The 72,089-nt window shown below is 42.8% G+C and overlaps 2 protein-coding genes and 1 long non-coding RNA gene across 3 annotated transcripts; all 3 read right to left on the reverse strand.

Annotated features, from left to right (window-relative positions):
* Nucleotides 1-15,502: 15,502 nt before the first annotated feature.
* LOC117131646 lies at nucleotides 15,503-32,793 on the reverse strand. Its single transcript, XM_033283681.1, has 3 exons — nucleotides 32,642-32,793; nucleotides 20,259-21,993; nucleotides 15,503-15,620 (listed from the first exon to the last, which is right to left on the reverse strand). The coding sequence occupies exons 2-3, from the start codon at nucleotides 21,440-21,442 to the stop codon at nucleotides 15,503-15,505; spliced, it is 1,302 nt and encodes a 433-aa protein (XP_033139572.1). The 5' UTR covers nucleotides 21,443-21,993; nucleotides 32,642-32,793.
* Nucleotides 32,794-39,907: 7,114 nt separating this feature from the next.
* On the reverse strand, nucleotides 39,908-41,448 carry LOC117131647 (submandibular gland secretory Glx-rich protein CA-like). Its single transcript, XM_033283682.1, has 3 exons — nucleotides 41,443-41,448; nucleotides 40,693-40,980; nucleotides 39,908-39,916 (listed from the first exon to the last, which is right to left on the reverse strand). Exons 1-3 carry the CDS (start codon nucleotides 41,446-41,448, stop codon nucleotides 39,908-39,910), a joined length of 303 nt encoding a protein of 100 aa, XP_033139573.1.
* An 8,736-nt stretch (nucleotides 41,449-50,184) lies between these two features.
* LOC117131648 lies at nucleotides 50,185-60,976 on the reverse strand. The gene is made up of 3 exons (XR_004454733.1): nucleotides 60,963-60,976; nucleotides 54,503-54,505; nucleotides 50,185-50,419 (listed from the first exon to the last, which is right to left on the reverse strand). It is a non-coding gene; the product is annotated as an uncharacterized LOC117131648 (long non-coding RNA).
* Nucleotides 60,977-72,089: the final 11,113 nt, after the last annotated feature.

Raw genomic sequence — 72,089 nt, forward strand, 5'->3', positions numbered from 1 at the left:
CTGCTACCGAGAAGAAGTGGATTCAAGAAGACTTGATGGTGCTTTCAGTGCTACAAGGGTCCCTTGAAGAGCATCTCTTGGAGGCCTACAGCTACTGCGAGACTCCAAAACACCTGTGGGAGGTACTCCAGAAGACTTTTGGGAACGTTACCAATCTGAACCGTGTGTATGAGATTAAGAAAGCCATCAACACACTGGTACAAGATGGGGAAGAGTTCACCAAGCATTTGGGCAAGTATAGATCCTTGTGGTCTGAGCTTGAATCATTGAGGCCAAGCACCGCAGATCAAGAGCTACTCATGGAGAGGAGGGAGCAGGATCAGGTGTTTGGATTGCTGTTGACACTGGATCCTCCATTCAATGATGTGATCATGCACATGTTGAGGATGCCGAGTCTTCCATCTATGGAGGAAGTGTGTGCGCAGATTCAGAAGGAAGAGGGGTCACTTGGTTTGTTTGGAGGGAAAGGAGACATGGCTCTGTCCAACAAGGCTGAAGCAATCCAAGCAAACAAAGCTGCTTACCGTGGAGAGGAAAGGAAGTTCAGTGGAAACTGTGACCATTGCAAGAAGCCGGGACACAAGAGGAGTCAGTGCTGGATCCTACACCCCCATTTGAAGCCGGCCAAGTTCAACAAGGAGAGAGAGGGAAGAGCTCACCTTTCTGCAGAGACAAGTGAAGCCGGCGCATCAGGAGCTGGCTCATCTGGTCTTGCGGGTGAAAGTGAAGGAAGAGCCTTAACCTCTCACCACCAAGGAGCTGTGAAGAACATGGATCATGAGGTGATCAAGAAGTCAGACATTGATGCCTTGATCAAAGCCCTTAAAGAGTCTGGTAACACCCTTGGAAACACCCTTGGTTATTCCTATACTGCTCATGTGTTGCCTAGAACTTGTGATAGCTTGATAGGAAACTTTGATAGAATGGGAAATGAACCAGATAGATATACAACCTTTGCTGCTGATAGGATGTCTAGAAATGAATCCACATTGCTTGATCTCATTGATAAATTGAAACTGGTAAAAGAATCACCTAGGAATCATATTGCTCAAGGAATAAAACCATGGACATGTAATGATTGGAAATGGTGATAGAATTCCTATTAGAGGTGTAGGAGACTTGAAACTGTTTAATAAGGATTCTAAAGCTTTGTACATGCCTGAGTTTACTTCTAATCTATTATCTGTTAAGAGGTGTACCAATGATCTTCAATGCAATGTTATTTTCAGTCCTAATGATGTGAAATTTCAGGATATTGAAAGCAGTAAGTTGATTGGGCAAGGAGTAACCAAAGGAGACCTTTATTTACTTGAAGACCTTTCTTTCATTTCTAGTTCTAGTTGCTTGTTGAGTTCCGTTTTAAGTAGAGGTGCATTGTATGAGATTTACAGAGTCTCAGGCTGTATGAGTGTTGAACAAACCCACAAGGGCTAGAGAGAACTTGAAATGGTGAAGAGAGACTAATGAAAGTGAGATTTAGTGAATGGAAGAATAAAAGTGATTATGGGAGATTGAGTGAGAGTAGAAGACTGAGAGTATGAGATTAAGTAACCAGAATAGAGTAATCAAGAGAATGAAGATTAGGAGATTCAAAGTAACCAAAGACTATGAAGGAGAAGGGGAAATCCCCCTTACTCTCTTAGAGAGTTTACAATTCGCCCATAAAGGGTCTTTAAATAGAAAACAGGTTGCAAACTCATAAAACCCTAAGTTAAGGATAAGAAATGGACAGTGGAGGTAGCCTGGTTTGAAATGGACGTTCTGGATCAGGTCTTGGGGTGTTTGTAGCTGGTTGTATGCTCCTGATTGGATGTGGGAATGCTTGGCTAGAAATACTCCACACTGCCTTATGTATCTGTCCATATCTTTGTCCAGATACATAGCCAGCCTTTGTCTCTTTCTTTCCAGCAACATCCAGCCTGTCTTGGACTATCATAAGCCAATCAGAACCGTGTGCCAGCTCCCTTAGATTCCCATTGCACACAGCATCTTCTTGATGCTCTTTTGATACCATTACTCAACCCGGACCTTGCACATACTTCTCAGACCGTACCCTTGTACCCTATTTTTGCACAAGCACCAAATGTCTTCAGATGGTTGAGAAAAGATGTTTCGGGTCGATCTCATCCGTACCGGTCCGTACAGTCCGTACGGCCGTCCGTACAGCCGACCCTAACTTTGCACCATCGACCATTTCCTCCCAATCTCCTCTAATGTCTTCTAAAGACCAGTCTAAGCCCTTCTTGGACTTAACTTCACAAGATATACACTTCAGGGTACTTCTGAAGCTTGGTTGAACTCTTCTGAACATCTCCTGAAGCTTGCCCTATCTTTGCACAAGCTTCTATCTTCTCTTCAGCTCAACACATTGTGGCATTCTAGGCTAGGACATCCACATGTTAGAGCCTTAAGCTTAATGTTACCAGGTGTCATGTTTAAAAATAATGAGTGTGAAGCTTGTATTTTGGGAAAACATTGTAAGACTGTGTTCAAGAGATCTACTACTATCTATGATAAATGCTTTGATCTTGTTCATTCTGATGTATGGACTGCTCCATGCTTATCTAGAGATAATTACAAATACTTTGTCACATTCATAGATGAGAAATCCAAATACACCTGGATAACACTAATTAAAACAAAAGATAGGGTTCTAGATGCATTTAGAAACTTTCAATCATATGTTTCTAACCAGTATAATGCCAAGATTAAGATTTTCAGGTCTGATAATGGTGGAGAGTATACTGGCCATGCATTCAAGAACCATCTAGCTCAACATGGGATACTTCACCAAACGAGTTGCCCTTATACACCTCAACAAAATGGAGTGGCTGAGAGGAAGAACAGACATCTTATGGAAGTGGCTAGATCAATGATGTTCCAGATGAGAGTGCCAAAGAGATTCTGGAGTGATGCTGTGATCACGGCTTGCTACCTAATCAATAGGATACCAACTAAGATCCTGGAAGATAAAGCCCCTTATGAAGTTCTCAACAACAGCAAGCCAGTCCTAGATCACCTAAGAGTGTTTGGGTGTGTAAGCTATGTTCTTATCCCGGTAGAGATGAGAAACAAGCTGGAAGCAAAGAGTATCAAAGCTATGATGATAGGATACTCAACCACACAGAAGGGATACAAGTGCTTTGTTCATGAGACAAGGAGAGTTCTTGTATCAAGAGATGTCAAGTTCTTTGAAGAGAAGAGCTACTATGAAGATAAAGATTGGAAAGAGCTGGAGGATCTTTCACAACCTTCAGATAGAGCTACAAGCTTGAGACAGATACTAGAAGGTCTTGGAATTGGAATGTCCCAGGAGTCGACAGAGAATCAGTCATCTGAAGGACCAGAAGCTGAAGAACCAACTCACCTTGATCATGAGGGAGGGAATGGAATTGAGCCGGATGAGAATCAAGATTTTTCGGAGAATCAAGATTTTGCGGATCATCCTGATCAAGGTGGAGCTGAACCAAGTAATGAAGAGCCTAATGAGCTACCAGAACAAGGAGGAGTGGAAGCTACTGAAGTAGAAGCACCAGAGCAAGCACCAGCTGAGGTACCATTAAGGAGAAGCACACGGCTGAAGAGAGATGCTTCCAACTGGGTAAACACGAGAGTGTACTACAATGCCCAGGCTGTGGAGCATCCTTCTCAAGCTGTGTGTTCATTTGCTTGTTATCCAAAGGAGCATTGCGCATTCATGATGAGCCTAGATGAAAGTAGTATACCAAGATCATATGAAGAAGCAATGCTACATCAAGATTGGAAGGAATCTGTTGGAGATGAAGCAAATGCCATGATAAAGAATGACACTTGGTTTGAAAGTGAGTTGCCAAAAGGAAAGAAGGCAGTAACCAGCAAGTGGATATTCACCATTAAGTATCTACCTGATGGAACCATTGAGAGAAACAAGACAAGACTGGTGGCTAGAGGATACACTCAAACATATGGGGAAGACTACATTGATACCTTTGCTCCCGTTGCCAAGCTACATACAATAAGAATTGTATTGTCTCTTGCTGTGAACCTTGAGTGGGAGCTTTGGCAGATGGATGTGAAGAATGCCTTTCTTCAAGGAGAGCTAGAGGATGAAGTGTATATGCATCCACCACCAGGCCTAGAGCATCTTGTGAAACCTGGAAACGTATTGAGACTCAAGAAGGCTATCTATGGATTAAAGCAATCTCCTAGAGCATGGTACAACAAGTTGAGTACTACCTTAAATGGACGTGGGTTCAAGAAGTCTGAACTGGATCACACTCTCTTCACTCTCACTACACCCTCAGGTATCATCTGTCTACTTGTATATGTTGATGACATTATCATAACAGGTAGTGATAAGGCTGGTATAAAAACCACAAAGGAGTTTTTGAAATCTGTGTTTGAAATCAAAGACTTAGGAGAAATGAAATACTTCCTTGGAATTGAGTTGTGTAGATCTAAGGAAGGATTGTTCATTTCCCAAAGGAAGTATACACTTGATCTTTTGAAAGATGCAGGTATACTAGGAGATAAGACAGCAAAGATGCCTCTTGAAGATGGATACAAGATTCCACGTGAGGGGGAGGTTGAAGATAGCAAGGCCTTTCATGATCCAAAGCTATACAGGAAGCTAGTAGGGAAGCTCATCTACCTCACAATCACACGACCAGACATATGCTTTGCTGTGAACCAAGTAAGCCAGCATATGCAAGTCCCAAAGGAGCATCACTGGCGCATGGTGGAGAGACTTCTCTTGTATCTGAATGGGACGTCACTGGCGCATGGTGGAGAGGATCTTGATGTATCTCAACGGCTCACCTGATCAAGGAGTATGGATGGGTTGCAATGGGAGCACTGAAGTGGTGGGATACTGTGATGCGGATTGGGCTGGAGATAGAGCAGACAGGAGATCAACCACCGGCTATTGTACATTCATTGGAGGCAACTTGGTGACTTGGAAGAGTAAGAAGCAGAAGGTGGTGTCTTGTTCAAGCGCTGAAGCTGAGTATAGAGCAATGCTGAAGCTTACCAATGAGTTGGTATGGATCAAAGGAATCTTGAAGCACTTGGAGATAGAGCAGGGAACTCCAATGACTATGCATTGTGATAATCAAGCGGCTATACACATTGCAACCAACTCAGTCTTCCATGAGAGAACCAAGCACATTGAAGTTGATTGTCACAAGGTGAGGCAGATGATTGTCTTGGGAGTGATCTTGCCATGCTACACAAGGAGTGAGGATCAACTTGCGGATGTGTTCACCAAGGCCGCAAGACAAAAGACTATGGAGTCCATTCATACCAGATTGGGACTCATAGATCTTTCCCCAAGGAGCTGATCCCCTTTGCCATGAGGTCTTTACTCTTTTTCCCTCATCAAGGTTTTGTCCCAATGGGTTTTCCTTGGTGAGGTTTTTAATGAGGAAGATCTCATGGTTGTTCCAAGCTTAACTAAGTTACTAAGTTAAGCTTGAGGGGGAGTGTTAAAATGAGTTGTTCAGTATATGGGGAGATGGCTTAAGGAGTTGAGGATGTGAGAATGTGGAGGCAAAGGGAAGGAAGGTTAGGGATCGACCAGGCCGTACAAGAGGCCGTACCGGCCGTACCGTCCGTACTGTCCGGGTCGATCCATAACTCGACCAAGAGAGAAGTTACCCGAGTGAAAGGGTTAAACAGCCAAAGGGGTTTACCTTAAGGGAAATGACCGTTTGGATGGATAGAGTGACTGAGCCTTATCCACACAGGCTGGAACAGGCTGTAAAGGCAAAAGGAATCGAGTCCAAGATGCCAAAAGCGTGTGACAGCTCCCATTGGATCAGTTTTGAATTAAAGCAACCTTATCCTTGACCTCACATGCTTAGTCTCTCTAAAACCCTTGTATCTGATCCTATATATTGTAAACTCTGTCTTGATTAATGAATAACACGAGTTCATCATAATCTCTCTCTAGTTCATCACGTTTCTCTTCTACATCTCATAAATCACCTCATCTCACTTTAATCTTTCTCTAAATCTCTCAATACCTGTTCAACTCTCTAAGATCATAGTAAGCTTCAGCATAGCTCTATACTCAGCCTCTGCACTTGAGCAAGACACCACCTTCTGCTTCTTACTCTTCCAAGTAACCAAGTTGCCTCCAATGAATGTGCAATAGCCTGTGGTTGATCTCCTGTCTGCTCTATCACCAGCCCAATCCGCATCACAGTATCCAACCACTTCAGTGCTCCCATTGCAACCCATCCATACTCCTTGATCAGGTGAGCCGTTGAGATACATCAAGATCCTCTCCACCATGCGCCAGTGATGCTCCTTAGGCACTTGCATGTGTTGGCTCACCTGATTCACAGCAAACAAATGTCAGGTCTAGTTATGGTAAGGTAAATCAATTTACCAACTAGTTTTCTATAGAGTTTAGGATCCTGATAAGGTTTGCTGTCTTCAATCTCCCCCTCTCGTGGGACTTTGTAGCCATCCTCCATAGGCATCCTTGCTGTCTTTCCTCCATAAGCACCTGCACCTTTCAAAAGATCAAGTGTATACTTCCTTTGGGACATGAACAACCCTTCCTTGGATCTACATATCTCAATCCCAAGAAAGTATTTCATTTCTCCCAAGTCTTTAATCTCAAACATGGATTTAAGGAACTCCTTGGTTGCTATGTTACCTTCCTTATCACTTCCTGTGATAATGATATCATCAACATACACAAGGAGTGCAATCATACCTGAGGGAGTGGTGAGAGTGAAGAGGGTGTGGTCTAGTTCAGACTTCTTGAAGCCTCGGCCATTCAGAGTGGTACCCAGCTTGTTGTACCAAGCTCTTGGTGATTGCTTCAGTCCATAGATAGCTTTCTTCAGTCTCAACACATTCCCTCTCTTCACTAAGTGTTCCAAGCCTGGAGGTGGATGCATATACACTTCATCCTCCAGCTCTCCTTGTAGAAATGCATTCTTCACATCCATTTGCCATAAGCCCCATCCAAGGTTCACAGCTAAGCTTAAGACAATCCGGATTGTGTGTAGTTTCGCTACTGGTGCAAAGGTCTCAATGTAATCTTTTCCATAAGTTTGAGTAAAGTCTCTTGCAACCAATCTTGACTTCTTCCTCTCCACCTTTCCATCAGCCTTATACTTGATTGTGAAGATCCATCTACTAGTCACAGCCTTCTTCCCTTTTGGTAACTCACTCTCATACCATGTATCATTCTTGATCATAGCTCCTGCCTCAGCTCCAACTGATTCCTTCCATTCTTTATCCATCATTGCCTCTTCATAGCTTCTTGGTATGTAGTTCTCATCCAAGTTTACCATAAAAGCACAATGTTCTTCAGGGTATTGAGCAAAGGAACACACAGCTTGAGAAGGATGCTCCACAGCCTGGGCATTGTAGTACACTCTCGTGCTTACCCAGTTGGAAGCATCTCTCCTAATCCGTGTGCTTCTTCTCAATGCTGGTTCAGGTTGTTCCACTTACACTTGTGATTCTTCTCCACTTTCTTGTGGTACAGACGTAGACACTTCAACTGCCTCTTCTTCTCCTAGCTGACTTGCTTCAGCTCCATCTTGCTGTTCACTTACTTCCACATCTTGATCATGTGTACCAGATGCTCCACTACTCTCTTGAGTTGTCTCTGGTTCACTCCTTTCCCCCCCATGATCAGAAGTGGGAGTTGCTGAATGTCCACCATTTGGTGGTTGAGATCCTGGGTTACTGCCAGGTCCTTGCTGATCTTGTCTCACCTTGACCCCAATACTTTCTAAGATGATCCGCAAGGTAGTGGCTCTCTCCGAGGTAAGATCCTTCAAGTCTTCTTTGTTTTGCTCCTCATAATTGTTAAGTTATGGAGATGATTAAGTGAAAGGATCAAGGGTTTACATGAGAAGAGAGATCAAAGGAAGAAATGGAGTAGTTGTGTGAAGTTAAGGAGAAGTGTACGGATAGGGCAAAGGCCGTACAACTTAGGTACCTTGGGAAGAAAGGCAAAGCTCACATCTATCCTAAAGTGGCCGATGACTCTACAAGAGGAAGAGGCTTTAGGATATGACCGTTGAAGGATAAGGTTCGGACGCGGCTTAAGCTGTTGCTAGCTGTAAAGGCAAAAGGAGCATCTAGGCAGAGATGCCTTTGGCATCAAGCGTGTAAAGCCTCACCTCCGTTCATTCAAATGAAGCGCGCCTCTCCTTGGTTTGACTCCACATGCTTAGTCTTTAGGATTTGCTTTCACTATTACAAAACCCTTGTATGCTGATCCATATAAATATGTAATCTCTCCATAATAATAAATCAAGCAAGTTATGAGTCGCTCTTAGTCTCTCTCAAAGTTTCTCTCTCTAGACTCTTAATCTCATTTCATACTTTAATCTTCTCTAAACTTATTCTAATCTTCTCTAAACACTCAGATTACTCTTAACATCACTAAAAGTGATATGGTATCAGAGCCAGGTTAGTGAGAGCCTGAGTCGTGTGAGATTCTTTGAAGTTTCAAGGTTGAAGCTTTGAAGAAACTCTTGTGTGTTCTTGTGTGTTTGAGAGTTTCTGGGTACTTTTCAAGTTCAAGACTGGTTGTGGTGTGTCATCTGAAGCTGTGTGGGTTGGAGATCGAGGCTGTGATGGTTCTACAAGTCATTCAACTCAAGATAAAGTTTCTGAAGCTTAGAGAGTTCATCATTCAACATGGAGAGTGGGATGAACATGAACATGAAGGTAGCTGTGTGTTTCAAGGGAACCAACTACTTGGTGTGGTCTCGGATGGTGAGAACCACGGTGGGAAGCAAAGGGTTGTGGAAGCATATCACACCCGGAGAAGCTCCAAAACTCATCACCCAAGGAGAGGATGATGGTGAGGCTGCAAGCAACGCGGCTGAGAAGTGGCATCAAGAGGACATGCTGGTGATGTCAGTGCTTCACGCATCTCTTGAGCCAGCAATCTTAGATGCCTACAGCTACTGTGAGTCTGCTAAGGAGCTGTGGGACACACTGAAGAAGGTGTATGGGAATACATCAAACTTGAGCAGGGTGTTTGAGGTGAAGCAAGCAATCAACAACTTGGTACAAGAGGATATGGAGTTCACTAAGCATCTTGGGAGGTTCAGATCACTGTGGTCCGAGATGGAGATGTTAAGGCCAAGCACTACTGATGCAGATGAGCTCAACAAGAGAAGAGAGCAAGACAAGGTCTTTGGCTTACTTCTCACTCTTAACCCGGCGTATAATGGTCTCATCCAGCACCTGCTTAGAGAAGACACTCTACCTGATCTTGAGGATGTGTGTGCGCGGATTCAGAAGGAGCAAGGCTCCATTGGGTTGTTTGCAAAGAAAGGAGACCTTTCCCTTGCAAGCCAAGCAACTCAAGAGGAAGGTAGTGAAGCTCCACAAGCAAACAAGGCTGCGGCTGCGCATGGGAAGTTTGAGGAGAGGAGGTTCAATGGGAACTGTGATCACTGCAAGAAGCATGGCCACAAGAAGAGTCAATGCTGGATCCTTCACCCACACCTCAAGCCGGCAAAATTCATGAAGGATCGCGAGGCAAGGGCTAATGCATCAGATGGAACGAGTGGAGCTGGTACAAGCAAAGGAAAGGAGATAGAGGGGCGTGAAGGAGGTGATGGGAAGTCCCTTGTAGCCTACACTGGAGCACCAGGCAACCGTGGGAACAATGATCAGGAGTATCTAAGGAGAGCTGATCTTGACGCCCTCATCAAGCTATTCAAGGAGAATGGTAACACCTTTGGGTATTCTTTTGGTGCTAGGGCTATAGAGAACCATAAGGATCTAACTAGAACTGATAGGATGCATGAGAGCTTGATAGACATGGTAAATCAATCTAGGATTGCAAACCTTGCTAGAAATGATCTTACATTCAAACCATCTAGTATCCTTGCGCATATGGCTAGTAATCACAACATTAAGCCATTAGTAGTTGACTCTGGTGCCTCTCATCACATGATAAGTGATACTAGCTTGATTAAGAACATTGTACCAATGAATGGAAATGTGATGATAGCTAATGGAGATAAAATACCAATTAGAGGCATAGGAAGTCTCAAACTGTTTAACAAGGAAACTAAAGCCTTCTACATGCCTGAATTCACTTCAAATTTGCTATCTGTTAAGAAGTGTGCTACTGATCTACAATGCAATGTTATATTCAGTCCTAATGATGTGAAGTTTCAGGATATTAAAAGCAGCAAGATGATTGGAAAGGGAGTAACTAAAGGAGAACTATATTTGCTTGAAGACCTTGCTCCTGTTTCTAGTTATAGCTGCTCGTTTACTTCTGTTTCTGGTTCTAGTTTAAGTAAAAATGCATTGTGGCATGCTAGATTAGGACACCCTCATAATAAGGCTTTAAAACTGATGTTGCCAGGTGTTTCCTTTGAGAATAATGAGTGTGAAGCTTGCATTTTAGGCAAGCATTGTAGAAGTGTCTTTACCAAGTCTACTACTGTTTATGAAAAGTGTTTTGATCTTATTCATTCTGATGTTTGGACTGCACCTTGCTTATCTAGAGAAAACCATAAGTATTATGTAACTTTCATTGATGAAAAATCCAAATACACCTGGTTAACCTTAATTCCAACCAAAGATAGGGTACTTGATGCATTTAAAAACTTTCAAGCCTATGTAACTAACCATTACAATGCCAAGATAAAGATTTTCAGGTCAGATAATGGAGGAGATTACACGGGACAAGCATTCAAGCTACACCTATCTCAGCATGGAATCCTTCATCAAACAAGCTGTCCCTATACACCACAACAGAATGGTGTGGCTGAAAGGAAGAACAGGCACTTGATGGAAGTAGCCAGGTCCATGATGTTTCAATCCAATGTGCCTAAGAAGTTTTGGAGTGATGCAGTTGCTACGGCTTGTTATCTCATCAACAGGACACCAACTCTGATCCTTCAAGGACAATCACCATTTGAGGTACTGAATCAGTACAAGCCTTCACTAGAGCATATCAAGATCTTTGGGTGTTTGTGTTTTGTGATGGTGCCTGGAGAGATAAGAAACAAGCTAGAAGCTAAGAGTTCAAAGGCAATGTTCATTGGATACTCATCAAGTCAGAAAGGATACAAGTGTTATGATCCTAACACAAGGAGAGTGTTAGTATCTAGAGAAGTGAAGTTTGTTGAAGAAAAAGGATATTATGAGGAACAGATTCAAGAAGATTTGAAGGATCTTACATCTGATAGAGCTGAAACCTTGAGGATTATCCTAGAAGGGCTTGGAATCAACATGAATCAAGGACATCAGGGGGGGAGAAGTACTACTCCAGCACCGGATCATCAGACTTCCAACCTTGAGCATGAGGGGGGAATGAAACAAGAACTCCAAACCGTGGAGAGACAAGTAGAGAAGAGAGTTCTGGCTCTCATGATCAAGCTGTGGAATCAAATGATCAACAAGAAGAAGCTGAAGACAGTCAGCTAAGGGAAGAAGGAGCTGAAGCAAGTCAGCTAGGAGAAGAAAGATCTGAAACAAGTGTGTTGCCACAAGAAGAAGAACAAGAGATGGCGCAAGAAGGGCCAATGTTGAGAAGAAGTACAAGGCCGAGAAGGGATCCTTCCAGTTGGGTAAACACAAGAGTGTACTACAATGCCCAAGCTGTGGAGCATCCTACTCAGGCCGTGTGTTCTTTTGCTCAATATCCAGAAGCACATTGCGCATTCATGGTAAACTTGGATGAAAATCACATTCCAAGAAGCTATGAAGAGGCAATGGAGGATAAGGAGTGGAAGGAATCAGTAGGAGCTGAGGCAGGAGCTATGATAAAGAATGATACATGGTATGAGAGTGAACTACCAAAAGGAAGAAGGCTGTGTCTAGTAGATGGATCTTTACAATCAAGTACAAGGCTGATGGGTCGATTGAGAGGAAAAGACTAGACTAGTAGCAAGAGGGTTCACTCAGACATATGGAGAGGATTACATTGAGACATTTGCACCAGTAGCCAAGCTACACACCATTAGGATTGTTTTAAGCTTGGCTGTGAACCTTGGATGGGGATTGTGGCAAATGGATGTAAAGAATGCATTTCTACAAGGAGAGCTTGAGGATGAAGTCTATATGTATCCTCCACCAGGTCTGGAACATCTAGTGAAGAGAGGGAATGTACTGAGGCTAAATAAAGCCATTTATGGGTTGAAGCAATCACCAAGAGCTTGGTATAACAAGTTGAGCACAACTCTGAATGGCCGAGGCTTCAAGAAGTCAGAATTGGATCACACTCTCTTTACACTCACGACACCCTCAGGTATGGTTGCTCTCCTTGTGTATGTGGATGATATCATTATCACTGGGAGTGATAAGGAAGGTATCAAAGCAACCAAGGAGTTTCTAAAATCTATGTTTGAAATCAAAGACTTGGGAGAATGAAATACTTCCTTGGAATTGAGATTTGTAGATCCAAGGAAGGTTTGTTCATGTCCCAAAGGAAGTATACACTTGATCTTTTGAAAGGTGCAGGTGCTTATGGAGGCAAGACAGCAAGGATGCCAATGGAGGATGGCTACAAAGTACCAAGAGAGGGGGAGATTGAAGACAGCAAGCCATTTCATGATCCTAAACTCTATAGAACACTTGTTGGCAAATTGATTTACCTTACCATCACAAGGCCTGATATATGTTTTGCTGTGAATCAGGTGAGCCAACACATGCAACTTCCCAAGGAACATCACTGGCGCATGGTGGAGAGGCTGTTGATGTATCTGAATGGCTCGCCGGATCAAGGAGTATGGATGGGGTGCAATGAAAGCACAGAAGTGGTGGGCTATTGTGATGCTGATTGGGCTGGTGATAGAGCAGACAGGAGATCAACCACAGGCTATTGCACATTCATTGGAGGCAACTTGGTGACTTGGAAGAGCAAGAAGCAGAAGGTGGTGTCTTGCTCAAGTGCAGAAGCTGAGTATAGAGCTATGCTGAAGCTCACCAACGAGCTAGTATGGATCAAAGGCATCTTGAAGCATTTGGAGATTGATCAAGCCACGCCAATGACCATGCATTGTGACAACCAGGCCGCCATCCACATTGCCTCTAACTCGGTGTTCCATGAGAGAACCAAGCACATTGAAGTTGATTGTCACAAGGTGAGGCAGATGATCATCTTAGGAGTCATCTTGCCATGCTACACAAAGAGTGAAGATCAGTTAGCGGATGTGTTCACCAAGGCTGCAAGACAGAAGACAATGGAGTCCATTCACATCAGGTTGGGCCTCATTGATCTTGGGAAGAGAAGGAGCTAATCCCCTTAGCTGCAAGGTCTTTAGTCTTTTTCCCTCATCAAAGTTTTATCCCATTGGGTTTTCTTTGGTGAGGTTTTTAATGAGGAAGATCTTGTGGCTTTCCAAGCTTAGGCTTTCACAAAGCTAAGCTTGAGGGGGAATGTTAAGTTATGGAGATGATTAAGTGAAAGGATCAAGGGTTTACATGAGAAGAGAGATCAAAGGAAGAAATGGAGTAGTTGTGTGAAGTTAAGGAGAAGTGTACGGATAGGGCAAAGGCCGTACAACTTAGGTACCTTGGGAAGAAAGGCAAAGCTCACATCTATCCTAAAGTGGCCGATGACTCTACAAGAGGAAGAGGCTTTAGGATATGACCGTTGAAGGATAAGGTTGGGACGCGGCTTAAGCTGTTGCTAGCTGTAAAGGCAAAAGGAGCATCTAGGCAAAGATGCCTTTGGCATCAAGCGTGTAAAGCCTCACCTCCGTTCATTCAAATGAAGCGCGCCTCTCCTTGGTTTGACTCCACATGCTTAGTCTTTAGGATTTGCTTTCACTATTACAAAACCCTTGTATGCTGATCCATATAAATATGTAATCTCTCCATAATAATAAATCAAGCAAGTTATGAGTCTCTCTTAGTCTCTCTCAAAGTTTCTCTCTCTAGACTCTTAATCTCATTTCATATATTAATCTTCTCTAAACTTATTCTAATCTTCTCTAAACACTCAGATTACTCTTAACATCACTAAAAGTGATAATAATATCCTCTCTCTTCAACAAACTTCACATCCCTTGATACCAGCACCCTTCTTGTGTCTGGATTATAACACTTGTATCCCTTTTGAGTTGTAGAGTAGCCAATAAACATTGCCTTAGTACTCCTAGCTTCAAGCTTGTTTCTCAACTCCCCGGGTATCAAAACATAACATAAACACCCAAAGACCCTTATATGTTCTAATGAGGGTTTATGTTTGTTGAGAACCTCAAATGGTAACTGCCCTTTCAGGATCAGTGTGGGAGTCCTGTTGATTAGATAGCAGGCCGTGGCTACTGCATCACTCCAAAACTTCTTAGGTACATTAGCTTGGAACATCATTGATCTTGCAACTTCCAAAAGGTGCCTATTCTTCCTCTCAGCCATACCATTCTGTTGTGGAGTGTAGGGACAGCTTGTTTGATGAAGAATTCCATACTGAGATAAGTGTTGCTTGAAAGCTTGTCCAATGTATTCTCCTCCATTATCTGACCAGAAAATCTTAATCTTGGCTTGATAATGGTTAGTTACATAGGATTGAAAATTTTTAAATGCATCAAGCACCCTATCTTTAGTTGGAATTAAGGTTAACCAGGTGTATTTAGATTTTTCATCAATGAATGAGACATAATACTTATGATTCTCTCTAGATAAACAAGGAGCAGTCCATACATCAGAGTGAACAAGATCAAAGCAATTCTCATAAACAGTAGAAGAGTTTGGAAAAACAGTTCTACAATGCTTGCCTAAAATGCAAGCTTCACAATCATTGTTTTCAAAAGAAACACCTGGCAACATCAGTTTTAAAGCCTTATTATGAGGGTGTCCTAGTCTAGCATGCCACAATGCATTCTTATTTAAACTAGGAACAGAAGCAGTAGTAAAAGAGCAGCTAATGTCAGAAACAGGAGCAAGATCTTCAAGCAAATATAAGTCTCCTTTTGTTACTCCTTTTCCAATCACTTTGCTGCTTTCAATATCCTGAAACTTCACATCATTGGGACTAAATATGACATTGCATTGCAAGTCAGTTGCACATTTCTTGACAGATAATAAGTTTGAAGTAAAGTCAGGCATATAGAAAGCTTTTGAGTCTTTACTAAACAGTTTAAGTGTTCCTATTCCTTTAATTGGAACCTTATCACCATTTGCAATCATCACATGACCCTTAGTGGGCACAATGTTCTTAATTAACTTAGTATCACTAATCATGTGATGTGATGCACCTGAATCTACAATAAGAGGTCTAGTTGATTGATTACTAGCAAGGTGAGCGAGTATACTAGATGGCTTATATGCATTGTAGTTATTTGCATTTCTTATAGACCTAGCTATACTATCAGTTCTAGTGATGCAATCTAAGTCTCCTACAGTCCTAGCAATCATGGAAGCACCATAAGAATTGTTGAACTGAAGAGAAGATAGAAGGTGTTGGATGAGTTTGGGAGAAGGTGGCCGATGGTACAAAGATAGGGCAAGACCTTCAGGAGTGTCCCTTGGTATCCAGAAGTGATCTGATGGTTGTGCAAAGATAGGGCCAAGTCTAGGAGGGACTTAGAAGCATAGTTGAGGAGAATGGTCGAGTGTGCAAACTTAGGGCGAGGCCGTACGGAACGTACGGACCTGACTGATCCGGAAGTTCATGACTCGACCATCTGAGCCTATTTGGAGTTGGTGCAAAAATAGGGCAAAGGATAGCTCTTAAGAGAAGAAGACAAAAGAGGCTCTTAAGAGAAGAAGACAAAGGAAGAAGCTAGCGCCAAGACAGGCTGTCTATGAGCTGTGTGAGCTGTAAAGAAGAAGCTATAGTGACCTTGTATCTGAACAGATACAAGGGCAGGTTCATGGGAGCCTTTAGCCAGCCAATAAGGAGCCAGCCTTCCCTTTGACCAGATTTGAATTAACCAACCAGGCACCAAAGAGAGTTTAACCAATCAGATGAGGCTATAATGACCAGATCAACTCTCCATCTCGTCCCTCCATCCTTCTAGTCTTTTATGAGCCTTTAGATGTAGGTTTTAAGTTTATGGAATGTAAAGAGCATATATAAGCTCATATGTTAGGAAATGTATCTCTTAAGTGAGTAAAGGGGGAAACCCTTTTCCTTCATGTTCTATGAAAGTCTGTTCTTGATACTAAGTCTCTAATCTATTCTCTAAGTCTCTCAGTCTCTTTAATCTCGTTACCTAGTCTCTTTCATACTCTAAATCTCTCCCCATACTCATAAGTCTCAAATCTGTTCACATAAACTCTCCTAAACACTTTCTCACACACACCTTGAGTAAATCCTTATAAAATCTCATGGTATCAGAGCCAGGTTCATCAGAACCTGGTATCTAACTTCCTCAAAGCTCAAGCCCACTTCCATGGCTGTTTGAAGAAAAGAAGAAGCTCTTTGGTCCAGCCAACGTTTGTTCATCTTCAGGAGGAAGATAAACACATCCGAGGTGCCTAAGAAGCTGTATGTGCTCTATTCTGACTTATCAAGCTCGACCTGAAGAAAGGAGACCCTGAAGAACAAAGCCTTGAAGCGGTTTGACAACACTCTTCAAGAGCTAGATCCGTGAGTCTTAGTGGTGGTTCAAGAAGAAAGGTGGCAGCTTTCTACTTGGTACTGGTTTTGGCGACTTGAAAGGGAGGAAAGGAGGTGTCTCAGCCATGGTGGGTTCAAGAGGATGGTTCATGGAAGAAGAAGAGGTGTGATACTATACACTTTTGTGTATTAGAGTGTGTTTAAGAACAATCAGATTGTTTTGTGTAAGATTAAAGAGATTAAGAGACTAAGCAGAGAGAGAATAGAGAGAATACTCAAAACTCCATTAATTGATTTAATGTCTCAGATACAAGTTATATATGAAGAGATAAGGCTGGTACAAAGGGGATTTCGAAATGGGACTCAAAGCATGTGAGGTCAAAGCTAGATGGATGGTTGAGAGGCTTCACATGCTTGGACAGGCTGTAAAGTAGCTTTTCCTTTCCAGCTATGACCAGACCTTATCCAAACTGATCCTTTCTTATCCAGACTGCTCCTTGGCGTGATATACTCTCCAAAGTGTTGCAAGGTAACTTTCCAAGCCTTTAACTTAGTTACCACAGTAAAAACTAAAGTTACTGTGGTAAATCCCCAAAGTTACTGACTGCTTCAATACTCTTCCTTTATCAATGTATCCACTCTTTATCTCCTCTTCTCAACACTCCCCCTCAAGCTTGACCATGTAGAACAAGTGAAGCTTGGAAACCATGAAGAGCTCCCTCATTAAAAACCTCACCAAGGAAAACCCATTGGGATAAAACCTTGATGAGGGAAAAAGAGTGGAGACTCCATGGTTAAGGGGCTCAGCTCCTTGGAGTAAGATCAATGAGTCCAAGCCTTGATAGTATGGACTCCATTGTCTTTAATCTCGCTGCCTTAGTAAACACATCTGCAAGCTGATCTTCACTTCTTGTATAACATGGCAGTATCACTCCTAAGATAATCATCTGCCTCACCTTATGACAATCCACCTCTATGTGCTTTGTTCTCTCATGAAACACTGAGTTGGAGGCAATGTGGATAGCTGCTTGATTGTCACAATGCATAGTCATAGGAGTACTCTGCTCAATCTCTAGATGCTTCAAGATCCCCTTGATCCACACCAACTCGTTTGTCAGCTTCAACATGGCTCTATATTCAGCTTCAGCACTTGAACATGAGATAACCTTCTGCTTCTTACTCTTCCAAGTAACCAAGTTCCCTCCAATGAATGTACAATACCCAGTAGTTGATCTCCTGTCAACTCTATCTCCTGCCCAATCAGCATCACAATACCCAACCACTTCTGTACTGCCATTACAGCCCATCCAAACTCCTTGTCCAGCTGTCCCACTTAGATACCTCAGTATCCTATCAACCATCTTCCAATGAGGGACCTTTGGTGCCTGCATATGTTGACTCACTTGATTCACCGCAAAGCATATATCTGGCCTGGTAATAGTCAAGTAGATCAGCTTGCCAACCATCTTCCTGTATAGCTTAGGATCCTCAAACAGCTGCTTCGCTTCCACCTCCCCCTCACGCAGAACTTTATATCCTTCCTCGAGGGGTGTCTTGGCTATCTTTCCTCCAAGCACATCAGCCTCCTTCAGCATATCCATAGTATACTTCATTTGAGACATAAACAAACTTTGATCTGCAAATCTCAATGCCCAAAAAATACTTCATCTCTCCCAAATCCTTGATGTCAAACACAGATTTGAGAAACTCCTTAGTAGCTTGAATCCCTGCCTTATCACTCCTTGTGATAATCAAATCATCCACATACACTAGAATCACAATAATCCCTGAAGGTCCTGTCAAGGTGAAGAGAGTGTGATCTAATTCAGACTTCCTAAAGCCTCTCCCATTGAGTGTTGTACTCAGCTTTCTGTACCAAGCTCTAGGTGATTGTTTCAGCCCATATATTGCCTTCTTCAACCTTAAAACATTCCCTGGCTTTACTAGATGCTCAAGACCAGGAGGCGGATGCATGTATACTTCATCTTCAAGTTCACCTTGCAGGAAAGCATTCTTCACATCCATTTGCCACAAATCCCACTCCAAGTTTGTTGCAATGGACAACACAATCCGAACTGTGTGCAGCTTAGCTACTGGTGCAAATGTATCAATGTAATCCTCTCCATAGGTCTGTGTAAATCCTCTTGCAACCAATCTAGTCTTCTTCCTATCAATCTGTCCATTTGCTAGATACTTGATTGTGAAGATCCATCTACTAGATACAGCCTTCTTTCCCTTGGGCAGCTCACTCTCATACCATGTATCATTTTTGATCATAGCACCTGCTTCAGCTCCCACTGATTCTTTCCATTCCTTGTCTAACATAGCTTCTTCATAAGTCCTTGGTACATAACTCTCATCCAGACTAATCATAAAGGCATAATGCTCCTCTGGAAACTCAGCAAAGGAACACACGGCTTGAGAAGGATGCTCCACAGCCTGGGCATTGTAGTACACTCTCGTGTTTACCCAGTTGGAAGGATCCCTCTTTATCCTTGTGCTCCTTCTCAAAGCTTGCACCTGATCTTCACTTTGCACACTAGCCGGCTCCACTTGCTCTTCTTCTGAACTGGCCGGTCCGACTTGTTCTTCTCCACTAGACTGAACCTCTTCTTCACTAGACTGAACCTCATCCACTTCTCCACTAGACTGAACATTGTTCTCAACTTCTTGTGATGTATCTTGATCATGAAGACCTGAATCCTCTTGGTTTTGCTCTTGCTCACCGGATTCAGTTCCATTCCCCCTCTCATGATCAAGAGGAGTTGTTCTTCCTGCTCCACCAGTCTGATTTGAAGGCTCTCTCCTTCCGGGTTCCTGATCCTGGGATAACCCTATCCCAAGCTTCTCCAACAATACTCTCAGTATTGTTGCCTTATCAGATGGAGCTTGAGACAAATCCTTCAGATTTTCCCACTCCTTTTCTTCATAATAACCTTTTGTTTCAACAAACTTCACTTCTCTAGATACCATCACTCTCCTTGCTTCAGGATCATAGCACTTGTACCCTTTCTGAGTGATAGAGTAACCAATGAACATAGCCTTAGTACTCTTTGCCTCCAGCTTGTTTCTTTGCTCTCCTGGAACCATGACATAGCACACACACCCAAAGACCCGTAGGTGATCAATGACAGGTTTGCTCTTATTCAACACTTCAAATGGAGACAGATTCTTCAATATCTTGGTTGGAACCCGGTTGATGAGATAGCAAGCAGTCTGCACAGCATCACTCCAAAAGCGTTTTGGGACATTTGCATGAAACATCATTGATCTAGCAACCTCCATCAAGTGCCTGTTCTTCCTCTAAGCTACCCCATTCTGCTGTGGTGTATAAGGGCAGCTAGTCTGATGCACAATCCCATGCTTGGCTAGATGACTCTTGAAGGGATTGCTGATGTATTCACCTCCATTATCTGATCTCAGTACCTTCACAGTAGCATTGTATTGATTAGATACATATGCTTGGAAGTTCATAAATGCTTCTAGCACCCTATCTTTAGATGGAAGCAATGTAAGCCAAGTATACTTAGACTTCTCATCAATGAATGTCACAAAGTACTTCTGGCTATCTCTAGACAAACAAGGAGCAGTCCACACATCTGAATGAACTAGATCAAAGCAATGCTCATAAGTAGTTTATGATGTTGGAAAAACAGTCCTACAATGCTTTCCTAATATGCATGCTTCACACTCCAAGTGATTAAATGACATATTAGGAATTATCAATTCAATAGCATGAGCATGAGGATGACCCAACTTAGCATGCCAAGTAATACTATCAATTTTTTCATAAGTACTACTCAAACACATAGAATCCAAGGGTTTAGAAATCTTAGCCAATTGGAGCTGGTATAGACTATTCTTGCTGTCTCCTCTCCCAATGACCCTTCCAGTCTTCAAATCTTGAAACTCAACATCATCTGGCCTGAATACTACTTGACAGCCAAGATCAATCGTGGCTTTCCTCACAGATAGTAGATTTGAAGCAAACTGTGGCATGTAGAAGGCATCTGAGTCTTTATCAAATAGCTTGAGCTTTCCAACTCCTTCTATTGGAATCCTATCACCATTAGCTATCATCACACCCCCAGTGGCTTTCTTTACATCACTCATTAAGCTTCTGTCACTAATCATGTGATGACTTGCTCCAAAATCAACAATGATGGGTTTGTTGGATGTGGATGCTTTGGCAGGAGCACCTTGTCTCCGGGTCGTAGCCAAAGCATACACATACTTGACAAACTCATCCCATTCTTCCTTTGTGACACGCTCATTTGCTCCTTTGGTCTCTAGCTTCCTCATAACCCCACTGCTCTCTACAGATTCTCCCATGTAAGCTGAGTAGAAACACTCTCCTACTTGCATACTCTTCTTGATATCCTTCCTCCATAATCTGCTCATCATAACCCACATCTTAGAAAGCTTTCTCAACTTTCCCTTCTTGCAACTTGTACCTTTCTTCCATCTACCTGGCTTCTTGTTTATCTCCCACACATCACAAATGTGTTCAACCAGCTCACATATCTCTCCCATAAGAAAGCTAAAGATCACATCTTGCTTCCTCCTTCCTGTATGAGTTTTTACCATACCCAACTCTGATTCTACTTCTCTCAGCCTCCCCACAAGCTGATACAACTCATCCTTCTCTTGTCTTAGACTATAGATCACGCCCTTGGCTTCATGAACCTCCAACCTTGCTGTCTGACCTTCTTCAGCAGCTACCACCTCCTTTAAAGGTTCTACCTTTACTTGAATCTCCTTCAAACTTGCTGTCTGATCTTTCTCAGCAGCTCTCACCTTCAAAGGCTCTTCCTTTACATGATTACTCCAAATCCCACAGCTTTCCAAAGCTGTCTCTACCCAATCTGACCAGATCCACTTGTTTTCTCTCCCTTTCTTCACTTGATAACTTGATCTTGTCTTCATCTCTCTGCTCACGTTTGACTCCATCAGATGTCCTCAATAAAACCCAGCAAATGAAGAACAGAGCTCAAAACCTCCAAGAACACTCAAGAACATCAAGAACAGCTCAAGAACACAAAACCAGATTTTTAAGAACATGAATAACACACTTCCACCCTTTTAGTAACCTGGCTCTGATACCATATACACTTTTGTGTATTAGAGTGTGTTTAAGAACAATCAGATTGTTTTGTGTAAGATTAAAGAGATTAAGAGACTAAGTAGAGAGAGAATAGAGAGAATACTCAAAACTCCATTAATTGATTTAATGTCTCAGATACAAGTTATATATGAAGAGATAAGGCTGGTACAAAGGGGATTTCGAAATGGGATTCAAAGCATGTGAGGTCAAAGCTAGATGGATGGTTGAGAGGCTACACATGCTTGGACAGGCTGTAAAGTAGCTTTTCCTTTCCAGCTATGACCAGACCTTATCCAAACTGATCCTTTCTTATCCAGACTGCTCCTTGGCGTGATATACTCTCCAAAGTGTTGCAAGGTAACTTTCCAAGCCTTTAACTTAGTTACCACAGTAAAAACTAAAGTTACTGTGGTAAATCCCCAAAGTTACTGACTGCTTCAATACTCTTCCTTTATCAATGTATCCACTCTTTATCTCCTCTTCTCAACAGATACAACACCAGGAGCTCAACATCTGGCCATGAACCTGTAACGCCCCGACCCGCCCACGGCTAATGGGCCACCCACGCCCGCTCTCTCGGCCCGTGGGCCCCATCCCGTCTGACGGTCGGTCCGTTAATTTTTCCAAAGGCCCGAAATTATTGTTTACTGACCCTGCAATCACCACCCGACCTTTTCCCGTGCTTTGGCCTCACTCACACGCTATCGCGAATCACTTCCCGATAGGTCACCCATCCTTCCACTACTCCAGCTCAAGCACGCTTAACTCTGGAGTTCTTTCAGGATGTGTTCCGGAAAAGGTAAGTCAACTTTGGTGACATAGGTAGCCAAATCAATTCTCTTAAGCCTTTTTCACATATCACAACTCGGGATGTTACAATTCACCCCCTCTCAAAGAACGCAACGTCCTCGTTGCGCCCCCGACAGGTCTCAAGACGCCTCTCAGGTCGGAACTGAGATGGCTAACCAGCTCTGATACCACTTGTAACGCCCCGACCCGCCCACGGCTAATGGGCCACCCACGCCCGCTCTCTCGGCCCGTGGGCCCCATCCCGTCTGACGGTCGGTCCGTTAATTTTTCCAAAGGCCCGAAATTATTGTTTACTGACCCTGCAATCACCACCCGACCTTTTCCCGTGCTTTGGCCTCACTCACACGCTATCGCGAATCACTTCCCGATAGGTCACCCATCCTTCCACTACTCCAGCTCAAGCACGCTTAACTCTGGAGTTCTTTCAGGATGTGTTCCGGAAAAGGTAAGTCAACTTTGGTGACATAGGTAGCCAAATCAATTCTCTTAAGCCTTTTTCACATATCACAACTCGGGATGTTACAGAACCATGGAGATTCAAGGAACTAGCAAAAGTTTTTTGGCTGTAAGCTGAATCTCTTTCCCTCTTTATTAAAAGCTTGAGTATAGAAATGTTGAGGTGGTGTGGTGATTGATGTGCTGTGTATATGCCAGGATGCTTTAAAGGCTTGTTTAGTGCTTTGAAGAATAAAATGATTGCTCTACTTCGGTCATGAGTTTGCTAAGACATTGAAACTTATTATTTGAATCCTGTGCTCATGAACTGAAATTGATTGAATTAATGCTGAGAACTGTGTAATCCCGGATCTAATGATGCTTGCCAGGAAGTTAGTAGACGTCTAAACCTGCTTGTGTTTCATGAAATGAATCCGCTGGCTGTCTTACATTGAAGCATTAGATTCATGTCTAAGTGCTGAGTAAAGAAGCCCTTAAGAGTGCCTAAGTAACTTGTCTTGAATCTGTTAGGATCTTGCTTGTTCTTAGAGAGTTAGCTTGCAAAGAATAGAACTTGATAATGCCTTGTGTCTATCTGTTGCATTGCTTGTGATAGTAGGAATCAAACTTGATAATATATTAATCAAGATTTGACATCAATACTATTGAAAATGGTTAAATGCTTAATGACAGTTCTAAATAAACTTGTCTTGTTAGGATGATAGATTATATTATCTAATCATGCTTGCTTTCATGAGTTAGAGACTGATTAGGATTAATGCATACTGCCTTGTTGCTGCCTTGTATTATTGCATTTAGATTAAAATCTAAGTTGCATATTAAGGAGTGTTTAAAATTTCCTAAATACTTTGACTTGAATCTGATAAGGTCTTGCTTAGTATTTAGAGAATGGTTGGTTGAATAGATAAGAACTTGACATTGTTTTGATTCTATCTAATGTTATAAAGCTTGAGACATTGGTGATCAAACTTGATGAAGTCAAGGATTGATCCCAATGCAATTGTGTCTTATCTTGGCTAGAGTTTGAGTGATGTTTCAGGTTCACAAAAGGTGTTCCTAGTTCATCATCAAATCCGAGTTGAAAGAGAAAGAATGATGCCCATTGTGTGTACAAAGGAGAGGTGTTACAAGAAGGGAGAAGCACATATGGTTGTAAAACTCACTGGTGTTCTTCTTCTTAACATTGCAAGTATCAGAAGAAGAAGCCAACCGGGTCTAGGCAGTGGCATGCCTATTCAAGAGGGTGCTCAAACTAAGACATAGCACTCTTGGCTGTGTGAAGAAGAAGGCTACTCTATCAAGGCGGCTTCTATTGTGAGGTGATTGGAGAAGTAGCTGAAGCATCCACAAGCATTCCATCATGGTGGTGAATTCAGAAGGGTAATTGCAATAAGAGAAGAAGAAGAAGGAAGGATTCAAGTGGTAACTTTGAGAACCACTCCTCATCATCTTAACCAAGGGAGTAAACCGAATCTCATCTATCTTAATATGTCTTGATAGGTTTATCTCCTGATTATACTATGTGCTTTCCCTAATTCCATTAAGAGTTTATAGCTTCTAGTAGAATGTCTAGGCTAATTGCACTGAAATTGTTTTGCTGCTGCATTGTCTTATTGATAGTAAGTAATGTCTAGAGTCCCAGAATCTCATGGTCTGTTTATTGCATTGTCTTGAGGGTTGTCATAGCCTGAATCATCATGAATGTGTTGTAGAATTGAGTAGAATGTCTCTGCTGCTTGTATCATGATTGATAAGTTATTTTGCATACATAAGCATATCTCATACTGTCTAAGTTCAATCCTATTGTTATCTGATGCTATTGCCTTTGTTTAATCCATCAATGAAAGTCTTGCATCAATTAGAAACTGTCTAAGTTGTTTGCATCATTGGTTTTGATTGAAACTGTTGTGCATAGCCTTAATATTGCTCATGGATTGAACCTGTTGCATTCATATAGCTAAAGCTTTAAGATTGTGCATTCATGTAGTAATGCATTTAAAAATGAACCTAAATTACAAATGTACTGATGTAAGCTTGCATGGCATTTAGAGAACTTAAAATTAAAACTTGCATTGTCATTATTAGAGATTGAAATCTGCTTGTCTTGACTCAGTCCAGTTCTGAGTGTTGCTATGCCATAGTTAAATCCATTAGTGATGTCTTATAAGCATTTAGAAGTATGTCTAAGCTATTTGAATCATTGCCTTTGATAAAATTAGTGAGCATGAATTGAGTCACTCTTGTCGCCTTGATTGCATAAGTATCATCTAGGCTTGTGCTTCATTTGGGTTGAATCTATTTCATTCATATAGTTAGTAGGTAACCTAATGCATTCATCTATTGTTGCATTTAAAAAAACTGAATTGATTGTCTTTGCTTGATTGTCTTGATTGTCTAGCTTGTTTCAAGTATCATATATTATTGTGACATTGGTGATCAAACAGGATGGATAATCTTGGTTTTATCCCAATGGGATAATCTGATCTTGCATTGAGTTGTGGTGGTGTTAGGTACACAAGGAATGTGATACATGTAACTCGCCAACAACCAAGAATGTAAAGACAAAGGTCTTGTGCCATTGCATATCATCACTAGGACATGTCAGTCCATAATCTACAGGAAGTGTAGTGTGATTGAGTATGCAATGAGAGATAGCCATTGCATAATACCATTGGACATATCTAGTCCTTAGTCTACAGGAAGTGTAGCATGGGTCATTATGCAATGAGAGGTGTGTCTTGTGAGACTCTCTATGGTGATTAAAACACCCTAATTTCGGGTTAAGGAAGAGAGAAAACTCACAAGAAGAAAGCTATCATGAAAGATGATAGGTATTAGACCATGGAGATGCATAGAATCATCACAAGCTTAGCCCTTCTAGTCTTGGTTCTAAGCTTGAGGGGGAGTCTTAATGCATATGATCCATGGTCAGTAACAAGTCTTTGCAAAGGCTTCTACAAGGATCATCAACCGGACCAAGTCAGTGGCATGTCTAGGCAAGAGGATGTTCAGAGCAGCCTTGGCAAGTGAGGAAGAAGGCTCTCCATCAATGCGGCTTCAATGAGAGGTGATTGAGGAGAAGCTGATCGATCCGTTCTGCCTTTCCAAGAAGTTGATGATGCCATGAATATGGTGCATTGAGAGAGTTTGGAAACTCACAAAAACACAAGGGAAGTTCCCTTAGACTTTTAAAACTCTTTTCAATCTTTTTCATTCATCTTATTCATTGCTTGTGCTTGAAAAGATACTTAAGATGATTATGATTGAATTGTGAGATTGTGTGCATCAAGTGTGATGCAGGATATTCATTTTCTTGTTTTTGATAGGTACTGATGCACCTTTGGGATAATGTATCAGGTACCATTGCTTGAGCCTCACTAAAGATGTTCCTGGTCAGTTCCTAGCTTCTCTAAGATGGCTGAGAAGTCTGTTGAGAGGGGGAGATCCAAACCAGTTCTATGAAGAGGGCAAGCCGTGTGTGAAGTGTTGATCAGCCTTACTGGTGTTTTGAAGATGATCTGGTCGTGTCCTAGCTTCTCTAAGATGGCTGTGAAGTCAGTTGAGAGGGGGAGACTTTAAACTGGTTCCATGAAGAGGTGAAGCTGAAGTGTGAAGTGTGCGCAAAGCTGTGTTGAGTTGCTGCACCTATTAGGCCGTGATCCAGAGCTTCTTGTGTCCAACCACACTGGTTCTAAGGCACAAGAGCTCACTGGCCAATCCCTAGGCTTTGGAGAGCTCTACTCTTTTTCCCTTGCAAGGTTTTGTCCCAATGGGTTTTCCTTGTAAGGTTTTTAATGAGGGAGACTCTTCAGAGTTCCAAGCTTGGCTTAGGATCTCCTAAAGTCAAGCTTGAGGGGGAGTGTTGAACTGAAGAGAAGATAGAAGGTGATGGATGAGTTTGGGAGAAGGTGGCCCATGGTACAAAGATAGGGCAAGACCTTCAGGAGTGTCCTTTGGTATCCAGAAGTGATCTGATGGTTGTGCAAAGATAGGGCCAAGTCTAGGAGGGACTTAGAAGCATAGTTGAGGAGAATGGTCGAGTGTGCAAACTTAGGGCGAGGCCGTACGGAACGTACGGACCTGACCGATCCGGAAGTTCATGACTCGACCATCTGAGCCTATTTGGAGTTGGTGCAAAAATAGGGCAAAGGATAGCTCTTAAGAGAAGAAGACAAAAGAGGCTCTTAAGAGAAGAAGACAAAGGAAGAAGCTGGCGCCAAGACAGGCTGTCTATGAGCTGTGTGAGCTGTAAAGAAGAAGCTATAGTGACCTTGTATCTGAACAGATACAAGGGCAGGTTCATGGGAGCTTTTAGCCAGCCAATAAGGAGCCAGCCTTCCCTTTGACCAGATTTGAATTAACCAACCAGGCACCAAAGAGAGTTTAACCAATCAGATGAGGCTATAATGACCAGATCAACTCTCCATCTCGTCCCTCCATCCTTCTAGTCTTTTATGAGCCTTTAGATGTAGGTTTTAAGTTTATGGAATGTAAAGAGCATATATAAGCTCATATGTTAGGAAATGTATCTCTTAAGTGAGTAAAGGGGGAAACCCTTCTCCTTCATGTTCTATGAAAGTCTGTTCTTGATACTAAGTCTCTAATCTATTCTCTAAGTCTCTCAGTCTCTTTAATCTCGTTACCTAGTCTCTTTCATACTCTAAATCTCTCCCCATACTCATAAGTCTCAAATCTGTTCACATAAACTCTCCTAAACACTTTCTCACACACACCTTGAGTAAATCCTTATAAAATCTCAAGAATAAACATAGATGTTACCGTTATCCTTGAACATCTTGATGAGTGCATCAATGTCAGCCTTCCTTATGAAGTCCTGATCATTGTTGCGGCTGCAAGGAGCTCCCATGTACGCCACCAGAGACTTGCCATCACTTGTACCACCTTCTTGAGCCTTGCTAGTACCCAGATCACTTGACCCGTCAGACATGTGAGCTCTAGCTTCCCTTTCCTTCATGAACTTTGCCGGTTTGAGGTGTGGGTGGAGTATCCAACACTGGCTCTTCTTGTGGCCTTGCTTCTTGCAATGATCACAGCTCCCATTGAACCTCCTATCCTCAAACTTCCCATTCGTAGCTCTGTTAGCTTGTGGAGTCTCTCCTTGCTCAGCTTGTGCGGCTTGGTTAGCTAAAGATAACTCCCCCTTCTTCCCAAACAACCCAATTGACCCTTGCTCTTTCTGAATCCGAGAACACACTTCCTCCAAGTCAGGTAGAGTATCATCTCTCAGCATGTGTTGTATCAGCCCACTGTATGCCGGATTCAGTGTCAAAAGCAGTCCAAAGACCTTGTCCTGCTCACGCCTCTTGATTAGCTCACTGGGATCAACCGTGCTTGGCCTCAACATCTCTAGCTCGGACCAGAGTGACCTGAACCTTCCTAGGTGCTTGGTAAACTCCATGTCTTCTTGAGCCAAGTTGTTGATCTCTTGCTTCACCTCAAAGACTCTACTCAGGTTGGATGTGTTTCCATACACCCTCTTTAAGGTATCCCACAACTCCTTTGCCGTCTCACAGTAGCAGTATGCATCCAGAATCGCCGGCTCTAAGGAAGCATGAAGAACTGACATCACCATTATGTCTTCCTGCTCCCACCTCTCAAATGGATCCTTTGCTGTCTCATCCTTGTCTTCTTCTTGAGCAACCGGCTTTGGGGCCGTTCCAGAGGTAATGTGTCCCCACAAGCCTTTGCTTCCAACTGCGGTCTTCACCATCCGTGACCACACTAGGTAGTTGTTCCCCTTGAACACCACCGCGACCTTCATCTTCATCCCACTATCCATCTTGAAGCAGCTAGACGTAAACAGCTTGCTAAATCTTGGACTGAGAGTAGTAATCACACCAACAAGACCAAAGACACAACCGGAGAAGACTTGAAGCTTGAATCTTCACCGCCCAGCTTTTAGCTTTTATCCTTTGTCTTGATACAAACCTCAACAAGAACTCAGATTCTCATGAACCTGGCTCTGATACCATATGACTTTTAGAGTAATGAAGAGTAATCTGAGTGTTTAAGAGAGATTAGAGAAGAACTGAGTGTAGAGAGTAAGATAAGAGATCGAGACTAAGAGTAAGCCATGGAGGCAAAGATAATCAGAACTGTCTAACTTTCATTAATGAGAAGAGTTCACAATATATAGAGAGGTAGCTTAGGCGACTAGGGTTTAGGATAAGCCACTATTACAAAGGATAAGCTTTTGCTTTAATTCAAATGCTCCAATTAGCTCTCCTCTTAAGGATAAGGTTGCTTTAGCTTTTGCCAGCCTTGGACAGGCTGTCATGCGCTCCCCTTCTTCCCATTCAACGGTCTTGATGTCTTTGGTAGCAAGGCAAGACTCCTTCTCATCTCACAGTTACTTAGGTAACTTTGTTTCACCTTTGGCCGAGTTACTCTCTCAACCTGTACGGCCTTGTACGGCTCATGTACGGCCTTGTACGGATGCTTACTTCAGCTTGCATTCACTCTCCCTTAGATCATCCTTTCCTCATCTCCTTAGCTTCTCATATACTGACCTCTTCTTAACATTCAACTAGAACGTATCACAGCTTCAACACCTTCAAGACTACTCGCGTGAAGCTTCAAAGCCGTATTCAAATGAACCTGGATCTGATACCATATGAGATTAAGAGATCCTTAGAGTAATCAGAATAAAAGAAAGAGTTTAAGAAGTGATTAAGAGAAGTTTGTGAAAGATTAAGAGACTAGAGAGCCGTTTAGTGTCTAAGAGAGAATCATTGTGTCTTAAGAGATTTGAGAGACTCAGAACTGCGTAATCCAATCAAACCAGGATGAATCACTTTGTGAGAAGCTTGATTTGGATACATAAAGTGGTGGAGAATCACCAGGAAGTTGAATAAATCTCATAGGAGTTGGCAAGAAGAAGTGATCCCACTTTCAAGTCAGGTTATTCCAGTTTCCCAGTTTGGGAATAGCACAGCTTCTTCGTCGTTCCAATCAAACCAGGATGAATCTATGAGATTAAGAGATCCTTAGAGTAACTAGAATGTAAGTGAGAGTTTAGGTGAAGTTTAGAAAGAGATTATGAAAGATTAAGTAACTTGGGAGCCGTTTAGTGTCTAAGAGAGAACCATGGTGACTAAGAGATTAGAGAGACTCAAACTGCTTAATCTTTATTAGTGTTGATGAGTTACAATATATAGGAGAGCTACTAGGGTTTACAAATCGCAAAGGTAAGGAGAAAGCATGTGAAGTCAAGGTAAAGGATTCAAATCAACCACTAGCAAGCACCACACGCTTATGGCATCTTGGACTAAAGGTGCTTTAGCTTTCCAGCCTATCCCAGCCTGGCAATGCGCGTCCCTTATCCCTTCAACGGTCTGATCCTTCTCCACTTGAGTAACTCTTCCATAGTTACCATTTCACTTGTGCAAGGTAAGTTTTGGTCGAGGCTTGGATGGTACGGGCTGTACGGCTAGTACGGCCTTGTACGGACGTCCGTACCATGCTCTCCCTAAACTCCCTTAAGCTTCCTCATCTCCTTTCCTCTTCAACACCTTAGCTCTTCATACATATACTCAGCTCAACTCAACACTCCCCCTCAAGCTTAGCTTTGTATAAGTCTAAGCTTGGACAGCCATGAGATCTTCCTCATTAAAAACCTCACCAAGGAAAACCCATTGGGACAAAACCTTGATGAGGGAAAAAGAGTAAAGATCTCATAGCTAAGGGGATCAGCTCCTTCTCTTCCCAAGATCAATGAGGCCCAACCTGATGTGAATGGACTCCATTGTCTTCTGTCTTGCAGCCTTGGTGAACACATCCGCCAACTGATCTTCACTCCTTGTGTAGCATGGCAAGATGACTCCTAAGGTGATCATCTGTCTCACCTTGTGACAATCAACTTCAATGTGCTTGGTTCTCTCATGGAACACCGAGTTGGAGGCAATGTGGATGGCGGCTTGGTTGTCACAATGCATGGTCATTGGCGTGGCTTGATCAATCTCCAAGTGCTTCAAGATGCCTTTGATCCACACTAACTCATTGGTGAGCTTCAGCATAGCTCTATACTCAGCTTCTGCACTTGAGCAAGACACTACCTTCTGCTTCTTACTCTTCCAAGTCACCAAGTTGCCTCCAATGAATGTGCAATAGCCTGTGGTTGATCTCCTGTCTGCTCTATCACCAGCCCAATCCGCATCACAGTATCCCACCACTTCAGTGCTTCCATTGCAGCCCATCCATACTCCTTGATCAGGTTAGCCGTTGAGATACATCAAGATCCTCTCCACCATGCACCAGTGATGCTCCTTAGGCACTTGCATGTGTTGACTCACCTGATTCACAGCAAAACAAATGTCAGGTCTAGTTATGGTAAGATAAATCAATTTGCCAACTAGTTTTCTATAGAGTTTAGGATCCTGATAAGGTTTGCTGTCTTCAATCTCCCCCTCTCGTGGGACTTTGTAGCCATCCTCCATAGGCATCCTTGCTGTCTTGCCTCCATAAGCACCTGCACCTTTCAAAAGATCAAGTGTATACTTCCTTTGGGACATGAACAAACCTTCCTTGGATCTACATATCTCAATTCCAAGAAAGTATTTTATTTCTCCCAAGTCTTTAATCTCAAACATGGATTTAAGGAACTCCTTGGTTGCTATGATACCTTCCTTATCACTTCCTGTGATAATGATATCATCAACATACACAAGGAGTGCAATCATACCTGAGGGAGTCGTGAGTGTGAAGAGAGTGTGATCTAGTTCAGACTTCTTGAAGCCTCGGCCATTGAGAGTAGTGCTCAGCTTGTTGTACCAAGCTCTTGGTGATTGCTTCAGCCCATAGATAGCTTTCTTCAACCTCAACACATTCCCTCTCTTCAGTAAGTGTTCAAGGCCTGGAGGTGGATGCATATACACTTCATCCTCAAGTTCACCTTGTAGAAAGGCATTCTTCACATCCATTTGCCATAACCCCCATCCAAGATTCACAGCCAAGCTTAATACAATCCGGATTGTGTGTAGTTTGGCTACTGGTGCAAAGGTTTCTATGTAATCTTCTCCATAAGTTTGAGTGAAACCTCTTGCAACTAGCCTTGACTTCTTCCTCTCAATCTTTCCATCAGCCTTGTACTTGATTGTGAATATCCATCTACTAGTCACAGCCTTCTTCCCTTTTAGTAACTCACTCTCATACCATGTATCATTCTTGATCATAGCTCCTGCCTCAGCTCCAACTGACTCCTTCCATTCTTTATCCATGATTGCTTCTTCATAGCTTCTTGGGATGTAATTCTCATCCAAGTTAACCATGAAGGCACAATGTTCTTCAGGGTATTGAGCAAAGGAACACACAACTTGAGAGGGATGCTCCACAGCTTGGGCATTGTAGTACACTCTCGTGTTTATACACTTTTGTGTATGTAGAGTGATGAATAAATATCAAGAGATGATTAGTGTAGTTTGTATAAGATTTGGAGATTAAGAGAATAAAGAACAAGAGAGAATACTCAAAACTCCATTAATTGATTTAATGTCTCAGATACAAGTTATATATGAAGGGATAAGGCTGATACAAAGGGGATTTCGAAATGGGACTCAAAGCATGTGAAGTCAAGGCTAGCTGGCTGCTGAGAGGCTTCACATGCTTGGACAAGCTGTAAAGTAGCTTTACCTTTTCCAGCGATGACCAGACCTTATCCAAACAGCTCCTTCCTTATCCTGACTCCTCTTGGGCGTGCTTCTCCTCACCAAAGTGATCCAAGGTAACTTCCTAAGCCTTTAACTTAGTTACCACAGTAAAACTAAAGTTACTGTGGTAAATCCCAAAGTTACTGTCTGCCCCAATACTCTTCCTCTATCAATGTATCCACTCCTCATCACCTCATCTCAACACTCCCCCTCAAGCTTGACCATGTGGAACAAGTCAAGCTTGGAAACCATGAAGACCTCCCTCATTAAAAACCTCACCAAAAAAAACCCATTGGGATAAAACTTTGATGAGGGAAAAAGAGTGGAGACTCCATGGTTAAGGGGCTCAGCTCCTGGGAGTAAGATCAATGAGTCCAAGCCTGGATAGTATGGACTCCATTGTCTTCAATCTCGCTGCCTTGGTAAACACATCTGCAAGCTGATCTTCACTTCTTGTATAGCATGGCAGAATCACTCCTAAGATAATCATCTGCCTCAGCTTGTGACAGTCCACCTCTATGTGCTTTGTTCTCTCATGAAACACTGAGTTGGAGGCAATGTGGATAGCTGCTTGATTGTCACAATGCATAGTCATAGGAGTACTCTGCTCAATCTCTAGATGCTTCAAGATCCCCTTGATCCATACCAACTCGTTTGTCAGCTTCAACATGGCTCTATACTCAGCTTCAGCACTTGAACAAGAGATAACCTTCTGCTTCTTACTTTTCCAAGTAACCAAGTTCCCTCCAATGAATGTACAATACCCAGTAGTTGATCTCCTGTTCACTCTATCTCCTACCCAATCAGCATCACAATACCCAACCACTTCTGTGTTGAAATGAGGTGATGCAACTATGTGATATGAAGCTGGAGAAGGTTAGAGGCTTGAGGATGAAGTTAGGGATGTGAGTGTACGGACAGGCCGTACAAGGTTGCCGTACAAGGTAAAGAAGAAGTTACCATGACCGTTTAACCATGAGGGGAGTAAACGGATCATTCTTACCTTCTACCATACTCTACTTGGATCAGACCGTTGAGAGAGCTTGAGGAGCGCATCTAACAGGCGGTGCCAGGCTGTGACAGACTGTCAGCATCCTAGTCAAAGATCCAAGATGCTTCACACGCGGGAAGAAGCTCATTGGGTGCTTTATGATATGCGCTCCTCTCCTGGTTGACTACACATGCTTTAGCTTATCTTTAAACCTTGTAAACCCTAAGCTCTCATACTATATAAGTTGTAACCTTATCAGATTAATGATTATCGAGATTGAATCACTCTCTCTCTACTCTCTCTCTAGTTTAAATCTCAAAGTCTCTTAATCACTCTCAAACCATGATACTTGTTTAAATCTTTCACTAAACTTCTCTTTAATCTTTCTTAATCTCTCAATGCCTTCATAAATCTCTAAAATCTCATGGTATCAGAGCCAGGTTGGCTTTGGTATTGAGAGATCTTTGTTCCTTTGTGTGATTCTTACTCATTCCTTCTTTGTGTTCTTGCGTTTGTTCTTGATACTTCCGGGAAGTCTTGTCAGTGTGTTGAAGTGTCTTACCCTTGGTTCTTTGGTCCCGTGTGTTCTTGAAGATCTGGTGTGGTAGAAGCTCAACTGAAGTACAAGATTGAAGACTAGAAGTAACTAGAGGCAAAGGGAAGATGGAAGGAAACTACAGTAAGCTTGTTACGGTTCCGGTTGCCTTAAAAGGTGTAGGAAACTACTTGTTGTGGTCTCGGCTGGTGAAGACTGCTATTGGGAGGCTGGGGTTGTGGAACCACATCACAGATGATGGTCCAGAGCCAGTGGCCAAAGGGAATGAGGAAGCTGAGGGTGGAAAAGTACTCACTGAAGCTGAGGTGAAGAAGAAATGGGTTCAAGAAGATCTGATGGTGCTGTCCGTGCTACACAGTTCTATTGAAGTCCCTTTGCTTGAAGCCTACATCTTCTGTGAGACACCTAAGCACCTATGGGAGACGCTCCAGAAGACATTTGGAGATTTCTCAAACCTTAACCGTGTGTTTGAGTTGAAGAAAGCCATCACCTCCTTGATGCAAGGTGGTGTAGAGCTTACTACACACATTGGGAAGTTCAGAGCTCTTTGGTCTGAGCTGGATAACCTGCGCCCAAGCACCAGTGATCAAGAGATCATCATGGAGAGGAGAGAGCAGGATCAAGTGTTTGGGTTGTTGTTGACCTTAGACGTGTGCTACCAGGATGTCATAAAGCACATGCTGAGATCGCCAAGCCTACCAACAATGGAGGAGGTGTGCTCTCAACTGCAGAAGGAGGAAGGCTCTCTAGGCTTGTTTGGAGGAAAGGGGGAGCTACCTATGGCTCATCAGGCTGAGGATGTGCAAGCAAACAAGGCGGGTTACAAGAATGATGGAAGAAAGTATGGTGACCGCTTTGAAGGGAGTTGTGATCATTGCAAGAAGCCAGGCCATAAGAAGAGCCAATGCTGGATACTTCACCCTCACCTCAAGCCAAGCAAATTCAACAAGGAGAGAGAAGCCAGAGCTCACATGTCCACCGAGACAAGCAGTGGCAGTGCATCCGGGGCTGGTACATCCTCACAAGTGAATGAGAGTGAAGGGCGAGCTCTCTCTTCTCACCACTCAGGAGGAAAGAACCTAGAGCATGAGGTGATCAGGAAGTCAGACATAGATGCACTCATCAAAGCTCTTAAAGAGTCTGGTAACAAACTAAGACCCAATACTCTTGGTTATTCTTTTGCTGCTCATACTATGTCTAGTAGAACTGATAGGTTGCTAGACATACTAGAGAGTCCCTTGATTGGTAAAACTGAACATAGCATTGCTAATAAACTCTTAGGAGTACTTGAGAACTTAAAAAATAACAATGATCATCCTAGAAGTCATCTAGCTAAGGATATACATAAACCGTTGATTATTGATTCTGGTGCATCTCATCACATGATTAGTGATAACAGGTTGATTACGGATATAGAACCTACCCAAGGTCATGTCATGATTGCTAATGGAGATAGAATTCCTATTAGAGGCATTGGTAGGTTGAAACTGTTTAATAAAGAGTCTAATGCATTCTACATGCCTGAATTTACTTCAAACTTGTTATCTGTCAAGAGATGCACTACTGATCTTGATTGCAATGTTATTTTTAGTCCTAATGATGTGAAGTTTCAGGATATTAAGAGCAGTAAGTTGATCGGCCAAGGAGCAACTAAGGGAGACCTTTACATGCTTGAAGATGTCTCTCCTATCTCTAGTTCTTGTTTTTCGTTTAGCTCGGTTTCTTTAAGTAAGGATGCTTTGTGGCATTCTAGGCTAGGACATCCACATGTTAGGGCCTTAAGCATAATGTTACCAGGTGTCATATTTAAAAATAATGATTGTGAAGCTTGTATTTTGGGAAAACATTGTAAGAGTGTGTTTCAAAGATCAGTTACAGTTTATGAGAAGTGTTTTGACTTAATCCACTCTGATGTTTGGACTGCACCTTGTTTATCTAGGGACAATTACAAGTATTATGTCACCTTCATTGATGAAAAATCTAAATACACCTGGTTAACACTCATTAAAACAAAGGATAGAGTTCTTGATGCATTTAAAAATTTTCAAAACTATGTTACTAACCACTATAATGCCAAGATTAAGATTTTCAGGTCAGATAATGGTGGGGAGTATACAAGTCATGCATTCAAAGAACATCTAGCTAGCCATGGAATACTTCATCAGACGAGCTGTCCTTATACACCCCAGCAGAATGGAGTGGCTGAAAGGAAGAATAGACACCTCATGGAGGTGGAAAGATCAATGATGTTCTATACAAGTGTGCCTAAGAGGCATTGGAGTGATGCAGTGATGACAGCAAGCTACCTGATCAACAGGACACCAACCAAGATTCTCAATGATCAGTCCCCCTTTGAGGTTCTTAACAAGAGTAAGCCAGGGTTGGAACACTTGAGGATCTTTGGGTGTGTGTGCTATGTGCTAGTACCCAGGGAAATGCGGAACAAGCTAGAAGAGAAGAGTACCAAGGCTATGATGATTGGATACTCTACGTCCCAAAAGGGATACAAATGCTTAGATCCAAATACCAGAAGAGTATTGGTATCAAGGGAGGTGAAGTTCTTTGAAGAAAAGGGATATTATGATGGGAAGAATTGGGAAGAACTTGAAGATCTATCCCAACCATCAGACAGGGCTGCAAGCTTGAGAAACATTTTGCAAGGACTTGGTATTGGAGTGTCATCAGATCAGCACAAACGCCAAGCAACACCACCTGTTAGAGTTGAAGAATCATCTCACTTAGAACATGAAGGGGGAAGTGAATCTGCTGATACTGAAGTTCAAGGAACAAGTGAAGCCGAAAATCAACAACAAAGCGCAGACTCTCATGTTCAAAGTGAAGATGACTCAAGGGGAAGTGATCAACATGGAGGTCAGCAAGCTAGTGAAGAAAGCCAGATACCAGAAGAAGCCGTGGAAGAGAATGTAGTAGTTCCATTGAGGAGAAGCACACGGTTAAAGAGAGATGCTTCCAACTGGGTAAACACAAGAGTGTACTACAATGCCCAAGCTGTGGAGCATCCCTCTCAAGCTGTGTGCTCCTTTGCGTGCTATCCAGAAGAGCATTGCGCATTTATGATCAGCTTAGATGGAAGCTATGTGCCTAGATCATATGAAGATGCAATGCTACATGAAGACTGGAAGGAATCAGTAGGTGATGAAGCTAATGCCATGATAAAGAATGATACTTGGTTTGAAAGTGAACTGCCAAAAGGAAAGAAGGCAGTAACTAGCAAGTGGATATTCACTATCAAGTACAAGCCTGATGGGACTATTGAGAGAAAGAAGACAAGACTGGTGGCTAGAGGATACACTCAAACATATGGGGAAGACTACATTGACACCTTTGCTCCTGTTGCTAAGCTCCATACAATAAGAATTGTATTATCTCTGGCTGTGAATCTTGAGTGGGAGCTTTGGCAGATGGATGTGAAGAATGCCTTTCTTCAAGGAGAGCTAGAAGATGAAGTGTATATGCATCCACCACCAGGCCTAGGGCATCTTGTGAAACCTGGAAATGTGTTGAGACTCAAGAAGGCTATCTATGGGTTGAAACAATCTCCTAGAGCATGGTACAACAAGCTGAGCACTACTTTAAATGGGCGTGGATTCAAGAAATCAGAATTGGATCATACTCTCTTCACACTTACTTCACCCTCAGGTATCATTTGTCTATTTGTGTATGTTGATGATATCATTATAACAGGTAGTGATAAGGCTGGGATAAAAGCCACCAAGGAATTTTTAAAATCTGTATTTGAAATTAAAGACTTAGGAGAAATGAAATACTTCCTTGGAATTGAGTTGTGTAGATCTAAGGAAGGGTTGTTCATTTCCCAAAGGAAGTATACACTTGATCTTTTGAAAGATGCAGGTATACAAGGAGATAAGACAGCAAGGATGCCTCTTGAAGATGGATACAAGGTTCCACGTGAGGGGGAGATTGAAGATAGCAAGGTTTTTCATGATCCAAAGCTATACAGGAAGCTAGTAGGGAAGCTCATCTACCTTACCATCACACGTCCGGATATATGCTTTGCTGTGAATCAAGTGAGCCAGCATATGCAAGTCCCAAAGGAGCATCATTGGCGAATGGTGGAGAGACTCCTCTTGTATCTAAACGGTACATCAGGCCTTGGAGTTTGGATGGGATGCAACAAGAGTACTGAAGTGGTGGGCTATTGTGATGCTGATTGGGCAGGAGATAGAGCAGACAGAAGATCAACTACCGGCTATTGTACATTCATTGGAGGTAATCTTGTGACATGGAAGAGCAAGAAGCAGAAAGTAGTATCTTGTTCAAGTGCTGAAGCTGAGTATAGGGCAATGCTGAAGCTAACCAATGAGTTGGTGTGGATCAAAGGGATCTTGAAACACTTGGAGATAGAGCAAGCTACCCCAATGACTATGCATTGCGACAACCAAGCAGCTATACACATTGCATCCAACTCAGTGTTCCATGAGAGAACCAAGCACATTGAAGTAGACTGCCACAAGGTGAGGCAGATGATCGTTTTGGGAGTAATCTTGCCATGCTATACAAGGAGTGAGGATCAGTTAGCGGATGTATTCACCAAGGCAGCAAGACAAAAGACAATGGAGTCCATACACATCAGGTTAGGACTCATTGATCTTACACCCATAGAATAGTCCCCTGATCATGAGGTCTTTACTCTTTTTCCCTTATCAAAGTTTTGTCCCAATGGGTTTTCTTTGGTAAGGTTTTTAATGAGGAAGATCTCATGGTCCTTCCAAGCTTAACTTGTTTCACATGGTTAAGCTTGAGGGGGAGTGTTGAAATGAGGTGATGCAACTATGTGATATGAAGCTGGAGAAGGTTAGAGGCTTGAGGATGAAGTTAGGGATGTGAGTGTACGGACAGGCCGTACAAGGTTGCCGTACAAGGTAAAGAAGAAGTTACCATGACCGTTTAACCATGAGGGGAGTAAACGGATCTTTCTTACCTTCTACCATACTCTACTTGGATCAGACCGTTGAGAGAGCTTGAGGAGCGCATCTGACAGGCTGTGCCAGGCTGTGACAGACTGTCAGCATCCTAGTCAAAGATCCAAGATGCTTCACACGCGGGAAGAAGCTCATTGGGTGCTTTATGATATGCGCTCCTCTCCTGGTTGACTACACATGCTTTAGCTTATCTTTAAACCTTGTAAACCCTAAGCTCTCATACTATATAAGTTGTAACCTCATCAGATTAATGATTAACGAGATTGAATCACTCTCTCTCTACTCTCTCTCTAGTTTAAATCTCAAAGTCTCTTAATCACTCTCAAACCATGATACTTGTTTAAATCTTTCACTAAACTTCTCTTTAATCTTTCTTAATCTCTCAATACCTTCTTAAATCTCTAAAATCTCATTCTGTACTGCCATTACAACCCATCCAAACTCCTTGACCAGGCGTGCCACTCAAATACCTCAGTATCCTATCAACCATCTTCCAATGATGTACCTTTGGCGCCTGCATATGCTGACTTACTTGATTCACAGCAAAACATATATCAGGTCTGGTGATAGTCAAGTAGATCAGTTTGCCCACCATCTTCCTATACAGCTTAGCATCCTCAAACAGCTGCTTCTCTTCAACCTCCCCCTCACGCAAAACCTTATACCCCTCCTCAAGAGGTGTCTTTGCTACCTTTCCTCCAAGTACATCACTCTCCTTCAGCATATCCATTGTATACTTCCTTTGAGACATAAACAAACCCTCCTTGGATCTGCATATCTCAATCCCCAAGAAATACTTCATCTCTCCCAAGTCTTTGATATCAAACACAGACTTGAGGAACTTTTTCGTGGCTTTAATCCCAGCCTTGTCACTCCCTCTGATAATTAAATCATCCACATATACCAGTATCATAATGATCCCTGATGGAGTAACCAAAGTGAAGAGTGTATGATCCAGTTCAGAATTCCTGAATCCTCTCCCATTTAGAGTTGTACTCAGCTTCATGTACCAAGCTCTAGGAGACTGCTTAAGCCCATATATTGCCTTCTTCAATCTCAAAACATTTCCTGGTTTTACTAGATGCTCAAGACCAGGAGGAGGAAGCATGTATACCTCATCTTCTAGCTCACCTTGTAAGAAAGCATTCTTCACATCCATTTGCCACAAATCCCACTCCAAGTTTGTTGCAATAGACAACACAATCCGAACTGTGTGTAGCTTAGCTACTGGTGCAAAGGTATCAATGTAATCCTCTCCATAGGTCTGTGTAAATCCTCTTGCAACCAATCTGGCCTTCTTCCTATCAATTTGTCCATTTGCTAGATACTTGATTGTGAAGATCCATCTACTAGACACAGCCTTCTTTCCCTTAGGCAGCTCACTCTCATACCATGTATCATTTTTGATCATAGCACCTGCTTCAGCTCCCACTGATTCTTTCCATTCCTTGTCTAACATAGCTTCTTCATAAGTCCTTGGTACATAACTCTCATCCAGACTGCTCATAAAGGCATAGTGCTCCTCTGGAAACTCAGCAAAGGAACACACGGCTTGAGAAGGATGCTCCACAGCCTGGGCATTGTAGTACACTCTCGTGTTTACCCAGTTGGAAGGATCCCTCTTTATCCTTGTGCTCCTCCGCAAGGTCTCAACCTGTTCTTCAGCCTGAATATTATCTTGTGTTTCCTCTCCTAAACCAGTAGGTTCTCCCTGCTCATTTCCACCTGACTGAGCCTGACTCTCCTCTGTACCAGTAGACTCTCCTTGCTCATCTCCACTAGACTGAACAACATTCTCTACTTCCTGTGTCTCCTCATGATCATGCTGTCCTGAATCCTCTTGGTTCTGCTCCTGCTCCTCTGATTCAGATCCATTCCCCCTCTCATGATCAAGAGGGGTTGTTTCTCCAGCTTGCTTAGAAGGTTCTCTCCTTCCTGGTTCCTGATGTTGGGATAATCATATCCCTAGCCTCTCCAACAATACTCTCAGTGTTGTTGCCTTCTCTGATGGAGCTCGGGACAGATCCTCCAGGTCTTCCCATTTCTTCTCCTCATAATACCCTATAGACTCAACAAACTTCACTTCTCTGGATACCATAACCCTCCTGGTTATTGGATCATAACATTTGTACCCTTTCTGAGTGATTGAGTACCCAATGAACATAGCTTTAGTACTCTTTGCCTCTAGCTTGTTCCTCCTCTCTCCGGGAACCATCACATAACATAAGCACCCAAAGACTCTCAAATGATCAAAGTATGGCTTGGTCTTGTTCAATACCTCAAAGGGAGACAGATTCTTTAGGATCTTGGTTGGAACTCTGTTGATGAGATAGCATGCAGTCTGAACAGCATCCCCCCAAAACCTCTTTGGAACATTTGCATGAAACATCATTGACCTTCCTACCTCCATCAGGTGCCTATTCTTTCTCTCAGCCACCCCATTCTGCTGTGGTGTGTAAGGACAGCTTGTCTGCTGCACAATCCCGTGCTTTGCTAGATGACTCTTGAAAGCATTGCTAGTGTATTCTCCTCCATTATCAGATCTTAGCACCTTCACAGTAGCATTGTATTGATTAGTTACATATGCTTGGAAGTTCATAAAGGCTTCTAGGACTCTATCTTTAGAGGGAATCAAAGTGACCCATGTATACTTTGATTTCTCATCAATAAAAGTCACAAAGTACTTCTGGCTATCCCTAGACTCACACGGAGATGTCCACACATCTGAGTGAACTAGATCAAAGCAATGCTCATATATAGTCTCTGAAGTTGGAAAGACAGTCGTACAATGCTTTCCTAATATGCATGCTTCACACTCCAAGTGATTAAATGACATATTAGGCATGATTAACTCAATTGCACGAGCATGAGGATGTCCTAATCTAGCATGCCAAGTCATGCTATCACACCTATCAACAGCACTACTTAAGCACACAGAATCAAAGGGTTTAGAATTCTTAGCCATTTGAAGATGGTATAGCTGATTCTTGCTGTCCCCTCTGCCAATAACTCTCCCAGTCTTTAAATCTTGAAACTCCACTTCATCAGGTCTGAATACTACTTGACAATCAAGATCAATGGTAGCTTTCTTCACAGATAACAGATTTGAAGTGAACCGGGGCATGTAGAAGGCAGTGGTGTCCTTCTCAAACAGTTTGAGCTTTCCCACTCCTTCTATTGGGATCATAGCACCATTAGCAATCATAACACTCCCTGTTGCAGCCTTGATCTCACTTATAAGTCTCCTATCACTGATCATATGATGGCTTGCTCCAGAATCAATCACAATGGGTTTAGGAGCTCCGGATTGTACATACTGTTTCTTGCTTGCTGCTAAAGCTTGTACATGTTCCATGAACACTCTCCATTCCTTCCTGGTGATGCAATCATCAGCTCCACCCTCTTTCTCCTGCTCTCTTAACACCACACTGTCTTCTACTGATTCACCCATGTAGGCTGAGTAAGAACACTCTCCTCTCACCACTAGTTGCGCAGCCTCCTTGATCATCTTCAAGCTCATCTTGTCACTCAGATAACCAGACTCACTGTCCTTCCTCCAAGCCTTTCTCCTCAGTAACCACTCCTTAGAAAGTTTTCTCAACCTTCCCTTCTTACAGCTTGTACCTACCTTCCATCTATCTGGCTTCCTGTTCATCTCCCACACATCACAAGTGTGTTTAACAAGCTCACATATCTCTTCCATAAGAAAGCTAAAGATCACATCTTGCTTCCTCCTTTCTTGACACCATCTCGGATTTGATGTGTGTGCTTTCACAACATCTAACTCTGACCATACTTCTCTCAGCCTTCCCACAAGCTGATAACACTCATCCTTTCCTTGTCTCAAGCAGCGGATCACCCCTTTGCCCTCAACGACTCTTACACGTTTGGACTTGCCTAAAGTTGCTTCAACCTCACTCTTTGTAGTGTTTCCTTGAACAACTTCATCTTCCAGCTTCAGACCTCTTGTCTGACCTTCTTCAGTAGCCATTTCCATGAAAGGCTTCCCCTTTCCATGACTACTCCATAACCCACAGCTTTCCAAAGCTTCCTTTATCCATCTTGAACACACTCCATCCCTCTCTTCTTCACGCTCCACTGATTCACTAGATCTATACTTCATCTTCTGTTGAGGCTGATTGGATCGACCAGAAAGCCTCCCAAATACCCAGAAAGTGAAGAACAGCTCAAGAACACCAAGAGCAACACAAACAGATTCGCAAATCACCACTCCCTTCCTTGCCAACCTGGCTCTGATACCATATACACTTTTGTGTATGTAGAGTGATGAATAAATATCAAGAGATGATTAGTGTAGTTTGTATAAGATTTGGAGATTAAGAGAATAAAGAACAAGAGAGAATACTCAAAACTCCATTAATTGATTTAATGTCTCAGATACAAGTTATATATGAAGGGATTATGAGATTAAGAGATCCTTAGAGTAATCAGAATAAAAGAAAGAGTTTAAGAAGTGATTAAGAGAAGTTTGTGAAAGATTAAGAGACTAGAGAGCCGTTTAGTGTCTAAGAGAGAATCATTGTGTCTTAAGAGATTTGAGAGACTCAGAACTGCTTAATCTTATTAATGAGTGAGGTTACATATTTATATGGAAAGCATAAGGGTTTACAAGAGTCGAAATGGGCACTATTGAAGCATGTAGAGTCAAGGTTGCTTTCCGGATGATTGGATGATAAGGCTCACACGCTTTGCCTCTTTACAGCCTGTTCCAGCCTGGCACGCTCTTCCCTTATCCACTCAACAGTCTGATCCCTTCTCCTTAAGTCCCAAAGGTAACATTTCCTTGTTACCGTTTCACTTGGTCGAGGTTGGGTAAGTTTTGGTCGAGACCTTTGGTACGGACGGTACGGCCATGTACGGCCTTGTACGGACGTCCGTACTCTTTGATGAGGGAAAAAGAGTAAAGACCTTGCAGCTAAGGGGATTAGCTCATTCTCTTCCCAAGATCTATGAGTCCCAATCTGATGTGAATGGACTCCATAGTCTTTTGCCTTGCAGCCTTGGTGAACACATCTGCTAGCTGATCTTCACTCCTTGTATAGCATGGCAAGATCACCCCTAGCACAATCATCTGTCTCACCTTGTGGCAATCAACTTTAATGTGCTTGGTCCTCTCATGAAACACGGAGTTGGATGCAATGTGGATGGCAGCTTGATTGTCACAATGCATTGTCATTGGAGTTGCTTGATCAATCTCCAAGTGCTTCAAGATGCCTTTGATCCATACCAACTCGTTGGTAAGCTTCAGCATGGCTCTATACTCGGCTTCTGCACTTGAACATGACACTACCTTCTGCTTCTTGCTCTTCCAAGTCACCAAGTTGCCTCCAATGAATGTGCAATAGCCTGTGGTTGATCTCCTGTCTGCTCTATCACCAGCCCAATCTGCATCACAATATCCCACCACTTCAGTGTTTCCATTGCAGCCCATCCATACTCCTTGATCAGGTGAGCCGTTGAGATACATCAAGATCCTCTCCATCATGCGCCAGTGATGCTCCTTAGGCACTTGCATGTGTTGACTCACCTGATTCACAGCAAAACAAATGTCAGGTCTAGTTATAGTAAGATAAATCAATTTGCCAACTAGTTTTCAATAGAGTTTAGGATCCTGATAAGGTTTGCTGTCTTCAATCTCCCCCTCTCGTGGGACTTTGTAGCCATCCTCCATAGGCATCCTTGCTGTCTTGCCTCCATAAGCACCTGCACCTTTCAAAAGATCAAGTGTATATTTCCTTTGGGACATGAACAAACCTTCCTTGGATCTACATATCTCAATTCCAAGGAAGTATTTCATTTCTCCCAAGTCTTTAATCTCAAACATGGATTTAAGAAACTCCTTGGTTGCTATGATACCTCCCTTATCACTCCCTGTGATAATGATATCATCAACATACACAAGGAGTGCAATCATACCTGAGGGAGTCGTGAGAGTGAAGAGAGTGTGATCTAGTTCAGACTTCTTGAAGCCTCGGCCATTTAGAGTAGTGCTCAACTTGTTGTACCAAGCTCTTGGTGATTGCTTCAGTCCATAGATGGCTTTCTTCAATCTCAACACATTCCCACTCTTTACTAAGTGTTCAAGGCCTGGAGGTGGATGCATATACACTTCATCCTCAAGTTCCCCTTGTAGGAACGCATTCTTCACATCCATTTGCCATAACCCCCATCCAAGATTCACAGCCAAGCTTAATACAATCCGGATTGTGTGTAGTTTAGCTACTGGTACAAAGGTTTCTATGTAATCTTCTCCATAAGTTTGAGTGAAACCTCTTGCAACTAGCCTTGACTTCTTCCTCTCAATCTTTCCATCCGCTTTGTACTTGATTGTGAATATCCATCTACTAGTCACAGCCCTCTTTCCTTTTGGTAACTCACTCTCATACCATGTATCGTTCTTGATCATAGCTCCTGCCTCAGCTCCAACTGACTCCTTCCATTCTTTATCCATGATTGCTTCTTCATAGCTTCTTGGGATGTAGTTCTCATCCAAGTTAACCATGAAGGCACAATGTTCTTCTGGATATTGAGCAAAGGAGCACACGGCTTGAGAAGGATGCTCCACAGCTTGGGCATTGTAGTACACTCTCGTGTTTACCCAGCTAGAAGGATCCTTCCTTATCCTTGTACTCCTTCTTAGTGGCTGCACAACCGGTTCTTCTTCCTGTTGTTCTTCTACCACTTCATCTTGAGAAGGTGTTTGTCTCACACCATGATCATGACCATGACCATCATAGCCTATGCTCTCTTCTCCTTCATTCTCTACTCCTCCTTCATCCTGATTAGCCTCTTGCATAGGCTCCTCATGCTCCTCTCCTCCCTCATGATCAAGGTGGGATGGTGAATCAACTTCAGGAGGTGTAGTTGCGTGATTCCTCGGATCCTGGGATGTACTGATTCCAAGACCTTCAAGGATGATCCGCAAGGTGGTGGCCTTGTCTGATGTTAAGTCCTTCAGGTCTTCTTGGTTCTTTTCTTCATAGTATCCTCTATCTTCCAAGAACTTCACATCTCTAGATACAAGAACTCTCCTTGCTATAGGATCATAGCATTTGTATCCTTTCTGTGTAGCTGAGTATCCTATGAACACAGCCTTAGTACTTCTTGCTTCTAGCTTGTTGATCATCTCTCCTGGTTTGAGCACAAAGCAAAGGCATCCAAAGACTCACAAGTAATCAAGTGCTGGTTTGTACCTGTTCAGAACTTCAAATGGAGCCTTCTCATTCAGAACGTTGGTTGGAGTTCTGTTGATCAAGTAACAAGCAGTGGCAACCGCATCACTCCAAAATCTCTTTGGAACATTACTCTGAAACATAAGAGACCTTGCCACTTCCATGAGGTGCCTATTCTTCCTCTCAGCCACTCCATTTTGCTGTGGAGTATATGGACAGCTTGTTTGATGTAGGATCCCATGTTGTGATAAGCGTTGCTTGAATGCATGACTTGTGTACTCTCCTCCATTATCTGATCTCAAAATTTTAATCTTAGCATGATAATGGTTAGTTACATAAGTTTGAAAGTTCCTAAATGCATCAAGTACCCTATCTTTGGTCTGAATTAAGGTTAACCAGGTGTATTTGGATTTTTTATCAATGAATGTGACAAAATACTTATAACTATCTCTAGATAAGCAAGGAGCAGTCCACACATCTGAATGAATTAAATCAAAGCAATTATCATAAACGGTAGTAGAGTTTTGAAACACAGTTCTACAATGCTTGCCTAAAATACAAGCTTCACAATCTTTGTTCTCAAACACAACACCTGGTACCATTAAGTTCAAAGCGTTAACATGAGGGTGTCATACTCTAGCATGCCACAATGCATTTTTATTCAACAAAGAAGCAGAAGTAAACGAGCAACTATAATCAGGAACAGAAGTGAGTTCTTCAAGCATATAGAGATCTCCCTTAGTCACCCCTTTCCCAATCAATCTGCTGCTCTCAATATCCTGAAACTTCACATCATTAGGACTAAAGATAACATTGCATTGTAAATCATTAGTACATTTCTTCACAGATAATAGGTTTGATGTGAATTCAGGCATGTTAAAAGCTCTAGATTCTTTGTTAAACAACTTAAGCTTTCCTATTCCTCTAATAGGTATCTTATCCCCATTTGCTATCATCACATGCCCATGCGTAGGTTCTATATCCTTAATCAAGTTCTCATCACTTATCATATGATGTGATGCACCAGAATCAACAATCAATGGTTTACCTACTCGTTTAGCATTATGACATAGATTACTAAGTAATGGATGCATCCTATCAGTTCTAGCAATGTGAGCATTTCTATACTCATTCCTAGCTTCTAACCGTTCTACTAGTTCTCTAATCAAGTGATCATCCTTATATGCAATCATAGAAGCTCCAAAGGAATAACCATAAGTGTTACCGTTTTCCTTTAGCATTTTGAAGAGGGCATCAAGGTCTGATCTCTTGATGTAGTCATCATTGCTGCGTGAGCTTGAGGCGCCCGTGTAAGCCACCAGAGACTTCCCATTCCCATCATTGCCTCCAAGCCCATCCGCTTCACTCGTCTTGCTGGTGCCAGCTCCAGTTGAACCTTCAGTCACATTTGCCCTTCCCTCACACTCCTTCATGAACTTGGCCGGCTTGAGGTGTGGGTGTAGTATCCAGCATTGGCTCTTCTTATGACCATGCTTCTTGCAATGATCACAGTTGCCATTAAACTTCCTATCCTCGTACTTCCCGTGAGATGCCTTGTTTGCTTGTGGAGCCTCGGTTGAGTCCTCATGAGCTGCTTGATTGGCAAGAGAGAGCTCCCCCTTTCCTCCAAACAACCCCATAGATCCCTGCTCCCTTTGGATTTGCGCACACACCTCCTCAAGGTCCGGAAGCTTGTCTGACCTCAACATGTGCTGGATGAGTTGGGTGTAGGCCGGGTTCAGTGTGAGAAGCAACCCAAAGACCTTGTCTTGCTCGCGCCTCTCATTCAACTGATCTGGATCAGTTGTGCTCGGCCTCAGCATCTCCAGCTCTGACCATAAGGACCTGAACCACCCCAAGTGCTTAGTGAACTCCATGTCCTCTTGTGCAAGACGGTTGATCGCTAGCTTCACTTCAAACACACGGCTGAGGTTGGAAGTGTTCCCATACACCTTCTTCAGCGTGTCCCACAGCTCTTTGGCTGATTCACAGTAGCTGTAGGCATCCAAGATAGCTGGGTCCAAGGATGCGTGTAGAACCGTCATCACCAGCATGTCTTCTTGTTGCCATTTCTCCACAGCCGCTTCATTGGAGACCTCTTCTTGATCTCCTCCCTGAGTAATGAGTTTCGGAGCCTCCCCTGTTGTGATGTGCCCCCACAAACCCTTACTTCCCACCGCAGTCTTCACCATCCGAGACCACACAAGGTAGTTGCTACCTTTGAAAGTAACCGCTACCTTCATCCTCATGTTCATCCCATGTTCCATCTTAGCTTGACTTGAAAACTTGAATCTTGAATCTCGTACACACCAACCTTGAGTCTAGAATCACGCAAACACACAGAACGTAGCACAGCTTCAATATGACTTTTAGAGTAATGAAGAGTAATCTGAGTGTTTAAGAGAGATTAGAGAAGAACTGAGTGTAGAGAGTAAGATAAGAGATCGAGACTAAGAGTAAGCCATGGAGGCAAAGATAATCAGAACTGTCTAACTTTCATTAATGAGAAGAGTTCACAATATATAGAGAGGTAGCTTAGGCGGCTAGGGTTTAGGATAAGCCACTATTACAAAGGATAAGCTTTTGCTTTAATTCAAATGCTCCAATTAGCTCTCCTCTTAAGGATAAGGTTGCTTTAGCTTTTGCCAGCCTTGGACAGGCTGTCATGCGCTCCCCTTCTTCCCATTCAACGGTCTTGATGTCTTTGGTAGCAAGGCAAGACTCCTTCTCATCTCACAAAGTTACTTAGGTAACTTTTTTTCACCTTTGGCCGAGTTACTCTCTCAACCTGTACGGCCTTGTACGGCTCATGTACGGCCTTGTACAGATGCTTACTTCAGCTTGCCTTCACTCTCCCTTAGATCATCCTTTCCTCATCTCCTTAGCTTCTCATATACTGACCTCTTCTTAACATTCAACTAGAACGTATCACAGCTTCAACACCTTCAAGACTACTCGCGTGAAGCTTCAAAGCCGTTAGCTCGTAACTCTCTAAAGATCAAACCCCAGATTCAAATGAACCTGGCTCTGATACCATATGAGATTAAGAGATCCTTAGAGTAATCAGAATAAAAGAAAGAGTTTAAGAAGTGATTAAGAGAAGTTTTTGAAAGATTAAGAGACTAGAGAGCCGTTTAGTGTCTAAGAGAGAATCATTGTGTCTTAAGAGATTTGAGAGACTCAGAACTGCTTAATCTTATTAATGAGTGAGGTTACATATTTATATGGAAAGCATAAGGGTTTACAAGAGTCGAAATGGGCACTATTGAAGCATGTAGAGTCAAGGTTGCTTTCCGGATGATTGGATGATAAGGCTCACACGCTTTGCCTCTTTACAGCCTGTTCCAGCCTGGCATGCTCTTCCCTTATCCACTCAACGGTCTGATCCCTTCTCCTTAAGTCCCCAAGGTAACATTTCCTTGTTACCGTTTCACTTGGTCAAGGTTGGGTAAGTTTTGGTCGAGACCTTTGGTACGGACGGTACGGCCATGTACGGCCTTGTACGGACGTCCGTACCATTCACTCCCAAACTCCCTAAGCTTCCCCATCTCTTCTTCTCTTCAACTCCTCTTCTCTCCATACTCATATAATCAACTCAACTCAACAGGGATAAGGCTGATACAAAGGGGATTTCGAAATGGGACTCAAAGCATGTGAAGTCAAGGCTAGCTGGCTGCTGAGAGGCTTCACATGCTTGGACAGGCTGTAAAGTAGCTTTACCTTTTCCAGCTATGACCAGACCTTATCCAAACAGCTCCTTCCTTATCCTGACTCCTCTTGGGCGTGCTTCTCCTCACCAAAGTGATCCAAGGTAACTTCCTAAGCCTTTAACTTAGTTACCACAGTAAAACTAAAGTTACTGTGGTAAATCCCAAAGTTACTGTCTCCCCAATACTCTTCCTCTATCAATGTATCCACTCCTCATCACCTCATCTCAACAGTGTTTACGTGAGGAAGACGGGAGAGAAGGAAGCCGTTGGAGTCTGACGTGGCGGAAGATAATTCAAATAAAGAAGGAGATACTTGTTTTGAATTAGAGTCTTTCTAATGCTTTGTATTCGAATTGTATAAAGCCAACTTGTTGGCTAAGAAAGGAGGTAGCTTGTAGATTTGAGTTGAGTCTAACGACTTGAGGAGTGTATCGTCTGGGTGAGGCCAGCGGTTACTCAGATTCAAATCTATAAGCGACTCCGTGTTCATTTGTAATCGGATTGAAGATATACATACGGGATTGAGTTTAGATTGAGTTTCCATTGATTGAGTTTAGATTGAGTTTCCATTGAGTTCGTATAGCTAAACTCTATCAATTGGCGCGGTGAGCTCGGCGATTCTCGCGATGACGATACTCGAAGAAGCAGACGATCGGATCGATACCGTCGATCGTACGGTGGCGGAGTTACAAGACAAGGTGGAGGTGATTCACGGTGGTTGGAGGCGGTTAACGGATTCGAATGAAGAGATGTCTCAGCGAATCGGTTCAGTCGAGAAGGAGCTGTCGTCGATGATTCGAATCTTGAACAGATTAGAATCGCACGTCGTCGGTGACAAAGGAAAGTCCGTGGCATCATCGGGCCCCTCTAACGGTCAGGTACAATTCGATTCTCCGAGAAACGACCGAGATACAGAAGAGCTAGGTTATCGGAGAATACAACATTCGTTTGCTAGTAGAGAAAGTCTGTTGAAGAAGATTGATTTGCCTGTGTTTGATGGTTCAATGCCTTATGGTTGGATCTCGAGAGTTGAGAGATATTTCAGGGCGGCTCGTTATGACGAACATCAGAAATTGGAATTGGTAGCTTTGAGTCTTACTGGAGTTGTAGGGAATTGGTATACATGGGAGAATGAGGAAGAACCTTTCAGTAGTTGGCTACAGTTCAAGCAAAGGATGTTGGATCGTTTTGCAGAATCGAAAGATGATGAACCGAGGAACAGATTATCTGCGTTGAGGCAAACAGACTCAGTTCAGGCTTACGTCAAGGAGTTCGAAGAGCTGATAAATGTGGTCAAGGGGATAGACGAAGCCAATTTGATCAGTCGGTTCTACACGGGGTTGAAACCAGAGATGAAGGAAGTGATCAAGATGAAAGAGCCAAAAGGATTAAGGAATCACATTGCTGCAGTAGTAAAAATGGAATCAAGCATGTTTTGTCAGATGTTAGCTGATAAATCTAAGACGGAGAACCGTTACTCGCGTACTAACAGCTCAGCTCCGAAGTCAAATCAGACGGGAGGTTATCACCAAGTGGATAAAACAAAACTTCTGGACGCAGGAAAGTCAGGTACCTCTGCGGGAGACAGACCTCGGGTGCACCTTACTCCTCAGGAACTAGCTGAGTGCAAGCGTTTGAAACTTTGTTTTAAATGCAAAGCGAAGTGGTTCAAAGGTCATCTATGTGGAAGTCCAGAGCTTCAGGTTTTCACGGTGATAGATGGATTTGAAGTAGAAATTTTGGGAGAACAAGAAGAGGGAATGAGTGAGACAAATAACGCGACAGAATCACAGATGATGCAACTCTCTCTGTACTCATTCTTAGGTATGAATTCACCTACAACAATGAAAGTCAGGGGGCGTATAGGCAGTACATCAATGGTGATTCTGATTGATAGTGGAGCTACTCATAACTTCATTTCTCCAAATCTTGTGAAGAAAGCTCATCTTCAAACGACAACGAACCCACATCTACAAGTTCTGTTGGGTACGGGCATTATGGTTCATGGCTTAGGCATTTGCAACAACGTACACTTACATATGCAAGGCTTGGATTTTATCTTGGATTGCATTATACACTTTTGTGTATTAGAGCATGATTCAACCAATCAGGGATAATCAGATGAAAAGATTAAAGAGATTAAGAGATTTTTAGAGAGAGAATAAAGAGAGAGAGACTCAAAACTCCATTAATTAATAACTGATGAGGTTTACAAGTATTAATAGAGAGAGCAACAAGGAAATTCAAAATGGATAAGCATGTGTAGTCAAAGGACAGGCTGGAACTCCTTTTGAATCACTTGGCAGTGCTTTCTCACATGCTTGCACTAGTATAAATGCAACTTCTCCTTTCCAGCATCATACAGGCTGTCAAAGTGATCCCTTATCCTTCCTTATCCTCCCTTATCCTCTTTGGTCGAGTTTCCTCTCTTCTCTTCACTAAGTTACCTTCTCATCCCATCAGATAACTTCCCCAAGTAGTTACTGTGGTTAAAATAAAGTTACCACAGTAAAACTCTAAAGTTACTGTCTCAGCCTCCTTGGTCTTCATCTCATTACTCCCCCTCAAGCTTGACCATGTAGAACAAGTCAAGCTTGGAAACCATGAAGACCTCCCTCATTAAAAACCTCACCAAGTAAAACCCATTGGGATAAAACCTTGATGAGGGAAAAAGAGTGGAGACTCCATGGTTAAGGGGCTCAGTTCCTAGGAGTCAGATCAATGAGTCCAAGCCTTGACAGTATGGACTCCATTGTCTTCAATCTCGCTGCCTTAGTAAACACATCTGCAAGCTGATCTTCACTTCTTGTATAACATGGCAGAATCACTCCTAAGATGATCATCTGCCTCACCTTATGACAATCCACCTCTATGTGCTTTGTTCTCTCATGAAACACTGAGTTGGAGGCAATGTGGATAGCTGCTTGATTGTCACAATGCATAGTCATAGGAGTACTCTGCTCAATCTCTAGATGCTTCAAGATCCCCTTGATCCACACCAACTCGTTTGTCAGCTTCAGCATGGCTCTATACTCAGCTTCAGCACTTGAACAAGAGATATCCTTCTGCTTCTTACTCTTCCAAGTAACCAAGTTTCCTCCAATGAATGTACAATACCCAGTAGTTGATCTCCTGTCCACTCTATCTCCTGCCCAATCAGCATCACAATACCCAACCACTTCTGTACTGCCATTACAACCCATCCAAACTCCTTGTCCAGCCGTCCCACTCAGATACCTCAGTATCCTATCAACCATCTTCCAGTGATGGACCTTTGGCGCCTGCATATGCTGACTCACTTGGTTCACAGCAAAACATATATCTGGTCTGGTGATGGTCAAGTAGATCAGCTTGCCAACCATCTTCCTGTATAGCATAGGATCTTCAAACAGCTGCTTCTCTTCAACCTCCCCCTCACGCAGAACTTTATATCCCTCCTCAAGGGGTGTCTTAGCTATCTTTCCTCCAAGCACATCAGTCTCCTTCAACATATCCATAGTATACTTCCTTTGAGACATAAACAAACCCTCCTTTGATCTGCATATCTCAATGCCCAGAAAATACTTCATCTCTCCCAAATCCTTGATGTCAAACACAGATTTGAGAAACTCCTTAGTAGCCTGAATCCCTGCCTTATCACTTCCTGTGATAATCAAATCATCCACATACACTAGAATCACAATGCTCCCTGAAGGTCCTGTCAAGGTGAAGAGAGTGTGATCTAGTTCAGACTTCCTAAAGCCTCTCCCATTGAGTGTTGTACTTAGCTTCCTGTACCAAGCTCTAGGTGACTGTTTCAACCCATATATTGCTTTCTTCAATCTCAAAACATTCCCTGGCTTTACTAGATGCTCAAGAACAGGAGGTGGATGCATGTATACTTCATCTTCAAGTTCACCTTGCAAGAAAGAATTCTTCACATCCATTTGCCACAAATCCCACTCCAAGTTTGTTGCAATAGATAACACAATTCGAATTGTGTGAAGCTTGGCCACTGGTGCAAAAGTATCAATGTAATCTTCCCCATAAGTCTGTGTAAATCCTCTTGCAACCAGCCTAGTCTTGCGCCTATCTATCTCCCCATTTGCAAGGTACTTGATGGTGAAGATCCATCTGCTTGAAACTGCCTTCTTCCCTTTAGGTAACTCACTCTCATACCAAGTATCATTCCTGATCATTGCATCCCTTTCATCTCCTACTGAATCTCTCCAAACCTTGTGCTTCATAGCTTCTTCATAAGATCTTGGTATCTCATTCTCATCCAAGTTACACATAAACACCATGTGCTCTTCTGGAAACTCAGCAAAGGAACACACGGCTTGAGAGGGATGCTCCACAGCCTGGGCATTGTAGTACACTCTCTGTTTACCCAGTTGGAAGGATCCCTCCTTATCCTTGTGCTCCTCCGCAAGGTCTCAACCTGTTCTTCAGCCTGAACATTCTCTTGTGCTTCCTCTCTTAAACCAGTAGGTTCTCCCTGCTCATTTCCAGTAGGTTCTCCCTGCTCATTTCCAGTAGGTTCTCCCTGCTCATTTCCACCTGACTGAGCTACACTCTCTACTTCCTGTGTCTCCTCCTGATCATGCTGACCTGAATCCTCTTGGTTATGCTCCTGCTCCCCTGATTCAGATCCATTCCCCCTCTCATGATCAAGAGGAGTTGTTCCTCCAGCTTCTCCAGCTTGATTAGAAGGTCCTGTTCTTCCTGGTTCCTGATCTTGGGATAATCCTATCCCTAGCCTCTCCAACAACACCCTCAATGTTGTTGCCTTTTCTGATGGAGCTCGGGACAGATCCTCTAGGTCTTCCCATTTCTTCTCCTCATAATACCCTTTAGACTCAACAAACTTCACTTCTCTAGATACCATAACCCTCCTAGTTATTGGATCATAACATTTGTAGCCTTTCTGAGTGATTGAGTACCCAATGAACATAGCTTTAGTACTCTTTGCTTCTAGCTTGTTCCTTCTTTCTCCGGGAATCACCACATAACATAAGCACCCAAAGACTCTCAAATGATCAATGTGTGGCTTGGCCTTGTTTAATACTTCAAAGGGAGACAGTTTCTTCAAGACACGGGTTGGCACTCTATTGATGAGATAGCAAGCAGTCTGAACAGCATCACTCCAAAACCTCTTAGGGACATTCATGTGGAACATTATGGATCTCGCAACCTCCATCAAATGTCTGTTCTTCCTCTCAGCCACCCCATTTTGTTGTGGTGTGTAAGGACAGCTAGTTTGTTGCACAATCCCATGCTTTGCAAGATGACTCTTGAAAGCATTGCTAGTGTATTCTCCTCCATTATCAGACCTCAGAATCTTCACAGTGGCATTGTACTGGTTAGTAACATATGGTTGGAAGTTCATGAAGGCTTCCAGGACTCTGTCTTTGGAGGGAATCATGGTGATCCATGTGTACTTGGACTTCTCATCAATGAAAGTCACAAAGTACTTATGGCTGTCTCTAGACATACAGGGAGCTGTCCACACGTCTGAATGCACCAGATCAAAGCAATTCTCATATCTGGTTTCTGATGTTGGGAAGACAGTTCTACAGTGCTTTCCAAGTATACAAGCTTCACACTCCAAGTGATTGAACGCCATACTTGGTAGAATCAGTTCAATTGCCTTGGCATGAGGATGTCCCAGCCTTGCATGCCATGTGAGATTATCACACCTATCCGTTGTGCTGCTTAAACACACAGACTCCACAGGACTAGGCGCCTCAGTTGTTTGGAGATGATAGAGCTGATGCTTGCTGTCTCCTCTGCCAATAACTCTTCCAGTCTTCAAATCCAGGAACTCAACTTCATTTGGTCTGAAAACCACTTGACAATCCAGATCAACTGTAGCCTTCTTAACTGAGATTAGATTGGATGTAAACTGAGGTAGGTAGAAGGCAGTGGAGTTCTTCTCAAACAGCTTGAGGTTTGCCTAAAGTTGCTTCAATCTCACTCTTTGTACTGTTTCCTTGAACAACTTCATTTCCCATCTTCAGACCTCTTGTCTGACCTTCTTCAGTAGCCATTTCCATGAAAGGTTTCCCCTTTCCATGACTACTCCATAACCCACAGCTTTCCAAAGCTCTCTTTGCCCATCTTGACCAATCGCCATCCCTCTCTTCTTCAAGCTCCATGGTTGTACTAGATCTGTGCTTCATTTCCATGTTGAGATAGTTTGAATCCATCAGAATATCTCACACCACTCAGATAATAAAGACCAGAACTCAAGAACACCAAGAACACTCAAGAACACTCAAGAACACCCAGATTTTTATGAAAAACGAAATCACACTCTCCCCTTTTTAGCAACCTGGCTCTGATACCATATACACTTTTGTGTATTAGAGCATGATTCAAACAATCAGGGATAATCAGATGAAAAGATTAAAGAGATTAAGAGATTTTTAGAGAGAGAATAAAGAGAGAGAGACTCAAAACTCCATTAATTAATAACTGATGAGGTTTACAAGTATTAATAGAGAGAGCAACAAGGAAATTCGAAATGGATAAGCATGTGTAGTCAAAGGACAGGCTGGAACTCCTTTTGAATCACTTGGTGTTGAGTTGAGCTGAGTATATGTATGAAGAGCTAAGGAGTTGAAGAGGAAAGGAGATGAGGAAGCTTAAGGGAGTTTAGGGAGAGCATGGTACGGACGTCCGTACAAGGCCGTACAAGCCGTACAGTCCGTACCATCCAAGCCGCAACCTAAACTTACCTTGCACAAGTGAAACGGTAACTATGGAAGAGTTACTCAAGTGGAGAAGGATCAGACCGTTTAAGAAATAAGGGACGCGCATTGCCAGGCTGGGACAGGCTGGAAAGCTAAAGCACCTTTAGTCCAAGATGCCATAAGCGTGTGATGCCTCCTAATGGTTGATTTGAATCCTTTACCTTGACTTCACATGCTTACTCCTTAACTTTGCGATTTGTAAACCCTAGTAGCTCTCCTATATATTGTAACTCATCAACACTAATAAAGATTAAGCAGTTCTGAGTCTCTCAAATCTCTTAAGACAATGATTCTCTCTTAGACACTAAACGGCTCTCTCTAGTCTCTTAATCTTTCACAAACTTCTCTTAATCACTTCTTAAACTCTCTCTTTTATTCTGATTACTCTAAGGATCTCTTAATCTCATATGGTATCAGAGCCAGGTTCATTTGAATCTGGGGTTTGATCTTTAGAGAGTTCCAAGCTAACGGCTTTGAAGCTACACGCGAGTAGTTTTGGAGGTGTTGAAGCTGGGATACGTTCTAGTTGAAGCTGTGCTACGTTCTGTGTGTTTGCGTGATTCTAGACTCAAGGTTGGTGTGTACGAGATTCAAGATTCAAGTTTTCAAGTCAAGCAAAGATGGAACATGGGATGAACATGAGGATGAAGGTAGCGGTTACTTTCAAAGGTAGCAACTACCTTGTGTGGTCTCGGATGGTGAAGACTGCGGTGGGAAGTAAGGGTTTGTGGGGGCACATCACAACAGGGGAGGCTCCGAAACTCATTACTCCGGGAGGAGATCAAGAAGAGGTCTCCAATGAAGCGGCTGTGGAGAAATGGCAACAAGAAGACATGCTGGTGATGACGATTCTACACGCATCCTTGGACCCAGCTATCTTGGATGCCTACAGCTACTGTGAATCAGCCAAAGAGCTGTGGGACACGCTGAAGAAGGTGTATGGGAACACTTCTAACCTCAGCCGTGTGTTTGAAGTGAAGCTAGCGATCAACCGTCTTGCACAAGAGGACATGGAGTTCACTAAGCACTTGGGGAGGTTCAGGTCCTTATGGTCAGAGCTGGAGATGCTGAGGCCGAGCACAACTGATCCAGATCTGTTGAATGAGAGGCGCGATCAAGACAAGGTCTTTGGGTTACTTCTCACACTGAACCCGGCCTACACTCAACTCATCCAGCACATGTTGAGGTCAGACAAGCTTCCGGACCTTGAGGAGGTGTGTGCGCAAATCCAAAGGGAGCAGGGATCTATGGGGTTGTTTGGAGGAAAGGGGGAGCTCTCTCTTGCCAATCAAGCAGCTCATGAGGACTCAACCGAGGCTCCACAAGCAAACAAGGCATCTCACGGGAAGTACGAGGAGAGGAAGTTCAATGGCAACTGTGATCACTACACCCACACCTCAAGCCGGCCAAGTTCATGAAGGAACGTGAGGGAAGGGCAAATGTGACTGAAGGTTCAAGCGGAGCTAGCACCAGCAAGACGAGTGAAGTGGATGGGCTTGGAGGCAATGATGGGAATGGGAAGTCTCTGGTGGCTTACACGGGCGCCTCAAGCTCACGCGGCAATGATGACTACATCAAGAGATCAGACCTTGATGCTCTCTTCAAAATGCTAAAGGAAAACGGTAACACTTATGGTTATTCCTTTGGAGCTTCAATGATTGCATATAAGGATGATCACTTGATTAGAGAACTAGTAGAACGGTTAGAAGCTAGGAATGAGTATAGAAATGCTCACATTGCTAGAACTGATAGGATGCATCCATTACTTAGTAATCTTTGTCATAATGCTAAACGAGTAGGTAAACCATTGATTGTTGATTCTGGTGCATCACATCATATGATAAGTGATGAGAACGTGATTAAGGATATAGAACCTACGCATGGGCATGTGATGATAGCAAATGGGGATAAGATACCTATTAGAGGAATAGGAAAGCTTAAGTTGTTTAACAAAGAATCTAGAGCTTTTTACATGCCTGAATTCACATCAAACCTATTATCTGTGAAGAAATGTACTAATGATTTACAATGCAATGTTATCTTTAGTCCTAATGATGTGAAGTTTCAGGATATTGAGAGCAGCAGATTGATTGGGAAAGGGGTGACTAAGGGAGATCTCTATATGCTTGAAGAACTCACTTCTGTTCCTGATTATAGTTGCTCGTTTACTTCTGCTTCTTTGTTGAATAAAAATGCATTGTGGCATGCTAGAGTAGGACACCCTCATGTTAAAGCTTTGAACTTAATGGTACCAGGTGTTGTGTTTGAGAACAAAGATTGTGAAGCTTGTATTTTAGGCAAGCATTGTAGAACTGTGTTTCAAAAGTCTACTACCGTTTATGATAATTGCTTTGATCTAATTCATTCAGATGTGTGGACTGCCCCTTGCTTATCTAGAGATAGTTATAAGTATTTTGTCACATTCATTGATGAAAAATCCAAATACACCTGGTTAACCTTAATTCAGACCAAAGATAGGGTACTTGATGCATTTAGGAACTTTCAAACTTATGTAACTAACCATTATCATGCTAAGATTAAAATTTTGAGATCAGATAATGGAGGAGAGTACACAAGTCATGCATTCAAGCAACACTTATCACAACATGGGATCCTACATCAAACAAGCTGTCCGTATACTCCACAGCAAAATGGAGTGGCTGAGAGGAAGAATAGGCACCTCATGGAAGTGGCAAGGTCTCTTATGTTTCAGAGTAATGTTCCAAAGAGATTTTGGAGTGATGCAGTTGCCACTGCTTGCTACTTGATAAACAGAACTCCAACCAAGGTTCTGAATGAGAAGGCTCCATTTGAAGTTCTGAACAGGTACAAACCAGCACTTGATTACTTGCGAGTCTTTGGATGCCTATGCTTTGTGCTCAAACCAGGAGAGATGATCAACAAGCTAGAAGCAAGAAGTACTAAGGCTGTGTTCATAGGATACTCAGCTACACAGAAAGGATACAAATGCTATGATCCTATAGCAAGGAGAGTTCTTGTATCTAGAGATGTGAAGTTCTTGGAAGATAGAGGATACTATGAAGAAAAGAACCAAGAAGACCTGAAGGACTTAACATCAGACAAGGCCACCACCTTGCGGATCATCCTTGAAGGTCTTGGAATCAGTACATCCCAGGATCCGAGGAATCACGCAACTACACCTCCTGAAGTTGGTTCACCATCCCACCTTGATCATGAGGGAGGAGAGGAGCATGAGGAGCCTATGCAAGAGGTGGATGAAGGAGGAGTAGAGAATGAAGGAGAAGAGAGCATAGGCTCTGATGGTCATGGTCATGATCATGGTGTGAGGCAAACACCTTCTCAAGATGAAGTGGTAGAAGAACAACAGGAAGAAGAACCGGTTGTGCAGCCACTAAGAAGGAGCACAAGGATAAGGAAGGATCCTTAGCTGGGTAAACACGAGAGTGTACTACAATGCCCAAGCTGTGGAGCATCCTTCTCAAGCCGTGTGCTCCTTTGCTCAATATCCAGAAGAACATTGTGCCTTCATGGTTAACTTGGATGAGAACTACATCCCAAGAAGCTATGAAGAAGCAATCATGGATAAAGAATGGAAGGAGTCAGTTGGAGCTGAGGCAGGAGCTATGATCAAGAATGATACATGGTACGAGAGTGAGTTACCAAAAGGGAAGAAGGCTGTGACTAGTAGATGGATATTCACAATCAAGTACAAAGCGGATGGAAAGATTGAGAGGAAGAAGTCAAGGCTAGTTGCAAGAGGTTTCACTCAAACTTATGGAGAAGATTACATAGAAACCTTTGCACCAGTAGCTAAACTACACACAATCCGGATTGTACTAAGCTTGGCTGTGAATCTTGGATGGGGGTTATGGCAAATGGATGTGAAGAATGCATTTCTACAAGGTGAACTTGAGGATGAAGTGTATATGCATCCACCTCCAGGCCTTGAACACTTAGTGAAGAGAGGGAATGTGTTGAGACTGAAGAAAGCTATCTATGGGCTGAAGCAATCACCAAGAGCTTGGTACAACAAGTTGAGCACTACTCTGAATGGCCGAGGCTTCAAGAAGTCTGAACTAGATCACACCCTCTTCACACTCACGACTCCCTCAGGTATGATTGCACTCCTTGTGTATGTTGATGATATCATTATCACAGGGAGTGATAAGGAAGGTATCATAGCAACCAAGGAGTTTCTTAAATCCATGTTTGAGATTAAAGACTTGGGAGAAATGAAATACTTTCTTGGAATTGAGATATGTAGATCCAAGGAAGGTTTGTTCATGTCCCAAAGGAAGTATACACTTGATCTTTTGAAAGGTGCAGGTGCTTATGGAGGCAAGACAGCAAGGATGCCTATGGAGGATGGCTACAAAGTCCCACGAGAGGGGGAGATTGAAGACAGCAAACCTTATCAGGATCCTAAACTCTATAGAAAACTAGTTGGCAAATTGATTTATCTTACTATAACTAGACCTGACATTTGTTTTGCTGTGAATCAGGTGAGTCAACACATGCAAGTGCCTAAGGAACATCATTGGCGCATGGTGGAGAGGATCTTGATGTATCTCAACGGCTCACCTGATCAAGGAGTATGGATGGGCTGCAATGGAAGCACTGAAGTGGTGGGATACTGTGATGCGGATTGGGCTGGTGATAGAGCAGACAGGAGATCAACCACAGGCTATTGCACATTCATTGGAGGCAACTTGGTGACTTGGAAGAGTAAGAAGCAGAAGGTGGTGTCTTGCTCAAGTGCAGAAGCTGAGTATAGAGCGATGCTGAAGCTCACCAACGAGTTAGTATGGATCAAAGGCATCTTGAAGCATTTGGAGATTGATCAAGCCACGCCAATGACCATGCATTGTGACAACCAAGCCGCCATTCACATTGCCTCCAACTCGGTGTTCCATGAGAGAACCAAGCACATTGAAGTTGACTGTCACAAGGTGAGGCAGATGATCATCTTAGGAGTCATCTTGCCATGCTACACAAGGAGTGAAGATCAGTTAGCGGATGTGTTTACCAAGGCTGCAAGACAGAAGACAATGGAGTCCATTCACATCAGGTTGGGCCTCATTGATCTTGGGAAGAGAAGGAGCTAATCCCCTTAGCTGCAAGGTCTTTACTCTTTTTCCCTCATCAAAGTTTTATCCCATTGGGTTTTCTTTGGTGAGGTTTTTAATGAGGAAGATCTTGTGGCATTCCAAGCTTAAGCTTTCACAAAGCTAAGCTTGAGGGGGAGTGTTGAGTTGAGCTGAGTATATGTATGAAGAGCTAAGGAGTTGAAGAGGAAAGGAGATGAGGAAGCTTAAGGGAGTTTAGGGAGAGCATGGTACGGACGTCCGTACAAGGCCGTACAAGCCGTACAGTCCGTACCATCCAAGCCGCAACCTAAACTTACCTTGCACAAGTGAAACGGTAACTATGGAAGAGTTACTCAAGTGGAGAAGGATCAGACCGTTTAAGAGATAAGGGACGCGCATTGCCAGGCTGGGACAGGCTGGAAAGCTAAAGCACCTTTAGTCCAAGATGCCATAAGCGTGTGATGCCTCCTAATGGTTGATTTGAATCCTTTACCTTGACTTCACATGCTTACTCCTTAACTTTGCGATTTGTAAACCCTAGTAGCTCTCCTATATATTGTAACTCATCAACACTAATAAAGATTAAGCAGTTCTGAGTCTCTCAAATCTCTTAAGACAATGATTCTCTCTTAGACACTAAACGGCTCTCTCTAGTCTCTTAATCTTTCACAAACTTCTCTTAATCACTTCTTAAACTCTCTCTTTTATTCTGATTACTCTAAGGATCTCTTAATCTCATACTTGGCTGTGCTTTCTCACATACTTGCACTAGTATAAAGGCAACTTCTCCTTTCCAGCATCATACAGGCTGTCAAAGTGATCCCTTATCCTTCCTTATCCTCCCTTATCCTCTTTGGTCGAGTTTCCTCTCTTCTCTTCACTAAGTTACCTTCTCATCCCATCAGATAACTTCCCCAAGTAGTTACTGTGGTTAAAATAAAGTTACCACAGTAAAACTCTAAAGTTACTGTCTCAGCCTCCTTGGTCTTCATCTCAATATGCATATCATTGGAGCTGAGTGGAATCGATCTCGTGTTGGGAGTTCAATGGCTAAGAACGTTGGGCAAATGTGAAATTGATTGGGAATTACAAGAATGGAGTTTCGTGTGGGGCAAGGAGTATGATATTAAGAGATCCTTAGAGTAACTAGAATGTAAGTGAGAGTTTAGGTGAAGTTTAGAAAGAGATTATGAAAGATTAAGTAACTTGAGAGCCGTTTAGTGTCTAAGAGAGAACCATAGTGTCTAAGAGATTAGAGAGACTCAAACTGCTTAATCTTTATTAGTGTTGATGAGTTACAATATATAGGAGAGCTACTAGGGTTTACAAATCGCAAAGTTAAGGAGTAAGCATGTGAAGTCAAGGTAAAGGATTCAAATCAACCACTAGGAGGCATCACACGCTTATGGCATCTTGGACTAAAGGTGCTTTAGCTTTCCAGTCTGTCCCAGCCTGGCAATGCGCGTCCCTTATCTCTTAAACGGTCTGATCCTTCTCCACTTGAGTAACTCTTCCATAGTTACCGTTTCACTTGTGCAAGGTAAGTTTAGGTTGAGGCTTGGATGGTATGGACTGTACGGCTTGTACGGCCTTGTACGGACATCCGTACCATGCTCACCCTAAACTCCCTTAAGCTTCCTCATCTCCTTTCCTCTTCAACTCCTTAGCTCTTCATACATATACTCAGCTCAACTCAACACTCCCCCTCAAGCTTAGCTTTGTGAAAGCTTAAGCTTGGAATGCCACAAGATCTTCCTCATTAAAAACTTCACCAAAGAAAACCCAATGGGATAAAACTTTGATGAGGGAAAAAGAGTAAAGACCTTGCAGCTAAGGGGATTAGCTCCTTCTCTTCCCAAGATCAATGAGGCCCAACCTGATGTGAATGGACTCCATTGTCTTCTGTCTTGCAGCCTTGGTAAACACATCCGCTAACTGATCTTCACTCCTTGTGTAGCATGGCAAGATGACTCCTAAGATGATCATCTGCCTCACCTTGTGACAGTCAACTTCAATGTGCTTGGTTCTCTCATGGAACACCGAGTTGGAGGCAATGTGAATGGCGGCTTGGTTGTCACAATGCATGGTCATTGGCGTGGCTTGATCAATCTCCAAATGCTTCAAGATGCCTTTGATCCATACTAACTCGTTGGTGAGCTTCAGCATCGCTCTATACTCAGCTTCTGCACTTGAGCAAGACACCACCTTCTGCTTCTTACTCTTCCAAGTCACCAAGTTGCCTCCAATGAATGTGCAATAGCCTGTGGTTGATCTCCTGTCTGCTCTATCACCAGCCCAATCCGCATCACAGTATCCCACCACTTCAGTGCTTCCATTGCAGCCCATCCATACTCCTTGATCAGGTGAGCCGTTGAGATACATCAAGATCCTCTCCACCATGCGCCAATGATGTTCCTTAGGCACTTGCATGTGTTGACTCACCTGATTCACAGCAAAACAAATGTCAGGTCTAGTTATAGTAAGATAAATCAATTTGCCAACTAGTTTTCTATAGAGTTTAGGATCCTGATAAGGTTTGCTGTCTTCAATCTCCCCCTCTCGTGGGACTTTGTAGCCATCCTCCATAGGCATCCTTGCTGTCTTGCCTCCATAAGCACCTGCACCTTTCAAAAGATCAAGTGTATACTTCCTTTGGGACATGAACAAACCTTCCTTGGATCTACATATCTCAATTCCAAGAAAGTATTTCATTTCTCCCAAGTCTTTAATCTCAAACATGGATTTAAGAAACTCCTTGGTTGCTATGATACCTTCCTTATCACTCCCTGTGATAATGATATCATCAACATACACAAGGAGTGCAATCATACCTGAGGGAGTCGTGAGTGTGAAGAGGGTGTGATCTAGTTCAGACTTCTTGAAGCCTCGGCCATTCAGAGTAGTGCTCAACTTGTTGTACCAAGCTCTTGGTGATTGCTTCAGCCCATAGATAGCTTTCTTCAGTCTCAACACATTCCCTCTCTTCACTAAGTGTTCAAGGCCTGGAGGTGGATGCATATACACTTCATCCTCAAGTTCACCTTGTAGAAACGCATTCTTCACATCCATTTGCCATAACCCCCATCCAAGATTCACAGCCAAGCTTAGTACAATCCGGATTGTGTGTAGTTTAGCTACTGGTGCAAAGGTTTCTATGTAATCTTCTCCATAAGTTTGAGTGAAACCTCTTGCAACTAGCCTTGACTTCTTCCTCTCAATCTTTCCATCCGCTTTGTACTTGATTGTGAATATCCATCTACTAGTCACAGCCTTCTTCCCTTTTGTAACTCACTCTCGTACCATGTATCATTCTTGATCATAGCTCCTGCCTCAGCTCCAACTGACTCCTTCCATTCTTTATCCATGATTGCTTCTTCATAGCTTCTTGGGATGTAGTTCTCATCCAAGTTAACCATGAAGGCACAATGTTCTTCTGGATATTGAGCAAAGGAGCACACGGCTTGAGAAGGATGCTCCACAGCTTGGGCATTGTAGTACACTCTCGTGTTTACCCAGCTAGAAGGATCCTTCCTTATCCTTGTGCTCCTTCTTAGTGGCTGCACAACCGGTTCTTCTTCCTGTTGTTCTTCTACCACTTCATCTTGAGAAGGTGTTTGCCTCACACCATGATCATGACCATGACCATCAGAGCCTATGCTCTCTTCTCCTTCATTCTCTACTCCTCCTTCATCCTGGTTAGCCTCTTGCATAGGTTCCTCATGCTCCTCTCCTCCCTCATGATCAAGGTGGGATGGTGAACCAACTTCAGGAGGTGTAGTTGCGTGATTCCTTGGATCCTGGGATGTACTGATTCCAAGACCTTCAAGGATGATCCGCAAGGTGGTTGCCTTGTATGATGTTAAGTCCTTCAGGTCTTCTTGATTCTTTTCTTCATAGTATCCTCTATCTTCCAAGAACTTCACATCTCTAGATACAAGTACTCTCCTTGCTATAGTATCATAGCATTTGTATCCTTTCTGTGTAGCTGAGTATCCTATGAACACAGCCTTAGTACTTCTTGCTTCTAGCTTGTTGATCATCTCTCCTGGTTTGAGCACAAAGCATAGGCATCCAAAAACTCGCAAGTAATCAAGAGCTGGTTTGTACCTGTTCAGAACTTCAAATGGAGCCTTCTCATTCAGAACCTTGGTCGGGGTTCTGTTTATCAAGTAACAAGCAGTAGCAACCGCATCACTCCAAAATCTCTTTGAAACATTACTCTGAAACATAATGGACCTTGCCACTTCCATGAGGTGCCTATTCTTCCTCTCAGCCACTCCATTTTGCTGTGTAGTATACGGACAGCTTGTTTGATGTAGGATCCCATGTTGTGATAAGTGTTGCTTGAACGCATGACTTGTGTACTCTCCTCCATTATCTGATCTCAAAATTTTAATCTTAGCATGATAATGGTTAGTCACATAAGTTTGAAAGTTCCTAAATGCATCAAGTACCCTATCTTTGGTCTGAATTAGGGTTAACCATGTGTATTTGGATTTTTCATCAATGAATGTGACAAAATACTTATAACTATCTCTAGATAAGCAAGGGGCAGTCCACACATCTGAATGAATTAGATCAAAGCAATTATCATAAACGGTAGTAGACTTTTGAAACACAGTTCTACAATGCTTGCCTAAAATACAAGCTTCACAATCTTTGTTCTCAAACACAACACCTGGTACCATTAAGTTCAAAGCTTTAACATGAGGGTGTCCTACTCTAGCATGCCACAATGCATTTTTATTCAACAAAGAAGCAGAAGTAAACGAGCAACTATAATCAGGAACAGAAGTGAGTTCTTCAAGCATATAGAGATCTCCCTTAGTCACCCCTTTCCCAATCAATCTGCTGCTCTCAATATCCTGAAACTTCACATCATTAGGACTAAAGATAACATTGCATTGTAAATCATTAGTACATTTCTTCACAGATAATAGGTTTGATGTGAATTCAGGCATGTAAAAAGCTCTAGATTCTTTGTTAAACAACTTAAGCTTTCCTATTCCTCTAATAGGTATCTTATCCCCATTTGCTATCATCACATGCCCATGCGTAGGTTCTATATCCTTAATCAAGTTCTCATCACTTATCATATGATGTGATGCACCAGAATCAACAATCAATGGTTTACCTACTCGTTTAGCATTATGACAAAGATTACTAAGTAATGGATGCATCCTATCAGTTCTAGCAATGTGAGCATTTCTATACTCATTCCTAGCTTCTAACCGTTCTACTAGTTCTCTAATCAAGTGATCATCCTTATATGCAATCATAGAAGCTCCAAAGGAATAACCATAAGTGTTACCGTTTTCCTTTAGCATTTTGAAGAGAGCATCAAGGTCTGATCTCTTGATGTAGTCATCATTGCCGCGTGAGCTTGAGGCGCCCGTGTAAGCCACCAGAGACTTCCCATTCCCATCATTTCCTCCAAGCCCATCCACTTCACTCGTCTTGCTGGTGCCAGCTCCACTTGAACCTTCAGTCACATTTGCCCTTCCCTCACGCTCCTTCATGAACTTGGCCGGCTTGAGGTGTGGGTGAAGTATCCAGCATTGGCTCTTCTTATGACCATGCTTCTTGCAATGATCACAGTTGCCATTGAACTTCCTGTCCTCGTACTTCCCGTGAGATGCCTTGTTTGCTTGTGGAGCCTCGGTTGAGTCCTCATGAGCTGCTTGATTGGCAAGAGAGAGCTCCCCCTTTCCTCCAAACAACCCCATAGATCCCTGCTCCCTTTGGATTTGCGCACGCACCTCCTCAAGGTCCGGAAGCTTGTCTGACCTCAACATGTGCTGGATGAGTTGAGTGTAGGCCGGGTTCAGTGTGAAAAGCAATCCAAAGACCTTGTCTTGCTCGCGCCTCTCATTCAACTGATCTGGATCAGTTGTGCTTGGCCTCAGCATCTCCAGCTCTGACCATAAGGACCTGAACCTCCCCAAGTGCTTAGTGAACTCCATGTCCTCTTGTGCAAGACGGTTGATCGCTAGCTTCACTTCAAACACACGGCTGAGGTTGGAAGTGTTCCCATACACCTTCTTCAGTGTGTCCCACAGCTCTTTGGCTGATTCACAGTAGCTGTAGGCATCCAAGATAGCTGGGTCCAAGGATGCGTGTAGAACCGTCATCACCAGCATGTCTTCTTGTTGCCATTTCTCCACAACCACTTCATTGGAGACCTCTTCTTGATATCCTCCCTGAGTAATGAGTTTCGGAGCCTCCCCTGTTGTGATGTGCCCCCACAAACCCTTACTTCCCACCGCAGTCTTCACCATCCGAGACCACACAAGGTAGTTGCTACCTTTGAAAGTAACCGCTACCTTCATCCTCATGTTCATCCCATGTTCCATCTTTGCTTGACTTGAAAACTTGAATCTTGAATCTCGTACACACCAACCTTGAGTCTAGAATCACGCAAACACACAGAACGTAGCACAGCTTCAACTCGAACGTATCACAGCTTCAACACCTTCAAAACTACTCGCGTGTAGCTTCAAAGCCGTTAGCTTGTAACTCTCTAAAGATCAAACCCCAGATTCAAATGAACCTGGCTTTGATACCATATGAGATTAAGAGATCCTTAGAGTAACTAGAATGTAAGTGAGAGTTTAGGTGAAGTTTAGAAAGAGATTATGAAAGATTAAGTAACTTGAGAGCCGTTTAGTGTCTAAGAGAGAACCATAGTGTCTAAGAGATTAGAGAGACTCAAACTGCTTAATCTTTATTAGTGTTGATGAGTTACAATATATAGGAGAGCTACTAGGGTTTACAAATCGCAAAGTTAAGGAGTAAGCATGTGAAGTCAAGGTAAAGGATTCAAATCAACCACTAGGAGGCATCACACGCTTATGGCATCTTGGACTAAAGGTGCTTTAGCTTTCCAGCCTGTCCCAGCCTGGCAATGCGCGTCCCTTATCTCTTAAACGGTCTGATCCTTCTCCACTTGAGTAACTCTTCCATAGTTACCGTTTCACTTGTGCAAGGTAAGTTTAGGTTGAGGCTTGGATGGTACGGACTGTACGGCTTGTACGGCCTTGTACGGACGTCCGTACCATGCTCTCCCTAAACTCCCTTAAGCTTCCTCATCTCCTTTCCTCTTCAACTCCTTAGCTCTTCATACATATACTCAGCTCAACTCAACAAGGAGAGAGTCACACTACGAGGAGAAAGTGACCTCCACCTTCCCACCAATGCTTTTCAATCACTCTTGCCAGTAGAGGATGCTTCAAGGCAAGGTGTTGATCATTGGTTATACACTCACTACGCTAGTGCGGCCTCTTGTGAGACAACTCCCGTTGAAATTTCTTGTATATTGGAAAAATTTTCGAAAGTGTTTTGTATGCCGGACGGTCTTCCTCCGCTTCGTGGCATCGAACATCAAATCTTACTTAAACCAGGCACTTCGCCGGTTAGTGTACGTCCTTATCGCTACCCACAAGCTCACCAGGAAGCGATGACTACACTGGTTCAAGACATGCTAAAGAAAGGGATCATTCGAGCTAGCCGCAGTCCTTATTCGAGTCCTGTGTTATTGGTGAAGAAGAAAGACAAATCATGGCGCTTTTGTGTGGATTACAGGGCTTTAAATCAAGTGACTGTTGCGGATAAGTTTCCGATTCCCATGATTGACCAGCTGATGAATCAACTTCACGGGGCAGTGGTATTTTCAAAGCTTGATCTAACTTCAGGATACCATCAGATTAGAATGCAGCAAGAAGACGTGGAGAAAACTGCGTTCAGAACACATGATGGTCACTATGAATTTTTGGTTATGCCGTTTGGATTGACAAATGCGCCAGCAACGTTTCAAGCTTTTGATGAATGAGATATTTCGACCTTATCTGAACAAATTCATCTTGGTGTTTTTTTTTGACATATTGGTTTATAGTAACAGCATCAGTGATGATATGATCATGGACCAGTCAAACAAAGAAGATAATGGGAGCATGGAAGATCCAGCTGATGGAGGAGCTCTAGCCATATCTGAAGGTCCTATGACTCGAGCCAGAAGCAAGCAACTCAAAGAAGCCATTGGAGGATTACTTAAGACATCACTGAAGCAAGAAGAGAGTCTTGGAAGAAGCTTGATCAACCAAGACACACTTACCACAATTCAAGCCATCTCAGCTCCAAGATAGACATCAAATGAGCAAGTAACATATGTGTGCTCTTTTTCCCTATCTTTGGTTTTGTCCCACGGGGTTTTCCAAAGATAGGTTTTTAATGAGGCCATATGTTGCTTTCCTATCACTCATTTGATGATCTCAGTTCAAGACTTTATTTTAATTATTTATCTTTGCTAAACTTGAGAATTAAGCTGCCAGACTTGAGAATTAAGCTGCCAGACTTGAAAGCCCTTATAAGGTTTTATATGGGTTTTATAAGGTTTATTTTTAAGGCCCATTTAGAGACCAAGGAGCCTGTTCCTTGCTTTCTCTATAAATATGTGTCTGAAAACCCTAATAGAGTTATCCAATCTTTTATTTTCAGACTCTTGTCTCTCTCTCTGACGGCTGCAAGTCTTCTTGTAGATCTGAGTGTTCTTGAGTCTTTGTTAGTGTGTCATATCTAACAAAACCACAAGAGTGATTGTCTTGGTGTGTCATATCCAAGGGATTCACTTAGGAGTATCAAGGAGACCTCTCACATCTCTTTGTGTCACCATTCATTCCACAAACCTTGAAGCAGATTGAGTCTTTGATTCTCTGTTTGCAAGGATCTATCCCATTCCAACCAGAGAAGCATCCTAGGAGTGTATTATGTGGTATCAGAGCAACTCTGGCTAGGGAAGTTCTCGTTCTCTTTAAGATTTCACTAGATCTATTCATTTGTTTTCATAACCATTGCTAGATCTGGGTTTGTTGTCTTATTTCTGTCGATCTGTTTCACTCTGAGTTCAATATTGGCAGATCTGTTGTTCTGAGCTTTGAAAGTGATAAATCTGAGAATTTTTATTCTAGATCTGTACTGAATTTGTTCATCTTTTGGTGTTGTTGAGTTAGATCTATTGTTTCTATCAGTTTGTCATCCGATCTGTTGATTAACTTGTGTAAACCTGATAGATCTGTTCTTGTTTGTCGAAAATCTGAGAAATTTTTATTCTAGATCTGTGCTGAATCTGTTTCATCTCTTGTTTGTTTTCCTTATTTGATTTTGATTTCGAACTCCTTACTGGTTGAGTGTTATCTTTTGGTTTCAGGTACCAATGGGTAATGCAACTGATGAAGAAGCAGAACTAATGAGGAAGAACAAGTTGTTGATGGAAGCCATGACTAATCAACTCAATCAGACTATGCTTACCAACATGACTGAGATGATGAAAGAAAGTCTGAAAGAGATCAGAGAAGAGATCAGACAAGCTACTGGTCAGGGTCACAGTAATGAATCCAGGAGGAACAGACGGACTCAACCACAACAGGAGCATTCTGGTTCACAAGAGACTGACAACTACTATGACCGCAACCGATCTGAACGCAGTAGCTCTTCCTCTAGGGACAGTAGGAGGAGGCATAGGCGTGGTCATGATGGAAGAAGACTTCACAGGGATGAGCTTGCTGGTTTAAAGCTTAAAATTCCACCCTTTCATGGGAAAGTTGATCCGGATGCTTACTTAGATTGGGAGAAGAAGATAGAGCTTGTCTTCAATGTGCAACACTACTCCAATGCCCAAAGAATTCAGATTGCTGCCACTGAGTTCTATGACTATGCTTTGAGTTGGTGGGATGAGTTGGTGACTACTAGAAGACTTAACCAGGAATATCCAGTTGACTCATGGAATGAGATGAAGTCTCTTATGCGCAAGAGGTTTGTGCCAAGCCATTACCACCGAGATCTCCATCAGAAGCTTAGAAGACTTACCCAAGGATCTAAGACTGTGGAAGAGTACTATCAAGACATGGAGATGCTGATGTTAAGGCCTGGTATCTTGGAGGATAGAGAAACTACTATGGCCAGGTTCCTTGGAGGGCTTAACCGTGAGATACAAGACAGTGTGGAGATGCAACACTATGTGGAGATAGAAGAGATGTTGCACAAAGCTATTCTAGTGGAGCAGCAGCTCAAGAGGAAGGGTAACTCACGCAGCTATGGATCTTCTAGGTTCCACCACTCTAAGGAAGAGAAAACATCCTATCTGAAGGATAGCAAGCCTCAGCAGAAAGAAGAGACTAAGCCAAGCAGCACATCCAGCAAAGACAAAGGCAAAGCTGAAGCTACTAGTTCCAGAACCAGAGATGTTAAGTGTTTCAAATGTCAAGGGCGTGGGCATTATGCTAATGAGTGCACCAACAAAAAGGTTATGATTCTTCTTGAGAATGGAGAGTATGAATCAGAAGAAGAGAAG

This window comes from Brassica rapa, unplaced genomic scaffold (genome assembly GCF_000309985.2).
Source record: "Brassica rapa cultivar Chiifu-401-42 unplaced genomic scaffold, CAAS_Brap_v3.01 Scaffold1102, whole genome shotgun sequence".
Taxonomy (NCBI): Eukaryota; Viridiplantae; Streptophyta; class Magnoliopsida; order Brassicales; family Brassicaceae; genus Brassica; species Brassica rapa.

Coding starts and splice junctions, on each gene's coding strand:
- LOC117131646 (XM_033283681.1), bottom strand. CDS start 21,442: ATGGAGTCAAACGTGAGCAGAGAGATGAAGACAAGATCAAGTTATCAA. Junction 15,621..20,258: donor AAAATTGATAGTATTACTTG/GCATGCTAAGTT, acceptor AACTCCAAATAG/GCTCAGATGGTCGAGTCATG.